Source organism: Enoplosus armatus, chromosome 9 (genome assembly GCF_043641665.1).
Source record: "Enoplosus armatus isolate fEnoArm2 chromosome 9, fEnoArm2.hap1, whole genome shotgun sequence".
NCBI classification, from domain to species: Eukaryota; Metazoa; Chordata; class Actinopteri; order Centrarchiformes; family Enoplosidae; genus Enoplosus; species Enoplosus armatus.
Genome location: NC_092188.1, coordinates 7,389,100 through 7,459,469, shown reverse-complemented (window position 1 = coordinate 7,459,469; position 70,370 = coordinate 7,389,100). Strand labels below are relative to the sequence as shown.

The 70,370-nt window shown below is 40.5% G+C and overlaps 3 protein-coding genes across 6 annotated transcripts; 1 reads left to right on the top strand and 2 right to left on the bottom strand.

Annotated features, from left to right (window-relative positions):
- Positions 1 to 24,216: 24,216 nt before the first annotated feature.
- eva1ba (eva-1 homolog Ba (C. elegans)) lies at positions 24,217 to 38,413 on the top strand. Of its 2 annotated transcripts, XM_070912039.1 has the most exons (5): positions 24,217 to 24,409; positions 30,950 to 31,350; positions 35,421 to 35,562; positions 37,086 to 37,180; positions 37,289 to 38,413. In XM_070912039.1, exons 4-5 carry the CDS (start codon positions 37,114 to 37,116, stop codon positions 37,711 to 37,713), a joined length of 492 nt encoding a protein of 163 aa, XP_070768140.1. In that variant the 5' UTR covers positions 24,217 to 24,409; positions 30,950 to 31,350; positions 35,421 to 35,562; positions 37,086 to 37,113; the 3' UTR covers positions 37,714 to 38,413. The 2 variants fall into 2 exon arrangements, with proteins under 2 accessions (XP_070768140.1, XP_070768141.1); XM_070912040.1 differs by lacking the exon at positions 30,950 to 31,350.
- A 3,525-nt stretch (positions 38,414 to 41,938) lies between these two features.
- Positions 41,939 to 54,107, bottom strand: sh3d21 (SH3 domain containing 21). 3 transcript variants are annotated; one of them, XM_070912070.1, is made up of 17 exons: positions 53,936 to 54,107; positions 53,322 to 53,479; positions 53,159 to 53,216; positions 52,048 to 52,157; positions 51,572 to 51,662; positions 51,395 to 51,456; positions 51,272 to 51,311; positions 50,710 to 50,804; positions 50,206 to 50,307; positions 49,784 to 49,826; positions 47,422 to 47,472; positions 47,201 to 47,318; positions 46,222 to 46,390; positions 45,278 to 45,343; positions 44,881 to 45,074; positions 43,332 to 43,395; positions 41,939 to 43,196 (listed from the first exon to the last, which is right to left on the bottom strand). In XM_070912070.1, the coding sequence occupies exons 1-17, from the start codon at positions 53,937 to 53,939 to the stop codon at positions 43,164 to 43,166; spliced, it is 1,458 nt and encodes a 485-aa protein (XP_070768171.1). In that variant the 5' UTR covers positions 53,940 to 54,107; the 3' UTR covers positions 41,939 to 43,163. The 3 variants fall into 3 exon arrangements, with proteins under 3 accessions (XP_070768171.1, XP_070768172.1, XP_070768173.1); XM_070912071.1 differs by having other exon boundaries at positions 46,222 to 46,387; XM_070912072.1 differs by lacking the exon at positions 45,278 to 45,343.
- Positions 54,108 to 57,319: 3,212 nt separating this feature from the next.
- thrap3a (thyroid hormone receptor associated protein 3a) lies at positions 57,320 to 66,354 on the bottom strand. Its single transcript, XM_070912323.1, has 10 exons — positions 66,233 to 66,354; positions 62,361 to 63,260; positions 61,196 to 61,873; positions 60,868 to 61,040; positions 60,393 to 60,504; positions 60,004 to 60,088; positions 58,369 to 58,550; positions 58,057 to 58,237; positions 57,760 to 57,906; positions 57,320 to 57,643 (listed from the first exon to the last, which is right to left on the bottom strand). Exons 1-10 carry the CDS (start codon positions 66,352 to 66,354, stop codon positions 57,404 to 57,406), a joined length of 2,820 nt encoding a protein of 939 aa, XP_070768424.1. The 3' UTR covers positions 57,320 to 57,403.
- Positions 66,355 to 70,370: the final 4,016 nt, after the last annotated feature.

Below are 70,370 nucleotides of genomic sequence, written 5' to 3'. Positions count from 1 at the left end.
TGTAGTCATTACTTGTGTTTATGTCTGTCAGAGCGTGTGAATGTCTGTCCAGCTGTGTCCAGCATGCTGAGGCTTTATGGTCTCTCCTGACAAGATACACACGACACGCAAAACCAAATCTATGCTGTATTTGAGCACAAAGCAAGGCATGTGACTATTTATGACACTGGGAAACAGATATAATGTTTTCAGGGTTGCCTAAGAAGAGGTCACATGAAATCAGATGATCTAAGGGTTAACCATCAGATTTCATGCAGATGAGTGGTTTGTGGCTGGTGGAAATTCAACCTCTGATCATACAGTGTTTAGCCTTGTCCAATCTCTACTGTGTATACTCTACTAAATTAATCAAGAAAACAAGCAAAGGCAAGAGGAATGCCTATTCTCAAGGGGGAAAAAAAGACAAATTTGTAAAGGCACTTAGGGATTGGAATAAACATTAAAGATTATTTATTTATTTTTAAAGCCATACCAAAAGTGCAGTTAATATTTCATTAAGGTTTCGTGGTCACCAAAAACTTTAGGATTTATCCCGTGGGGACAATGAGATGGTGGTTGGTCAGTGGTTGTCAAGATATTCTGCCCGGACAGTTGGGCAGATTGATCAAACAACAACCCGATAATTATCCTTCGCTCCCGATACTACTGGGACAAAAACTTAAATTTGTAAAACTAATATACAGTATACTACATCCAAATTGAAGAGGCAGAGCACTGAACAAGCGTTTAAATTTGTTTCCAGTTGATACCTTTTACGACTTATAAAGGAGAAGAGAAAATGAGATTAACAGCATTATGATTTGTACTTACAGACAGAAGTTCATTTTTGTTGGCAAGCTGTCATGGCCACAAAACAGGCCTCAAAATGTGCATACGGTCCCCATATGAGCACCAAGGAGGGAAAACAGCTGCTAAAGGTCTTTCTTTACTTATTTTAAGTTACTTTGTCTTTAGTCATGCTCCTCATGTTTGAGTGTTGTTAAAACAGATGATAAAACAGAAGATCTTAAAATGACAAACAGAATTACAGTGTTATCAGCAACACAGTGAACATTTAGTGTGGCCACAAAAACATATGAATCGTCTGAAGTGTCCATATATCCTTGTTTTATCGTTTTCATTTACTTTCCAGTTCAGTTGATTACAGTCACATGCTGCCATGTTCTCTTAAACTAATACTGAGTGACTTTGAAATCAGTGCTCATGTTCCACTATACCAGTGACGTTCTCTTTACATGATACCTTCAGTTTAGACAATAAAACAAACGAGGTAACAAAACCACTAGTCCTCATATTTTCCCCACATTAAAGAATACAGTAACAGACAGTGACTTTACATGTGGTTGTAAAACTGGTACCAGCAGAAGCGAAGACTTTGTTGTGGCACTATACACATGGTCTGCCCTACAGCAATGATCAGACAACTGCATAGCACACTGACCAAATCTAATACAGATAATAACTGTTTTCCTGTGGAGAACTGGCTATTTCCCTCAGCTCTTAGCTCTATAAATATAAAAAAAACAACACCAGTATATGAAGCATGTATCAAATGTTTGAGTGAATACCATTTCATAGAACTCAAAAATAAATAAAATAAAGTCTGACTTAATCAGATGACTTAATTAGTTCAACATTTTGGGAAATATGGTAGATGAGAAGATCGAAAGGCTACTTTTGTTATGTCTGGGTGTTAAGTGCAGAGCTGGAACCAAGAGGCAATAAGTCTAAATTAGCTACTTTGCTTTTCAAGCAGTTCTGTTAACAATGAAACTCGATACAAATAAGTAGTGTATAGCTGACATTTTGGAAAATACACCTATTCGCTTGCTGAGCACATTAACATCACTCCCATGTTTGTATGGCAAATATGCAGCTCCCGCCAGCAGCTGGGGGTGCTGGTAGGAATCACCTTAGGACAGAGCCAGGCTAGCTGTTTCTCCCTGTTTTGAGTCTTGAGCCTTTGGATTAGCAGAACTGATTGCTTTTTGTCATCAACAGTCTGATATATAATGTGGGTATGAATCTTACAGAGAGTATCATTACTAAAGCTTCATGCTGACCCAGGGCATAACCCCTCTTACTCATAATCATCTGAAACCCATCAGTGTTGTAGCAGAAGATTGTTTGCAGCTGCTCTGCGTCTCCTTGTGACCTTGTCCTGTTTCTGTGAGAGAATGAAACACCTCTGTTTCTTGTCTCTTTTAGGATGACATCTTAGGACATTCATACATTGAGCAATCTGTCTTCAGTGTGTTTGCATTTAATGTGATGCATGGTCTGTCCAGTCCTTGCATATTTTGCCTACACATGGCTTTATTTTGTGTTGAGAAATAGCATGTTCTTGCGTAAATCTCAAGAGGAAGACGCTGAGAAGATCCAGGCCAGCTGATGGTGGAGAATAAGGGAGTAAGAAGTTAAGTTTGAGCCTATGTTTTTTGTTTTTTTTTCTGAACTATTGCCTTCTTCCACAACATATTGAGCGAACTGACTGAATTCCCTCCTCTCCTTCTACTGTGCCTTTCTTCCCCTCCTTAACTCCTCCGTCAGTAGCTAAGTGGGAAATCCAAAATGGCGCAAGAATGAGTGTGTCATTTTCAAACTGCCCGCTAACTCTGAACATCTGCTCCTACAGGGAGGAGGGCGACCCTGTCAATGGGAGCCCTTGTCTCCCCTGTCAACACCATGAGAACAGCCCGCCACAAGGTGAACAAGGAGGCATGTGTGTGTGAGTTTTAAATGCATCTGTTTGGACCAACACTGTTCATACTGGAATGATGTTTAATAGGCATCGTTGAGACTTTGTTGAAGGAGCTACTGTAATTTGAATGGATATTTTTTTCAATCTGCCCTCAAAATAAGCAGCTAAATTTGTGAATCATAAGTTTTCTTTTAGACAATATCCACCTTATATAGAAAACCTTCAGTTTATCGCTTGGATTACTTTCATGAGAATATACATGAAAATAAATGCCCTCATACCTAATGAGTAATGCAGAGGTGCTAGGACTTTAAAACAGACAGAATAAAATTATTGAGTGTACACTGATGTCTCAGGCCAGGCCCTTCTTCAGCATGTTGACTGTCAGACCACACACAGCAATAAAAAGGCATTGAATTCTTTCATACATGTTGTGCAGACCTTATGGCTACACTGTTATGCTTTGGATACTGACAGTCCCAAATGGTTGTCAAAAGTTAGTTTGAATTCTTCATCACCCCAAATCATGTGCAGAGTGATTAAAAGATAAACTGTGCGTCACACCTCTATTTTTGTCTTCTTTGTGGCTGTTAGACGTGGAGGTTGTAAAGAAAATATTTTCTTAAGCAGGCCGCTGCTGTTATAATGGTTTAAAATCTTAGATACGTCACTCCCCTTTGCTGCAAGATTTCCTGCTAGAGAGTAAAATGTGATTATGTGATTAGTAAAACTTTAGGTCATCATTATGTTACGTAGGGACACTCCCTCTCTGATCTAGGCTGATGAGATAATGTATTACTTTACATTATAAAAACAAGACTTAATCAAGTGAGAATAATAGATCCAGTCTTACATGGAGATACATTACTGAATGAAGAAGAAGCTTGGAATACCAAATTCCAAGTATTGAAATATAACAGAATCAGGTCCTCTCTCTGGGACCTTTTTGCTGAGGAACATTTTATTCTGCCATACAGTCTGACATCTTAGTTCGCTTTACTGTACCTGCCTTAAAAATGAAACAGAAACGGAAACAGAAACGTCAATCCCAAGCTTGGGAAATGATTTGCTTGTCCATTGGTGGTGATTACGACTCTCGCAGCTGTCCCCACTCAGCGCAGTCAGCAGAGAGAGAACTGCAGGAGCGCTGCTAATGTATGCTGTGGACGTACTCAGGAAAACTCAGCTGTCTGTCTGCACCTCTCTATGTCTAATGATGTTTGGGCTCACACCACATTCTCTCTCAGACACAGAGACATAAACAGTTGAGGCACATTATTAAATCAGATACTGTACTTTCCTGATGGCAGTGTCGAGAAGTTCGAGAGTGATGTTTCTATTTGGTTTGGATGGACATGAACACTATATTGGGAAAATAAAGATTCCATTTGACTGGAATAATCTACAGTTACACATGAAATGCTTCTAATGTTAATTTTCCAGCATGGCTCTAGCAATGGCAGTCTGTCAGTCGGTTGGTCCCCCACATTAGACCAGACTGAAATATCTTAACAACTATTGGATGGATTGCCATGAAATTTGGTATTTACATTCATATTTTTCTCGGGATGATCGTAATAACTTTGATGATCCTTTCGATTTTTTTCATCTAGCGCCATCATCAGGTCTAGATTTAGATTTGTACAAAAGGCTATTTGGGTTTATGACAAAATACCTGCAAAATTAATGACATTCCCATCAGCCTCAGCTGTACTGTATTTAGTGCTAATTTTCAAATGTATGCTAACGCTTTAAACTAAAATGGTAAACATGGTAAACATTACACCTGGTAAATATCAACATGTTAGCATTGACATCATGAGCATGTTAGCATTTAGCTTAAGGCACTAAGTACAGCCTCACAGCCGCTATCATGGGTGTAAACTCTTCGTCTTGGTATATCTATGATTTAGTGCCCTAACAATTTTGTTATAATAATATATATATATATATATATATATATATATATATATATATATATTTATTTTTTAGCAAAAACTACTCCTAATATTTTTGTTCATGCACCATCTGCATTGTAGAATAAATTGTGAAATGTAAAGTCATGTCAGGACCTTCTTGAAAAGACCTCTCTAGGGGCCTTTCCTGTAGATAATAGAATTTGTCCAACTGCATTTTTATTAACATTTGTGGCGGATATAGACACAGACAGCTGTGGACCAGAACACAGAGGAGCTTTCATTCTTAAAAAGAAGTAGGTCTGCTTTTGCCTTTGGGTTTGTAGTTGGACTTTTATCCATGGCTTTCATCACCTTTTAAAAAAGTGTAGAACAACTTTTTTCACTTCGACATCTCAACATTTAGTCAGCTGAACATATTCAGGAGTTTTGGCAGCAGTCGTGTGGGCGTTCAGCAGCTGAATCATTTACAGAAATGAAGTGATTTTACTTGACATATGAGAATGTGGAGGAAAATAAAGCCCACCAGCACAGTGCTAAGAAACCACAAGGCTATTTGCTCATCATTATGCCAGTAAAGAAGCCAGATTTACCAAAACGCTGAACAAACTCTGACTCTCACATCCTCCTCCTCTTCTTCTCGGGTGCCTTCCTCTCCTTCATCCTGTATCTGTTGGTGGCAAACAGCCCTTGGATTTCCTCTTGCTTGCCCCTTCAAAAGCGAGCTTTGGCGTGGGTGGTTGAGACACATCTCTTTCTCTTTGTGTGTGTTGTAAATATTTTCTTCAATCAAAGAGTCGAACTTCAGAGCTCTGTGTAATCTCTAAGACACACATCAAAGCACAGGATGAAGCAGATGGGTTAAGTGAGAAAGAGAGTGAGTGCACGTCTCTTCCACTTAGAGCAGTGTTTGTAGTAAGAAGGACTTTATGATTGGATTTCTGTAATTCACAGATAAACAAATATGGATTACACCATATTGCATTACATTTCTCTACATTTACACAAGGCCTTAAAGCGAGACTGGGACTTCTGAAAGATGAAATAACAGCTTGTTGCTCGTACAAGTGAAGAGCTAAATTCATAAGAAATAAAACACACTTTTCCCTACATTTGATACACTTTTGGTTTTACCACACGCTTACTTTTGGCAGGTTACAACCACAACCTTAGAAAATGAAGGGAAATACAATGTGCCATTGTCCTGTAATTACCACTTTGGACCACAGTTGTCTCTGTTTAGCAAATGTTAACAGGTCCTAGAGGTTATTTTCATGTTTTAGTCCGATTACCTCAAACTACATACATGTACAGGATAGACTGTAATCAAAATCTTTGTATGTGTCAACACACTCGGCCAATAAAGTTGATTCTGAATCTGATCATGTTGCTGTATTTCAGATTTTTAAAAGACGTAGTTTATTTTGAGTCAATCCAACATACACCATCCTGGCGTTGTAAATACTCATTGGTGCACCACATGTGTGTTAATTCATACCTTAAAGTTGTTCCTAACAAATACACTGTTTACTCACGTCTTTCTACAAAAATACAGTGCCCAGTTTTAGGAAATTACTTAGACTTTTTAAATGAAACTATATATTTGCAACCTGTTAAGATTTTCATATTCAGTAGGAATTAAAGGGCTTGTGGCTGAGTGCCACAGACATGGTAGCAAAAGACCAACTAATATGTTGTTTTTATGTCTAATGGTAGCCTTATTTTTTTTTATCTTCCCGATGTTCTAGGCAGCTGAGACATCAGTCTGCACTTAAAACTACATTACCACTCAATAACAAAATATTGTTGACAAAAATATATGCACTCTTGAATTCATTACCAGCCAGTTTTAAGAGTTTTTCTGATTGATGATCATACATAAAAAGTGGATACGAAAGAATAAATTTAAAAAATCTAAAGTATACATGAATTGTTGGTAAGAAGATAAAACTTGGTATAGTCCTTCAATTCAAGCCCAAGTGTGCCACTTTGATTTAGGTCATTATTTTATCACTTGTTTGCTTTGGTACTTTTATTTTCAGCTGTTGGATTGCAAAGTGCATTCTGACCATGTGCACTGACAACCGCACCACACATTCTTTGACTTTGTTGCATGTGGGAAAAAAAAGAAGTGAAATTCAAGAACAGAAAACAAAAACCCACCTACAACAGTCATGAAGATCTTTTTTTCTTTTTACCTACCGTTTCTGTTTCTCTCTGAGCCATCACTCTTCCCACAGAAAGCCAAATAGAGCCGGAGGTAGTCATTACAGGCTTCCCAGGGTAATGCTTGACTGACGCCTCAAGTCTATTCTCGCTCAGTAAGGGTGAAGTGGGTGCACAGTGGTTCTTATAGTAGACACTGGGTGACAAATATTCTTATAGGGTGTAATTCTTGTGGTTGTGTCTTCAACCCCAATGAGGCATGGGTGGAGTGCCACTTACTAAAACCAAACTAGGATTTCCCAAGTGGTGCCAGGCACCCATGGAGAAGAAACAAGTCTGGACCAAACTCTGGCTACATGCTGGCCCAGATGTGAATTCCCCAGGGGGTTTGGTTTGGGATCTGTCCCATCCCGGCTGTTGGCTTGCGTTGCACGTCTATATTTTTTTCTTGAACAGTGGTAGGATGCAGGAAACAAGACTGAAGTCACCAGAGGCCTCTCATCAGCATAAATTATGTCCGTGTTTAAAGGTGTGCTGTGTCCGCTACCTGGTTGTTCTTACTTAGCAGACTGTTTGTGTTTTTGGTCATGCAGTATTATACATGTAGTATCAAGTATTCAGATCCTTAACTTCAGTAAAAGTACAACTACAACAATGTACTTAAAGTACTCCATTACTCCAAATACTCCATTACAATAAAGTCCTTAATGTAAAATCTTTCTTAAGTAAAAGTAACATTAGAAAAATGTACTTAAAGTATCAAAAGTAAAATTTCTCTTTCTGCAGAAAAATTGCCCTTGACTGGCATATTACTATATATCACATTATAGAATAATACAGATTCAGCAGTGTATAAGCAGCTATTTACCGCTGTAGCTGGTTTGAACTTTTTTATACCGTGTCAGGTAGTAAAGTCCAGTGGTTCCCAATCTTGGAGTCAGGCCTCCTCTGATGGGTCACAATATAAATCTGAGGGGTCCTGAGATGATTAACAGGGTAGGAAAGAAAAAAAAACACATTATTTTATTTCATTATTTTAATATTTATATCTGTCTGAGCCTCTAACAGTGATTTAAATGAAATCATCTGAGAAGTTTAGAGGGGAAATTTCTGTTTGGTAGGACTGCTAACAACTTATAGACATCTGAAATATGACAAGGGGCCCCAACCACACTTGTAAGAGATGTCATGGCAATTTTGTAATCCCACTCTGACAACAAGCAAAGAGACAAAAATCCAGTATTGTCACATTCTAATACTCAGAGTATGGTGCCCAAGGCAAAGGTTAGTTTGTAATATGCACACAGATGGGAAGCTGCTCTCTCTCTTGTTAGTTTGGCTCGGTCCTCCCCCTCTGGTTGAGGTTGCTTCTTTCAGTTAGCATCTTGCATGCCTTTGTTCTCAAGGCAAAAGGCTCATAAGCCAAAGGTTAGGATCTTCTGACGACATCCAGGTGGGCAACAATGCCTCAGTTTAGACAATCAGGCCAAGGTTAATTCATTCAGAGGTTACAATGGTACAGGATTCAGCATGATCATACATAAAGGAAGTTAACATGATTACATGTACATGTTTAAATGTAGTTTCCCTTACAGCAATCACTTGCCCAAAAGGTTGAAAACCACTGATTTAAGCATATTATATGTGTTTTATGTAAAATATGGATCTGAAAAGTAACTATAGCTGTCAAATAAATGAAGTGGAATAAATGTACAATATTTCCTTCTGAATTGTACTGGAGCAGAAGTCTAAAGTAGCAGGAAATGGAAATACTCAAGTAAAGTACAAGTGTCTCAAAAAAGTACCATACTTGAGTAAATGTACTTACTTTCCACCACTGGTTTTCATGTTCTGTTTGTGTTCTGCACCTGCTTTATCTGAATATGTATTAAAATATAATGTTTCCTGTCAAACTTATGTTATGTTAACACTTCCTTTACATGCATCAAGCTGTGTTACATGTATTATTCATAAGAAGCCCACGCTGTCTCTGATGTTTGAAAATCATTTAACATTTTGACAGAAACAGATTACTGCATTTTACAGCAATTACAGCACACGCAGGGTGTGTGTACTTTGGCTCTGTTTAGATTTAGAAAATTAAGACCTGCTCTTTTCATGCCTTTTTAAAAATGGGTTCTGCCCTTTACACATGCACACTCTGTTTAAAGGCAGCAGTGGCTGAAATTCCTGACAGGCTGTCATTTCCCCTGAGAAAATGAACGTATTTGAAAAATGTGGCAGCAAAGATATATAATTGTATTTTTTCTGGAAGTGACGCACAGTGTTTTGTGTGAAGTACACTGAAATAACAAGGATAAAGGAACAGTTTCAGAAGCCTGAATATTACACAGATAACATCTCTTCCTGTGTTAATTGAATTCAGATACCAAAAGAGGCGTTTCAACTCTGGCAACACTTAAAACTCTGTAGTGCCCTTTCTTTGTGTATTTGATTTGGACGCAAACACTTGGATGTTGTAATTATTCATTTGATATCACCAAGTGACTGTAGTCTCATGCAATTACTGAGTCAGTTCATTGAGCAAATCAGTGATTGGATGCCCAGTTAGATTAAGGTATGGTGTGGAGCCCAAGAAGAAGAACGAATAAAAGTCAGAGCTCCTCTTCACTTTGCTTCCAAGCCAAAAATCTCATGTCAGACCTAAACCTCTAACATTAAAACAATTACAAGATTGGCCTACTATCATCTTAAGAAAATATAGATCATTTTAGGACATATGTCTCAGCAGTAGGCTTCAAGACCTCAGGCCTCTCTGAAAGACTGATCAGACAGCTGCTGCTAGAATCCTCACTATGTACAAGAAAGTGGATCACGTCTGTCCAGTTGTCAGATTTTTACACTGGCTTCCTGTGTGTCAAATAATTGCTTTTAAGATACAGCTGTTGTTTCATAAAGTACTGAATAGTTTAGGGCCAAAATACATTACTGGTCTGCTCCTACATGCTCACAAGTGGTCTGGGCCCAGTCTGCTTACTGTCCCCACAGTCAAAATTGAGTGCAGGGAAGTATTCAGTTTCTATGCACCACAGATCTGGCACAAGTGTTCCTCAACTCTCAGTTCTTTTAAATCAAGGCTTCTTTTCTGTTTGCATTGTGATTTTTCCAAATCAAAAATGTTATATTCAATTTATATGAGTCTTTTTAAATTGCCATGTGTTCCTTTTATATCTTTACTGAATGCCTTTTTATGCCTCATGAAAAGCAAATAAACTTGTCTTTCCTTGCCTTGATTGGTAAAGAACTGGAAGGCAGCAATGAAACAGAAACTGAAATGTCTGAAGTCTCCACACAGTCATGATGAAACCTGGACCCCCATTTTGACCACAACTATAACTTCTCTTCCATCTGTGGAAATGCTTTGCACCAAAGCCCAGATTACATTTTTGTTGCAGTGTTGTAAATGATCCCCTGTACTGTAAAATAGGCTGTCAGAGGGCCTGACTATTATTTATAAGGCCCCCACCAATCCCACTCCTCCATCGTCTACACACTCGCCACCTCAGCAGCAGGTTAAGAGGCTTTTATTCCAAACACCTGGACCCTCAGGAGGAGCAGCAGGGATTCAGGCAGCAGACGGGACCAGGAGAGATTAATGTCCAGGGAGAGTGGTGAAGGTTCAGTTGCAGAGAGACGAGAAAAGGAACAACTCAAAAGGCAAGTGTGAACCAGCAACATCTCAAACCTCTTGCTGAAGATCAGATGAATAGTTTTTGTAGTGGTGTACAATATGTAACATCATATTTTATATGCTTAACTGGTGCCTCTCTCAATCAGCATGTTTATATTCACAGAGCCAATGGTGTGTTGGCAAATTAGTAGATTTTTTCTTCAACTTTGACAAGGTGTCAGCTGTGTTTATGCTCCAATATGTATTAAAACTGGCATAACAGCCTGTGGTTTGGAGTTCAAGGCTTCAAGCTGTGTTTATTGTTCCCTCTACACACTTGCATGCATCATCTCTCTCTCTCTCTCTGTCTCTCTCTCTCTCTCTCTCACACACACACACACAAACTGCCCCATTTCTTCCAGTGAATACTTTGTGAGCCTGTAATAGTTTATTTTCTCCACTCATATGTCCTGGGGTGAACTTGCACGTCTGGCCTTGCTGAACCTCCAGGCTAAACATTACCCCCCATACTGTACTGTCCAACCAAACAGGGTCATTGATTCTATTTCTGGAGGCTGAAAATGACACGACGATGAGTCAACCCGAGTTAAGAATGCTGAAAATACACATCAGTGTTGACCAAGAACACTGCTTCGATTTTAAGTTTGTGTAAGAAATGAGCCCATATGGAGAACATAAGGAAGCTGAAAAGGCAACTGGAATTTTAAAAAACACATTCTGTATTAAATTAAAGTTGTTGTTTTTTTTATCAATGCAGAAACCTAATCAGAGGGAGCTGTTTGCTTTGGAGTCCATATAGAGGAATGTTCATGGTACAGTCATTATTCTTGGACACTGAAGGCACATTTCACTCCATCCATTTAATTTCCCGTTAATACACTGGCTTCATCCTCATGTTACAGCTAATGCTGCAGCCTCCTCAGATTGGGATCCATGAGAAGTCTGGTCTGAAAGCATGTGGAGTAGACTACGTGCTGTGAGAGAGGTGAACCATGTGGGGGGGGGGGGGGGGGGTCTAGGCAGTATTGTCCTGCTTGCTTTGTAGTCAGACGCCACAGCTGCAGCGCTGGAATTTCATTCTCTCAAAGAAGTTGTTTATTACGTTTCAACCAATGACGCAAAAAACGAGATATTCTTGGATTGAGTTTGGACGTTAAACACTATACATACTAACAAATAGATTGCCCTCTTATTTCTATCTATATCTGAAAGACACAACAGCGCTTAAAAGAACCAATAGATTGAGCAGCTTTTGCATGTAGGCAAAGAATTCTGCCTGTTTCATAGATTGCATGTCACTCATTTCATTATCATTGATAAGCATCGCACGACACCGTGGCTGCATAAACTCTGTGGGCTTGAACAGGAAACTGATTTATGAAGTCTTGCCCGTTTGTTTTCCTCCAAGCATGCAGCCTCAATGTAAACACCCTGACACTGCACAAGCTGATTGCAGGCGAGGCAGATGGTTTCCACTCCGAGGGAGTCATGTTTTTGCATTCCCCTGTCACAGGAGAGCTGAAAAATGCAATGTAGCACACACACATGCACACGCAGTGCATTCATGAGTATGTAAGCACATATATTGTCGCACACACATCTCTCACTCACACACACACACAAACACTCACACAGTCATACAGCGTTCACCTACTACACTCCCTGAACTCTCAGGTGTTGATATATTCAGTGGGCTTGAGGGGAGCCTTATCACAAAATAATGGCTGTGAACAGCATTCAGTAGAGCTTGTCAGGGTGGATTTTTTGACTGTTGGTGCAGTGCTGCGTCTGCAGAGACTTGAATGTCCAGAGCTTTACCCTGAAGAAATAGTAGATTTCATAAATGACTGAGGTTCAAACTTGAGCCTCTATATTGGATATCCCCATAGATATATCATTGTACTCTGACCTTTCTACGCTACAGACATGTTATCATGGTAAGAACTCAGTAGCTCTACATTTTGAATGACAGTAATATATTCTCGGCTGCGCCTGAAAGAAGCGATAGCTTACAGTAAGAGGGTGCTTTGGTCTGGGTTGACTGCGCACAAAAAGATTTGTCCTGTACATGCAAACACTTGCTCCAGCTCCTCATAGGGAGGAGTAAATCATTAAGTACTAGCTGCCAACTAGAAAGGTGTGAATGCATGCACTGAAGATCAAGACTAGATGCTGACAGATGAACATTTTTGAGAGCTCCTTCACTCTGACATGCAGCCAATGGCTTGCAACCAAACAAATTTCCTGCTGTTCTTTTCTATCAGTTTGAAGAAAGGAAGGTTACAATTATCTGCAGGCTAAAGAAGGATTCTGAGAACAGCACATGGAAGGACATCTGCTTCCCAAAGCCCTCTGGTCTTGAAAACAGAACTTGTGACAAACTTGTTCTGGCACAATTACAAGCTGCTCATTCACTTTTTGACACAATTTTGCTCCACCAACTGTGCAATGGTGTCAAAGTGCTTGTTTTCCAATGAAAAGCAGCTCAGCTTGTTATCACAAGTGTCAGCGTGTGTTGACTATAACTGCAGGGGTTTGTTCCGGTTAAGAGGTAAATGACCAGCAGGCCACAGCGGTGACCACGGTCCAGATGGATGCCTCTTACCCGAAACTGTTGATTTAGTAAGCCATGAGTCAACAGTTCCCCACAGAGGGGGACGGCAGGATGGAAGGACAGAGGAAAGGAAGTGCAATGGTGTTGAGCGATTACATGGAGCTTAAGCTTCTGGGGGGGCAAACAGGAAGCGGATGCCCGAGTGATTCAGAGGCCAGAAAGTGAGCAGTGTACCAACTGATGTGGGTGTGGACTGCTGTAATTACTATGTTGTCGGTGGGGTTCTGTGAGCGTCTGCGATAGTGATGTTGGTGTGCACGTTCCTTCCTAAAAGGAATACTCTACTGAAAATCTCAAAATTATGAGTATCAAATACGCAGCATGTAGGCTTGAAAGGTGGCTCTAAATTTGACAGCAGCTGTCACTGTAAAATTTCATATTAAACTTACTCAGTATACTTAGATAGGTTTGTCAGGCCATATCAACATAAATTGTCAAGTTATCACATTCAGAACTTATAATGATGAGTTCAAGTCTTGTCAGTTAAAATTCAAATTAACTCAAATTAAATTAAGTTGAAACATTGGTAGCTGTTTACTCTCCAGCATGCTTTGTATTTGGGTTCAAATTCTCTTGAACCTGGCTGCAAGGAGCACAGCAAAAGGTCTAATGATTAAACAGCGTGGGATCAGACTTGAACCTGGTTTACAAGTGAAAAAAATCAAGCCTAACTAGCAGCTCTTATGAATATAATTAAAGTGTTTTTTTTTTGGCTCAATTCAATGACATTTCTCACAGTATAATCATCTCCATTACAAACGTACTCCTGTAGCAAGATCCACTTCACCGCTGTTGACCAAAATGTTCAGTATGTTCCAAATAAGACAAATTGAGCTTTGGAGCTATGACGAGGTGATAGCATGACACAGAAGTAGTGTATTTTGTTATGTTGTGCAGAAACAATGTTGCTGTGTTTAGAGCATGTTGAAGATTTGGATGAATGGCAGAGATTATGCTGCAGGAATGGTTTGAGAAGTTTCAATGGATGCTTTAACATGTGCTTGTGCTGTGACTCTTGGCTCACTATCCGGATTCATTGTAACTGTTGTGAATCCAAGCCGACCACAGCTGACGCCCTCAGTGAAGGAGAAAGCTACAAACTTGTGAGAACCAACTTAGAGCCTACAGGCTGTGAGCATTTTGTGGAGTATTTCTTTATACATGCACAAAAATTGATGTTTGCAGAGGCACCAATTCATCCAACTTTCACATCTGCTGTCTCTCTGTCTCTCCTGTCTCCCGGCCTGTTGGGTCCTGTCCTCAGAATGTGCTGTCAAGTAAACCTGCACTCTGACTTTCAGCAGTGTTGACTTCCAACCTGGCTCTTCTGTGCAGTCCCCATCAGCAGCTGTGTCTGCAAGCGTATTATTATCTCGATTACACTCCTCCAGCACACTCCTCCAGGCTCCACCTTAATGAGAGGGAGAAAAAAAAAGACAGCATCTAATGGCTTTGGCCTGCATCATTGGACACACATACTGTACATAGACACATTTAAGCACATACAAATATATAGATATATATGTAAATGGTATATACATAAACTTGTATATAACCACAGCTAGCATTTTTTCTCCCCATCTTCATTTTGCAAAGCATTTGTGCACCGTACAGCCCGCTGCGTGTGGTATCCTCATATTCATAGCAGCCCAGTCTGTGTTAGACCCTTCACTGTGGGAAAAGCATGAATGGAAACAGATTGTTTGTTGACATATTATTAACGCCAGTTTCTATGCCGTTATCTGCAGGCTTTTGATAGTGCTGTGCTCCCGAGGCTGTACAATTGCTCGTGGTTTACAGCAAAAAAAAGCCCGCCTACCCCACATTTCTGCTGGATGCTTCACTTCAACTTGTTCTCAGCAGTCATAAATACCGGTGAGGGCTTGTATTTTTAGTTCATGTCTGTGGGATAGTTCAAGCTCAATTCTAAAAAGTCTATCTATCGCTGTGTGAGTGTGTATACAGTGCATACAAGGATAGGAGTGGCTGTTTTTATAAAGGGGATGACTGTGAGGCTGGGCATCCTTTGGGAAACTTGTGGTTCAAGGATGTATATTATAGAGACTCAGGCTCAAAGGGGAAGGGGCTGTGTGGATTTATTTGGCAACTGATTAGCAGGTTGAGTCCCAGGAGGGTGACTATTGGCCAGAGGGAGAGACTGGCAGGGTGAATGAGGGTGGAAATATTGTCTGTTTTCATAGTCAGAAATCTCACAGCCATCGTTTTTCCATAGGTTGCTTCAAAATGTACTGATTGACCTCTTTGTGCATATATGCAAAAAATAAATTTGTCATCATCGTCATTAGGAATCTGTTTGTGCCATTAGCTCTGCACCATCATGAGACCTTCACAGCTAAAAAGACTTGCCAGAATGAATCGATAACACGCTTACAAGATTTTAGGGTGGGTCATTGCACTTAAACAACTGACTCTTTAATTGTGAAGCCAAAAATGTTTTTTTTTTCTTTTTCAGAGAACTTGCTAACTGGGAGCAACTGATGATAATGTTAGATAAAGTTCCCTGGTTGCAGTGGGAAATTCACAGCACAAGATCTGACGTGCTCAAACCAATGCTCAAACATCACACAGCAGACAATGTAAGTAATGTGTTTTGGTACTCGCAAATATACCTTTCTATACATGAATCCTATTCTGTCTGTGGTGAATAGAAATAGGATGATTGGTTCATGTTTACTAACCATCCTACAGTCCTTTGACCTAAGACCATCCTTTAAAATCAGTGAAAGTAGCCTAAATGAAAAGCTACAGAAGCTTTATATTGTATTATATTATATTATATTGTTATGGGACAATATAATACTGTAGTGTAGCACTAACTGGCTTCATGTTGCAGATATTTACGAATTTGGTTGGGTCTAATTAATGGGAATTGAACAGGAAGTTTTGTTTTATCTACTTAATACTGTCAGAGAAGTACTGATCTATGAAGCATTCTGTTACTGTGAGTAATACTAAAACGACTAAAAAGATGATGCTGTCACTGCATTTGAATTTAAGATGTTTATAGTATGTACAATATGGGCTTATTTAGTGATCCACTAAAAAAGATCATAAAGACAAAAATTGTAAATAAGAAAACCCTCTTATTGGCGCAACATGCTGTTGTAACATTTGGATTAGCTGCTTTATTGGTACAAATGTTTAGCAGATGTGTAACAAATGTGTTAACACCTCATTTATAATAAATTGGTGAAACATGTGTAGGGCGGTCCAATGCAATAGTGACATTCATAAATGATTTTTGAAGCATTTAAGTATTTTTGCTAACATCAACAAATAATTTCCATATTCATAGAGACACAAGAGACTTCTGTTCTGACTCATTTTTTTCTTCTTTTTCAAAAGTGTTGCTGTTGTGGACCAGAAACAGTTAAGTATTCGCAACAGGCTGCAATTGCAGCTTGTAAATTGACCCTTATTGTTTATGTGTAAAGCAAATTGGTACCTCTGAAAAGCCCTGCAGCACCTACACTGCAGGTTGGAGATTCCATCTGCAACATGTGTGGTATTCAGCAGTGTTGTGGTGCCTGGACATCAGCGGGAACAGGAGGGTGAGGGTCAAGTCAATTTTATTTATATAGCCCAAATATCACAAATCACAAACTTTCCTCAAGGGGCTTCACAATCTATACAGCATACAACACCCTCTGTCCTCGATTCGGATGAGGATTAACTAGCCACAGCATTCTGAACCATTTGACAGCAGTGCTGAAATCGAGCGGCTTGTAGAAAGTGAAGATGCCATGTTTTGTGTAAAGCTGTATCTAAAATCTACAATAGATTCTAATGTCTCAGATGCCTTGATTTTCCATGTGGGAGAGTTGGGGTCATTTTCACCTCCTGACCTGAGAATTCAGTCAACATTGTCAACATATTGTTGATGTTATACCTAGAAGAAGAATTTGCATGTGTGTCAGGCTAATGATCAACTCCCTGTGTGATCTGATGTTACATGAAGTCATTTAACTTAAGACAGAAGATGTCGAAGGCCAGCAGAGAAATCTGAGCTCTTGTCCATTTTTCTTTTTGTCCCTGTTTTTCTTACACTGTTAGATTTGTCATTGGGTTTCACTTTTTCTAAAGAATCCATCTGTCAAAGTATGCAGGACTGGAGGCCAGGTCAAGGGTGGTGGTAGGGTTACGAATGGCAGGCTATGGCCAAAGAAGCAGAATATTCTGAATGTGGGGCCAAACAATGACGCTGTCATTTTGACAGTCAACAGCTGCTCTCTCTTTTCCTCTGTAGTGTTGTGTCTCTATCTGTCGCTGTATGTGTGTGCGCATGTTTGTGCATGAGAGACAAGCAAACTGGCTCCAGCTTGCTCTGGGACTGATGCCTTTATCAAACCATAATCACTACTCTTGCTGTTTTTAGTGTCAGCCTCAAATTTGATACTGTGTAAGTGTTAGCGGCCGTGGTTATGCCCCATAATATTCTCTGCTGTTCAGTAAAAACAGCTGTAATCTTCGAAAACATGCTGGCTGCAATTTTCCTGCCTTGGCAGCTCAACTTTTCATTTCAGTGATGTCTGATAGAGCCATAAGTTAGAAAAGTATTTTATAACATTCCCTCTAGTAATTTTCTAAGCCTTTATAAGGAGGGCATACGTCAGCCTGGATGACCACCAGACACACACACACAACTCTCTTTTTGATATAATGGTTCGTTATAATGTGTATACAGTGTATTATATTTGTGCTGGTTTTTATATATGACTGATAAAGTGTAACTAATGGAATTTGAACAACTCCAGTGTTTTTGCTCTCCATCTGAAAATGGAAACTAGTGTTTCAGTGACCGAGCGTCACCAATCGAGTTTCAGAAATTTCACGAAGGAAACCATAAACACAGTGCAACATTGTTCATGCTTATTTTGGGGTATACACTTAGCATCTTCTACAGTTCCCTGTAAAAGAAAGCCCATCATTATGCCTCATGTGTAAACAGAAGGGGATTTTTTGGTGTTGCTAGGAGTGGTGCTGCTGGCAGAAGTGGCCAGAGGTGGAAATATTTATTCATTATCTCGGGCTGCAGCTGACTGTTTTTCCCTCTGCTGGATGTGACTCTCTGTGCTCTAGGCAGACTGACAGTGAATTAATGTGACTGGCTGTTAATAAACCTGTTGTTTGGGACCTAATCCGAGCTTTTAGAGGAATCTACTGCAGGGCTTTACCATTATATCCTCTATATCCAACACTTCAAGGCTGTCAGGGGAAGTTGGGCAGTCACATAGTTTCCACGTACGTACTTGCATGCACACAAAGAGCTATTCTTAAATATGCAAAGGACGATTGATTGGGTTTGTAAAAGAGCCGTTTCAGTTGTGGCCTCCTGCACAGTCTTTGTAATGTTGTTCAGATGTGCACAGCTTCAGCAATAGAAACATTGTTCAAGTGGAACGCCAGTCCTCTTTTGAATCAACATATGCACTTATGTAAGTTGCATTTATGCTTCACTACATTAAACAAGGCAAAACTGGGCCTGAGACAATGAAACATGATACAGGAGTCCAGTTTGAGTAACAGATTCATGCGTTTAAAGGCTCATCAGTTGCCAAAACACTGCACAATTGTTTTTAATAGTCACAGACAGGATTGTACAACTCTGGAAAGTTATCACGGCGGCAACTATTTTCTCTTTTGTCATGACGATTGCGAGGTAAGCTGTACAAATATAGCATTCTGTTACAAAGTAATCTGCCAGGAATGTGCGCTGGCATGTATGCGATTGACCAAAGCACCTTGCTGGATGATGGGGCGTTGTGTTACAGGAAAAGTTATACCTGGTTCATCTTTTTTGCCGGACAACCCTGCGTTGTTTTGCTGGAGCCCCCTGCGTTGGCACCACTTTTAATTATTTTTTCTCGAAATACAATCCTTGATATTAAAAGTGAATCCTTATGTACTCCCAGTTATCATGTGGGGAAATAATAGTGTTTTTTATTGTTTATGTATTGTTTAACCTCATTATTATACATAATTACAGTCTTTCATTTTAGCTTGTTAGCATTTTAACATTAGCGCTGGATGAAAAGTTAGGGATCACCAAAGTTAACAAAGATCATGAATGTCTTCACCAAATAATAATGTAAACCATCTCACAGCTACTGAGACATTTACCACAAATATTTTAACATGCTGGTGGTGCTAGAGGAAAAGTCATGGAATCGTCAAAGTCAGTAGGAGTCATCCTCTGGAGACCATGCATGTCTGTACAACATTTCATGACAATCCACCCAATACTTGTTAAATTATTTCAATCTGGACCAAAGTGGTGGCTCAACAAAATGTCCAACCAACATTGCTATCCCTAGAGTCAGACAGCTGGCATGGCTGCTCCTTTTCAGAAAGGGTTCATCTTGCTGCAACTGACTCTCATGACAATAAAAGCCTAACACTGTCACCTATTTTGCAAGGAATGCTCAGCATTTTAAATAGATGAAACCTCACTCTTTTGATTGAATTTAATAGCACCAGGATCATCATCATGATAAACTGAGCAGGAGGAATGTGAGCAGTTCAGCTAAAGTGCTTGGATCCTCATGGTTTTTGGCAACTCACTGTCATGAACTGAGGTGAAAAAGTAGAGGAGTTGAAGAGGAGGAAGGGAGGAGGGGAAACTGTATAACTGAGGAGGCACGACGAGTTGCCATGGTGTTGAGATGTTTATGTAATCTCACCCCTTAACTTCTCCTCAACTTTTGCAATCCCTCCGTTCCTCCTCCAATCCTTTAATCTCTGTCAACCCGTCTGTGTGGAGTGACAGAGAGTAGGGTGGGGGTAAGGGTGAACACTAGGGCCTTATTCATGCCCCCATGGTGGTCGGACCGCTGCCTGCTCCTCTGTCATTTCCTGTCCCAGGCTTCCTGCCTAATACCAAACAGACTTCTCCCTCAATCTCCACTCTATTAAGCACGCTGCATAGGTTTGCCGGAAGTGAGGTATTAAACCCTTTTTCTTGACATGTTTCCAAAAGCTTAGATATAGGACATTATAATATATATATATGACACACTGCTAGTGTATAATATTTGAAAAAGTCAACAGTAAATAAAGTAAATCTAGTCGACCCGCGTGTGTTCCATGTGTTTGACCAATAGCAAGTTTTGACACCGTACAAAATGAAAGAAGCCATTGTAGGTTATTAGCTGTGATGCACCATCCACCTTTATTTAACCCCATCTATGGGATTTTTAAAGTGCTCCACATTTGCATTTTCCTGTTGGCAACCAAACTAATGAATTTAAGCAGTTAGCAAGCTTTTTAGCTTGGGAAACTCTTTATTCAATTTTCAATTTTCAACCCCAAGAACAAAATGTCAGGGGGAGTAAATGACACAGTTTAGAAAAATAGAAAGAAGCTCAGGGAGATATTGTGACTGACTAGCGCCAGCATGTTCCAGCTCCCTAGAATTTTAGCAGTTAGCTCGCCCACAGTAGTTCACCAACTAGCCCTATGAGTGGTCCCTATGACACCAAGCTTCAACTATGAATTTCGCTGTGCTATTCCTGGTGTGACTGGGTCTGCATGGCCACTGGAGGTAAGTAAGTAAGTAAATGCGTCATTTGCGTGAACTGACCCTATAAGCTTATTAAGGAGGATGGAGATGTATTGAACACTACATCAGTCAGTACGTTCAGTATGTTCTTGTACGTCTCTATACATGTGTGCTAGTGTGTTTCTATGTGCCTACATATGTGCATGTGATTTATTATTTATGCATGCAGAGGGAGTGGAAAATCACAGCAGGAAGGAGATCAAACTTATGATCACAAAACAAGCCCTGGCACAGGAGCTCCCTGCTCTGGGATCCCATCTGTCCCATAAAGAAGCTACTGCTGGCAGATGCCTCCAGTGCGCTTTTTTTATGGGGGGCACCAGGGGGCCGAAGACAGAGACATGTGTTTTCATGCTCTGGAAAGAGGGTGTGGAGAGTACCTGAAGGTAAAGACCTAGACAACATCCATCTACAGGTTTGCAGAGGAGGTTTTAATGAGGAGTTTGTGAATGCCAAAATGTTTCTACCTTGACAAGCTTGATGATAACCTACATTAAAAAATGACAAGGAAAATGTTTCCCCTCCTCTCTCATTTGTCTTCACTCATTCTGTTTATTTTTCTATGTTATTTCTTCACCAACGTTGTCACTTGACGTAAGTTCTTAGCAACATGTGTTTGCAATTTGAGATCTCAGAGTGTCTTTGATTTAAGAAAGAACAATGCTAATTCTTTCAGGGCGCCCTCCTAGGATTTCAGTGTCTCAGTGTACAGATGAGTCATCTATGGGTGGCGTTATTTTTTCTTCTCTGAGGTTATACAAGGAGCTTTAATTATTCTTCTTCTATGTCAATTATCAGATCTTTGGCTTCGTGAGTAAAAAAAAATCTCTGCTTTCCTCTAAGTGGATGGTGTTGTTTGCACTTTGAGAATGTTGTCTAAAGCGCAAACAACATTAAGTGTTTCTTTTCTTGATTTTCTTTGCTTTGTGATCTGCCCAGCCAAACCCAGCCTTACATTAGAGGTTTCCATTCACACAGCCTCCCTACAGTGCAGATCACCAACAAAGGCTCTGTGTGGCAACCTTTGGAAAATGAGTGGGTGAGGCGACTCTCTCATGAAATACAAATATTAATCTAAGTTAAAGACGCAAGTTAGCTTTTGTTCATATGAAACCTGTTTGGAGCCTATCGCCTCGCTTCACCCCGGCACCGAGCTTTGTGAACGAGTGCTATCTTGTTTAAATTTCCCCACCAACCCCCCCCCCCCCCCCCCCCCCGTCTCCATGCACACACACACACACACCTTCACTGCTTGTTTCATCCTCTCCCACCTGCAGACAGACCCTCCCCGGTCATCAGCCACATGTCCCTCCCTGTTTCCGCCTCTGCAACAGCTTATCATAATACTGTGTATTTACATTGAACACCAGCATGCTTAGGTTTGTCTGACAAGATCCAGAAAAAGTCTGCCTCGAAAGCCATAGGTGCCCTGTAATTAGACCGCTCTCATTTCTCTTTAAGCCTCATTTTCACCTCCTCCTCTCATATTTTCTTTCCTCTTCTTCTTTTCTTCCTTCCTCTGTCTCTCTCCATTGCCCTACCCCTAACTTATCCACCCGCCTCAGACTAACCCAGTGCTGGAGTATAAATCAGCCCCAGGGACAGGTGGACATCTGCCAGCCATGAGGAGATCCAGGCAGGAATGTGATCACTGATGCAGCTCAGAGAAACATTTAAATCTTGGTACTAAAGGGACTCAGCTTTTCCCGAAACCCCTGCTCCAGCCCCTACACCTCCTCTTCATTGATTGAGTTGACAGGGAGGGATATTGGAGAGATGCCTTCTGCCTTCCTTTTTGTTTTGTTTTCATCCAGGATATTCTTTTTATGGGGGGATAGGAAAAAAGCAGACATTTGAGAAAGAGGCTGTGGGAGGATGTTTGATTCGGAGTGATGAGCCTGAAAGCCCAATGGGCGCAATAAGCAATACCATTTCAACTGAAGTGAGTCTATCACAAGATTCTGTTGCCGCTTGTATGCAGGCTGCTCAGGTTAGCGAGCAGGTTAATGAGTGAAATATGTGGGCTAGAGACCAAGATGTTCTTTCAAGCCCCAGCAGGGTGTAGCACAATAACAGCTCTGCTCTAACATTGACCCTTTGGAAGAATAAAATGAACTCTTGATTTCACTGCTCTCAGCTTTTCTTCCCTTTTTTTCCCATGAAGAATACGAGTAACGCTAATGAAAAATGTCACTATGCCCTTCCGAGCGGATGGCTTTAATAAAATTTGGTCTAGACGGAGCTTGATGGCCACGAATATTTGCAGTTGAGCCCACTGAGATGGTGTACGTCTCTTACAGTTGAGGAAATGTTGGTAGTAAAACTGGTTGAAAAATATGACAAGCACGAGTTCAGAGTTTGTGCTGTGAACTCAGATGTATGTGACATATATTATGTTATTGTCAGTGTTGCCTCAGTTGTGTGGTCAATCATTGAAGCAATCTACCAGAGGAGCTTTTTTTCATGTAGCTCGCAGCTGTTAGCAATTAGTATGTCAACTCCTTCAGCGTGGGAGTTGACATATTATTGTGATTACATGTTTACTATGTTTTGTGTGAGGCTGCTTTCACCAAAACCATATAGCCCTCTCTTTATAGCTGCACACTGCAGTTCTGGGAGCAATGTGACTCCAGTAATAAATTGCAAATGCTCATAACATTTCTGAATTGGCATTCAAATTTGTAAGCATCATGGCAGCATAAGACAGTACATTTATGACTTCACAGTTTCTGGGGAAGCTCTTATGACACTTTCTGTCAGCACATTGTGGTTTTTATGTTGCATGAACACACATAGAGACTTGATGTTGAGTGTGTAGTCTCATGAATAATATCACCAGGAGGGTTAAGTATGTTTCCTTACTTTAAAGGACTATGATTGTATTTTTCATCCACAGCTGACAGAATCAGACTTAATGTACTTTAATTTATGCACAATAAAATGTCAATTTTAAAGAAATACTTTCGCATTTTGGGAAATATGTGTATTAGTTTTCTTGCCAAGAGTTATATGAGAAGATCAATACCACTCTCACATCTGTCCAGTAAATCTAGGGCTGCAGCCAGCAGCCTCTTTATGCTAAACGAAGCTAACTGGAGCTAGGTTCATATTTAGCAAACTGACGTGAGAGTGGTATCGATGTTCTCATCTAACTCTCTGCAAGAAAGCCAATAAGTATAAAAATGACGAACTATTCCTTTAAGACTTACAAAGCAACTTGTGTGATGTAAGAACATAGACAGCGCAATACATACACAATATTGTTTCTTTGTTATTGTTGTTTTCCTGTCACACTGGAGTGTGCATGGAAAATCTTGAGCTAATTTTCCTGGAGTTGCTTTCTCCCTGTTTCCTTAACAACAGAGGGCAACCCCCCCCTCCACACACACGCACACACACACACACACACAAAACCACTGCTTTCCTCCCTCCCCTCTTCCCCGCGCTTGCCCTTTTTAGGCTGTTCCTCTTTTTTTCCCATCTGAAAAGGGGGATAGTATGACAGCTTTTCCTGCTTCTAGTCAATTGGAGCCGGGAGAGAGAAAACTCTGTTACTCACTCTGTCTCCAACTTTGAGAGGAAGTTACCACCTCTTCCCTAGACTCTGCACACACACGCTCAGGCAGACACACACACTCTTCAGGACTTGACCACAGCAGCAACAGGGAATCAACTGAAATTCAATTTTTGGAGGGAAAGAAGGCAGAAATTTGCAGTTTGCCTCAAGCTTTCTGTGTGGACTGAAACGTTTCAGAGGGACATTTCTTGTCATCACACACCGGTAAGTTTGACAGTTTATTTCTGTGGATGTGCAGCACCATAGAAACCCCAGTGAACCACAGCTTTTCTGTCGCTGTAATTTTGACAATGGGTGAACCTTATCTGTAGTTGAGTGTCTACAATTTTACTGCTCTGCATCTCATGCAAACTAAACTAGTTTGGCTGGCTTGTGTGTTTGGGAAAACTTCCATGTGCTATGAAGTTTGATATCTGGTTTCCATCACAGCAGCTCTAGTATGTTTTTACTTCACATGAAATATAGTTCCTTGTGTGATTGTTTATATTGTTGTAAGCTGTAAGCTAAATAGGACAGAGAAGCGAATGGGTTTTGGTAACAACAGAGTAAAAACCTTGATAAAGCACTTCTATGCATGATTTTGACTTATCTTTACAGTAATAGTAACTTATTACAGTATACCACCATGTTTTTGTTATTATCAGTCCTGGACTAAGCTAAATATCCACGTCCATCCAAGCAGTGTCAGTGCATCAAAGTGTAGTCCTACTAAATGTGCGTGTTTTCAGCATGTATTCAATGAAAGAGCTGATGCAGCGCTTATAGTTGAGACAGGACAGGAGAGCTTTCCTGTGCAGCTGCACATTATTGGTTAACCTTGTGGTGATTAATTAGTTGTCACCTTGCTACAATCAAAGCAAACATCCTGTTGCTTTTTGTATTTTCTGTGAGGCCAGATAGAGCAGACACCATACAACTGAGGTGAGAGATGTCACATGTTCTCAAAATGAGACTTGAAAAGTGCACACATGGCTCTCTTTCTTTTCAGCTGTTCCCCCTTTTTTTTACATGAGCTCATAGAAACATTCATGCAGAACAGCAGTTAACCATATGCTTCAGCTGCCATAGCTCTGTCTCTCCACTGGACGTTTGTGGTCAGCACCTCTTATCAGGGAGAAAGCGAGGTGAGGGAGGAGGGAGGTGATGGGTGGAGGCTGGATAGGGCTGGGCCGCTCTCAGGGGTCTCCTTTAATTTACACTATCTGAGTGGGCTGGCAGCACTTTAGCTGTGCCTCCTCCGGACAATCAGATAACCTTCCACAGGAGTGTGAATGCTTAGTTAAGTAACCCCTTCAAGGCTGGCTGGGAAGAGTTGACTTCTGTATGACCTCTCTAAGATATTCATTCCAGCAGATCTTCCTTTTTCCAAAACTCCACAGACTCACTTATCAGTCGGCCTGTCTTATCTGTCCTGAGGATGGTTGTTAACTTACTCTATTTACCCAAAGGTCAGAGGTCAGACTCTGGTTTGAGCTGCTTGTCTAAGCTCCCAGGGTACCAATCTGTTTGCAGGGGAGATACAGAAAGCTACAGCCCACACAAAGCTGAGATAAGTCAAGAGAAAAGAAGCTCACGTAGACAGCTTTACACAGTGACAAGAAATAAACACAACCCCTTCCAAGAAAAAGGGTAAAATGTGCTGATATTCATGATTGTTGTTTTTAATGTTTATCACAACAATGACGAAAAAAATACCTCCTTGAAGCCAGGGATGATGCCATATTGAAGAAAGCCTGGAGCAACTCCATAGACAGTGAATTTGGCTTATTTAGCAGTCTTACAAATGGACTTTATTCTATAGCAGTGTTGTCTTTTCTAGCAAAAAAAATGTATAGAGCAGCTCCTTTAATTTTCAGTTTCTCATTTCATGTATGGCTTGAGGAGAGCATGACTATATTAAAATTTAGAAGTAATAACAACAAGGTAATTTGCAGTTAAAGTCTCAGTTCAGCGATATAGGTCATAATGTATATACATACAGTATAAAGTGTCTCTTGTGTCCCAGCAGTACTTGGACATGCAGAAAAGTCTGCATCAAGAGTTCACTGTTGTTTGGTTGTTCAGGTTCTGTATTGTAGCTGTTGTGCAGAAAGCTAGTGCAACAGAGTAAATGGAAAAGCTTCAACACACATGAATTAAAATGAGTTATGATTTCATGATGCAGCTCTGCTATCATGTTTACTCCTTTTGCCCAAATTCTTCAAGGCTAGCTGAACATGGTATTACTTACAGCTTAGCTCAACCATTTGCAAAACTGTAGCCCACCAGTGGCTCACTTACACAGCTATCTGTGCTTTGGCAGACAAGAATAGTCCCATTTTTACCTAAATCACACTGACCTTAACCAACCTATGATTTTTTTGATATGCTGGTGACCAGGGACGGTCATATCATCACAATAGAGGTGAGTAAGCAAACTAAAAGAAAGAACAAATATCCATCACAAACACATTGTGAGGAAATACTGTATGAAAAGTTGAAATATTGAGATAATAGATTTCATGTTGCAGATTCAGACAAAGGCATGGAGCCATTAGTGTCACCCAGATCAGCTGATCAGCAGCTGATCTCTTTGAAGCATAACAGAGTGGTCCATTCAAACACTTCGCTCTTTACGTCTTTAATTGTTACTGCTGCCGGTTTGCTATTGCTGCTTTCAATTTTTTGGTTTCAAAGTGATTGCTTAACTATTAGTTCAACATTACAGCAATTTCTATAATGCTCTAGGCATGAACATTATAGCAAAAAGCAGAATGTTTCTGAAAAACTTTCTCATCTTGTTTTTGCTTTTGAAGTGTCTAAGGTCATTGCTCATTGCACCATCTTCCATCATGCAGTAGTTGGGTTTGATTAATGCCTTTTCCAAACCCTCATAAATATACAGTAATATGGTCCTTGCATGGGAGAGTTTATGTGTAGCTCATGGTTTAGGTGAACTTTAACAATGGTTCTCTTTGATGATGTGGTCCTGTTCATAAACTCACTGTTCAAGTATGAACCGCGACATTGTGAATAGATCAACATGAAGATATAAATGACAAGAACGTATGTCCTGCCTATTGTAACTCTAATCTCACTAACATCAAGTAACCAAGAGGATATTTTAGAGTAATGGAGAAAAGGGAGTTTGATGAATGATGTGTCTCAGAAACTGTGTTTAGCAAAGCTCCCATCAACCACTGGTGTCTTACAGGGCTCAGGGCTTGTTGCTTTCTAGTAGGAGCTTCACTGGTCCAGACTCTCCCCTGTTTAGGCTTGGGCAGATGTTTGACATGCTAAGTCCAGGGGGTTTGCCTAAACTTACTCTCCTATCTCAGACACACACACACGCACACACACATATGAAGAGGGGCACATAGAATTTGAAACTCACAAAAATGCACATGAACTTGCACAGAAGTGGTGGCCTTTTATTTTGTTTAAACTATATGTGAATATTTGGTCAAACAGGATGCAACAGACTACAAGCCCAATGTATTTGGTACATTTGTTGTTTACAGCAATATTACCAAAAGAGAGTTTAGAGTTTTGATTAGTTAGTCACAGTCTGGAGACAGTATTAAATAGACAACCAGGAAACACATTTATAGGGTGATTTAAGGTCCTATAGGATCAGAACCAATGACAAAACAGCACAGATCTTTTTTTCCAGATTGTGCTCTTGTTTTGGAACAAAATGTCTCCTTTCCCCAGTCCCACAAGCTAACAACCGTCACATGACATTTCAATCCTTAATCCCAAGCATTCATTTTATCTCTACTAGGTTTGTGCCGATTGGCTATCGGATATCGATGATTGTTTTTTCTTATGTCGGCATTAAGGCGATTTTAACTAACCTACTATCAGAAATAAGGTGTTATATGAATAATGGATATGATTTGGATTGTGATATTAAAGATGACATAATAAACAGAACATGATGCTGTGATAGTGTCGCACCAAGCAAAGACACATAGAATTTTAAAAGGGAGCCATTGTTTGAATAGAGGAGGCACTGCTCATATCTTCACATAGCTTGCAGATAGGCTGTGTAATATCCTTAGGCTCACCTTTGGCATCTGGGTAAAACCAATGATATCCCCAAATACAAGCTGTTACATTTTTCTTTGACACTAAGGCTAAGTTGTCCATGCTGGCATTTCACTAGCATGGTGTGATGTAACTACCCCCACCCCCTCGTACTCCTGCTGCCCCCCTGGCGACCGGATTGCCTATCAGCGATATCGAGGAACCACGATTGGACAACATGAAAATAAACGATTCCCAAACCCTAATCTCTACATCATCTTCCTATGTGATAAGGAACTTTTCAGTTGACATTTCTATTTGATCTGCTCTGTGGGGGGTATTTACTCATCTTTATAGTAAAACTATGATGCTACTGTAATTCAAGCGGCACCATGACAGATGACAATTCTGTTGATGTTTTTGTATTTGCTACTGGTTGATAATAGAGTTCAGCAGAAGTCAAAGGCCCTTTTAATATCTGAAAACAGGCACCAGACTTCACTTTCTCTACACAAACAAAGTTCCTGTCACAACAACATTTCTGAACCTCCTAAATCTCATGCAGCCGCACCAAGCTCATGAGCAGTATAGAGTAAATGCTGCGGACCCAATCATATTAAGGGCAAACACATGTTTTGCGTCACAGAGTAATCCGTAGGGCCCATGTAATTGATACAGTATGTGGAGTTGGCGTGCTGCTGGATGGTGGCCCAGATCGATGAAAAGGGTGAGATCATGGCTCTATTTTTGGAGCTCTGAGTTTAGGATGATCTAAAGCCCAGTGCGCTTTATAGCATCATAGAGGAATGTTAATATGAATCAATCTCAACATACAGGAACATACACAGACAACCAGTTACTGTCAACACACAGACACATTCTCAACACACAAATAAGCCTTGTCAGCAAACACACACACAGCTGTGGTTCCAATGTGGCTTCCTACTGCCATGAGCACTACTTGATTTGCCTGATTGGTACCATGATAACGTTAGTATGAAGATGGTACATGGGATATCTTCTCTTGATTTACATAGTAAAGCATTCTGACTCTGCCTCACATCAATAACACATCTGGGTGATATTAACCACTTGCCCTAACCCCCAGCTCAGTTCCATATCTCCATTACCCTCCCATTACCTGCCATAAAAATATGCTCTTCACAGGACAAGCAGTGCACTGTGGTTCACTCTTTCTGACATGGGGATACACAGGGATTAATTGGGGCAAGGGTTGCAGTTACTCTGAGCCAAGCTGGCGTCACGTTGGCATACTGAGTCATGTTGAATTTATAACACTGCCCTTGTTGAAAAGTGCAGTGTCTAAAGTCCAATAATAACTATCCGACAATGCCTGACTGGTTTCATTCTGTGTTTACTCCTGGAAAAGTTTTTTGTCCTTGCAAGCAAAGCTGTTGCTCATTGAGTCTATGTCAAATAAAGTACATGCCCAAAGCCAAATACATCAATTCATGAAAAAACAAAGCTTTCGTTCAGCTCTATATCAAACATCAAACCATATTCAAGAAGTTTGGATGAGATTGAATTGTCTAATGGAACAAAAATGTCAAGATTTGAATGCTGCACAAACAACACAGTTTAGATCTAAATTCATTTCCAGTTAACACCCACTCAAGAAGAAACTTAATAAAAGTTGGGCAAGTGCTAACTTCACTAGAGCTGTTTGTCTCTGCAGCTGGCAGCACATTGTAGTTCAGACTAGGGTCAGATATGAATATGATTTAAAATGTGTTGCTTGCTTTTACCTACAGAGAATTTTAGATGGGCAGGTTTTTCACATCAGAATAATTTAGTTTCCTAAACTAAAGGCCAATATATGCTGTCTCCGAAGTGCATTTTGGGCAATCTGAAAGTGATAAAAAGCTTATTTCGGGTGTTAACTAAACAATCTTCTTAAGGTCCAGTCACTCAAGTGTTCTGGAGCTTTCAACCATATCACACAGTCTTCATCAGCAGATGTAGTTTTCTGAGTTCTCATGAAACTGTAGATGATCAGACTTTTCATGATTCTGAGCATCTCTAGGACTTTGTGTCCTTGTTATGCATAACAGTAGAGTGTGAAAGTTCATTATTGACCTTGGAAACAGCAGTTTTTGAAACAATCTGCACTCAAGGACCTCTAGCTTGCTTGTTCTATGCCTGTCTTCATTAGCATAAGTCCCAGTTCCATGACCAAGTTCCAAGTGAGCAAACTCTGAAGAAGACAGTGTGATATGGTCAAAAGCCCCATAACAAGCAAGTGAGTAGACCTTGTTTTTTTTCCAACTGCTGTTTCCAAGGTCAAGAATGAACTGTCCTCAACTTCTTCAGGCATTTTAACAGGCAGGAACTGCATCACCCGAAGTTTGTAACCTTTAGCTGAATAGAGGGAAGAAGTGCAACCAAAATCGGGCATCACAGTTTTCCAGACACACCAGGAAAAGTGCTACCTGTTTGCTAATTGTGGGTGCAATATTTCATTTTCTGTGGTCTGTTTAACTCTCCAGGTACTTTACAGTCTCCCTCTAGCTTATAGATGTTTAGCTTCTAATCCCACCTTTGAGTGTAGTCACTCTAACTTGGCTCTTTTCACATGTTGTCCAAAACCCAGACCCATATGTGGTTGTTTCAAAATGTTTTAGTTCATATTCTCTGTGACATACTGTATATCATTGATCCAGCACTAAACGAAATAAAACAAACCATAAAAGTATTTGCAAATACTCTCTGACCCAGGTCTGTTCGAGGTCGACCTTACCTGGCGCTCCACGTCTCTGTCCTGATGGCAACCACATGCCTGTCCTGTTTCCAAAAGCAACAGTTTTCTCCTCAGTCAGAAAGTCTGGCAGGCCTTGACAAGGGGAAAGCAGCACTAACAGTTCGCACAGCATGAAACCCAAGATCTTCATGTCAAGAGGAACTGGGAAGAAATGCACTCCACTACTTTCTCCAGAAATGTCCTTTGCAACCGTCTTGGATATGGAGGAAGCTCGCTGCGGCTTCCACAAGAAATTACCTTCATCCTGTGGACCTTCATGAATGATTTTACAGACACTGTGAACAGAGATCTTGGTTTGGACATCTTGGTTTCTGTTTACTGGGTGGAAAGTAATCGCCTGCACCTCTGCTGTTTTGGGGTGAGCTTGAAGTTCCATTATGTTTTAGTGCTTGGAGACCGTTTTCTGGCTTGATTACAGGTGTGTGATAAATGGCTTGTAGAGACATCCAGCAGATATTTCTGTGATACAGTTTCATATTCTTTGGCAGTTGGAAGGTTATACTTTCATCAGCTACTGAAAGAATTTCTTCATGAGTGAGAGAATAACTGAGCCAAGACCAAGCTTTGATTCAGTATATTTATTTAAGGGGAACACGCAGAGTTTCAGAATGTGCTCCGCAAGCTGAAAATAGTGAATAAATTACCCAGATTGGTTTGTTTGATGCTGTGCATCATTTAGTCCAGACTGGGTTTTTTTTTTCAGTAGCAACCGCAGAATCAAAGCAGGAACATTTTAATGAACATAATCAAGAGCAAAGACACTATGTAAGATGCTATAAATTCTAATGGCAGCTTCTGTGATCTCACTCACTGGAGAGAGCCTGTGTGTGGACTCAAGTTTAAAAACAATCAATTGTAATTAAATTAAAATCTGGCAATTTTTATTCTGTGAAGCTTCGTCCCAGGCGAAACCACAGAAAGACCAGTGGGCCAGGAATTGTTGCGGCTGCACAGAAATCTGAGGTATTAAAAATATTTATTTCTCTCTGCAGTTCGGCGTGTGTCATTACAATGAGGAAACACCGACTCACTCCCTTGTGTAATCTGACCTTTTCATCTTCTGTGGATAAATCAAATGTGGCTTGACTCCCTGCATAAATTCCACTGAAGGGTTATGACTTTGATTTCTTCATTGTGGAAGAGGAGTGTTGTGGCTGGATGGTTTATGTAACAACTATTACTGGTAAAGTATCTAGGGAAAAGTGCGTCTATTCTGTGACAAACTGTTAGGAGGCAGCTGATAAATCATCCAGTTGACATCTGCCTACAGTAGACAGCGCAGTCATTCTGTCTTAACATACTTATCTTAGACAATGGCAATGATGCTGAAGGAAGGCTTTAACCTGGATGTTGTCCCTGCGGAAAGGGACAAACCTTGTGGGAAGGAAGAGCCATTGTGGTTATCTCCAAGTGGATGACAACAAAAATATCTCACTACATGATAGTTTGGAGTTTTTCTTCCACTCAGCTCCTCCATCCAAACCAAAGCAAACAATGCTCAGACAGAAATAGTTTCTGACCTCTTCTCAGGACACAACGCCACACCATACTGTGTTTATGCTGGCTTTAGTCTGAGGACATTTTCTGCTGTGACCTTACATAAATAACTCATTGCTGACTGACAGAATTTGGGAAGAATTAGCTGATCTAGTTGCAGCATTTATCATTTGTTATTGGGATTATATTTTGCTTTTATTTAATATGAGATAAAGATATGTACACGTCTTTCCCACACAGTTAAAGCCATATCAGGATGGGTTAAGTGATTATTTAATAATCAGCTGCGTACAAAGGACTCAGGAAGGGGATGCCTGAGTGTTTGACCTCAGGATGTAATGCCAGGAAAGAGCAAATGATAAGCTAGCAGGGACAAAAAATAGGACTAAACATACTAAACATTAACGTCACAGGATCTGAAAAGACACATGCTGCCACAGGTTTGGCCAAATCATTGGAAAGTTACAATTTAACTAACAATAACACCATATGGTGTCCTGATCCTTGAGATATTTTCACTTCTATGGCAGAGCAGTTGGTGTGAACACCAGTCAGCACTCTCCAAAAAAATTTCAGTTTAGAGTGTGAGAAGTGCGAAGCTTTGTTTGTTTGTTTATTTGATTTTTGCCAAAGTGCATGGCTATTCTGGTCCGAGCCAATCATTTGGAGTTTGGTTTGTTCTGTTATAACTGCTTTTTTGAATTAAGCTGTCATGGTTAGTGTCAGTATTTGATTACGTCTGGAGCCATAATTTGAGGACTGTTGTTTTCATTCATAATATTTACCAGGCATAATGCAACTTGAGTTTGAGTAATATATGATGAGACAAAATGATACATCAAATCACAAATGCATGACTCTCAAGGCTGTAGGGTAGGGTAACATCTGCAATAGAAAAGCAAATTGGATCACTTGGAGAAAATGACTGAAAGTTGAGTCATGGGATAGTACATAGCTGGGGAGGAGAAGGTCTGTTAATAATTTCCCTCTTGGGTTAAAACAAAAACACAACAAAACAACAGGGCAGGATAATTAGTGTTTAGATAGGCTTTAAACAGGTCTCCAGTTGTCATTAACCACCAGTAAAAGATGCCTGAGTCCTGATGAAGCTCAGGTTTGCTGCATTCCAGTGTGAGAAGAGGCCAGTTACTGTACTGTAGGTGTCCAATCATTAGCTTTGACCTTGGCTTGAAGAACGGCTGTGGTCATTCGAGCCGTTCGCTTTATTACCCTTGAGACAAAAACAAAATATCTCATTGAAAGCCCATGTTCTTCAGCTCTGCTTGGATAATGATGAATAGATTCCATTAGTAGGGAGGGATTAGGCTCTGCAGGAGGGAGGAGATGAACTTGTTCATAATTGAAAAGAAAGGAAGGAAGCTCGACAGGAAGACAGCGCGTAGGTCTATCCCTACGGTGCACTGCAGAAACAAAAGGCCCATCGTCTCGCTCCCGTGGGGACCAAGGGGGTGGCCTGGAAAGCAAGTTGCCATAGTGACCGCTCTGTCACTTAGCCCCCGAGCACTGTCTCAGTCAGGCGCTCTGCAGTGTACATAGGATCTGCCAAGAGTCAGCAAGATCAAAATCTGCCCTGGAAAGCTCAGAGGCTCTGCTAAACCAACTATAGCTGGCAGAGGAGCTTTTTCCTCAACAGGGCTACAAGTTAGAAAACTTCACAGCGCAGCATTTTTCTCAGCCCTCGATCCCCCACCTGGCATGTAAAGCACTAACCCCTAGAGTTAGTGCAAAGTTTTAGGGCTTTTATTAGGTAAAGGAAAGTGATTCTGGGACTCTTGTTGTAGGATTTTAGAAAGATTGTTGTGGTTTGACTCGCTCAAGACATGAAGGGACTTTGGTGTTGCTGGAAAACTTCATATTTTGTCACATTAATTGTGTGTTTGAATGTTTTCTTCCACTTACTCTGCATTCCTCCTGAAAAGGTTGTCTTGTTTTACAGTCAAAGTGAAATTTTAATTCTCCTCACGTTTTGTGTGAGGGAATATAAACTGTAATGATACGTGCAGCTACTTTTTTGTGCATATCTTTCCATTTTTCAAAATAGAATAAGCCAGCTTTGTGAGGATATACTGTATAGTCAAAAAGCTCACATAGATTTGGCTATATCTATGTGTCTATGTCTGCTCCATTACAACATTCAACATTTTGGTGGACCCATCGTGCTGTTAAGTTTGTATTCCACTTGGAAAGTGGAAGCTTGTACGCTAGGCTAACTAGCTTCCACTCAAAAAGTGACAGACTTTTATTCATTTGATTTCAACACATGCTGAGTCATTGGCAGCTCCTGCACACTTCCTCCACAGTGCTGTGTTTGTTATACATTATATGAAAGAGAGGAGTCGAGCTAGCGTTAACCGTCTCTCTGTTATGGGTCCAGACGGGCAAAACTCACTGCAATGGGGAGTCATGTAACCTCAGCACTCCGTACACTACTCTTTGATTTGAATCGCGACACAGAGTAACTAACGTGCAAAGTCAGAGAGCTCAAATCACAGACAGCAGAGACATCGTCAGTCAAAACAAAAAATTAGCAACCCCTGGAGAATAAACCCTGGAGCAATAAAGTTTTTACCAAGTCTAAAACAAACACCAAAGGTATATGTCTTCTAGTTACTTCAACTTTAACTTTAAGATATTATTTCCTTTTTCATTCTGCAATACATAGCCTGGACATTCCTGTGTTTTTGCAGTCTGTGCATTTTACCCTGTGTGGGCACAAGACAGCACAGTTGAACCACTGACAACTGAAAGGCCTGCCTCTAGTCTCTTGTTGGACCATGTATCCTGCAATAGGCTTGTCGTTGTTTGCATTGCAGACGCCTCAGTGAGTCTGTATCTAATGTAGCTTGACGTCTGTGTGTCTGTGTGTGTGTGTGTGTGTGTCTGTGTGTGTGTTTGCTCTTGTCTGTTTAGCCTGAGGACCAAAGATCACAGGCCCTGATCCAACAGCAAGGCAGAGAAAGAGAGAGAAGAGTGATCATTTTGCATCCATTCTCCAACTTCTCATTACACTATGAGCAGGGATTGAGGACGTGCTCCAAAGTTTCAGTTTGTGGTAAGTGTTATATTTTATCCGCACTCCACTCTCTGTTTACTCCTGCTTTTACAGGAGAATGTTTGCTGTGTTTTAAAGTCTATTAGTGGGCCACATTACATATGGTTTACACGTGTGGTTTTATGCTTGAATTTTACTGAAAGCTGCAACAACAAATAAGCACAAATGCTGCATCAATCAATGAGGTACTCACATCATGATACAAATCAGGCACTGGGGTTATCAGTGGGTGCAATTTAGAGGTAAATGCAAACACAAACATGTGGTTTGTGCAATTTGAGGACATCCATATGATCCACGTGTAGGCTCTGTGACATGTGGTTCGACTTAGAGAGCAGTGCACACAGGTTAGAGTGGGGCGGCTGCAGAGTTCGTCATCATTTCACATGAACAGAATGTTTTTTCCACAGCCAGCCACAACACAAAGCACATGTTAAGGGGGAATGGTGCTAACATTAGTTGGAAAGAGTAAAGGCTCCTCCTTTTATTTTGAACTGATCTCTCCTCTGTTGCCATCAACACTCTTATGTGTCAACACCATGATGTCATCAAGCTGGGAAGGTGGAAATTGTTCACAAAGTGGAGGAGAAAAGCCAGAGTCAGCAGGAAAGGGCACCAGGGTGGAGGAGGAGGAGGAGGGGAGCTGCTATGGTTAACAGAGGAAATGCAGAAAGACCCGGCAGCACAGCATGACCCTGGTTTGGTGTTCCATGCAGACAAATCCAATACATTTTTTTTTCAGATGAGACACAGGCTTGTTTTTCCTGAAGACAAAAGCTACTGAGTGAGGAGGTAGCATGAAGGTAACACAGAGGACATAGAGGATAGATAATTGCCTGAAAACAAAAACCAGACTGCAAAGGAGAATGAACATGAACTGTTCTTGTATATCATCTGGTGCAAGGCTCCACAGGTTTCACTTTAAGAAAGACTTCCTTGGAAGTGTTAGGAGTCATGACCGCAGACAGGAATGGTTAAAAACACAACTACAGCTCCTCAGACTGACGGGACGCCAGGAGGACAGACAGATTAAATGTCAGGGACACAATGTCCAAACAATACAAATAAGTAAACGACACACTGTTCTGTTCCTCTGTTCCTCTTCACAAATAGATCTGGGTGTCCCATCAGGCAAGGAGTCCTTTGTGGCTACTTGGAAAATTGACTCTTGACCTCTTTTATAGAGGGCTGTCATGGTTCAGAGAGAATGGCAGAGGCAGAGAGTCATGTGCCAAATGCATTATGATGATCCCAGAAGAAGCCAGTACTTTAGGAGGACACAGAGGACCTTTTGTTTGACACTTGGAGAGGCCTCATCCCACCCACCCGAAGGCATATGAAGAAGTACCGTGCTCAATGGGTTTGACATCCAGGCGCTGCACAGAATGTGACACAGAAGGAAGGGTGCTTTGGAAATATCTCAAAGACTTTTGGCACCTGGAAGAGCATTGATATTGTGTCTAAGTGCATTATACACCAGAGTCAGATTTAATATTTTGCGTCATATGTTTGTTGTTTTTCAGGTGTACAGAAAGCAAAGTCAAGATCACCATGGATGCGAAGAAAAAAGAAATGGACCTCCTGAGCAACAGCATAGCTGCATATGCACACATCAAAGGTAAGTCACACCACAGCCCCGCACAATACCCACATCCACCTGTGTTCAAGTAATCAAGCGACAACATTTTACTCAATTTGATGTTGTTCATTTTTGTCCTTTCCTCAGCAAACCCAGAGAGCTTCGGCCTTTACTTTGTGCTTGGAGTGTGTTTCGGCCTGGTGCTGACGCTCTGCCTCCTGGTCATCCGCATCTCCTGCAAGACGCGGACCAACATCGTCCCCTCCACGCCTGAGAAAAAACACTTAAAGGACATCAGTGAGGAGGATGAGGAGAGCGAGGATGACGAAGATGAAGATGGGGATGATGTAGAGGCACCTGCCCCTTTGCCCTGCACAGAAATCCCTGTTGGTAATCATACCAGCCAATCAGATGGGACACTGAGCGTGAACGTGTTTACTTCCGCTGAGGAGCTGGAACGGGCACAGCGACTGGAGGAGAGGGAGCGTATCATACGTGAAATCTGGAGGAACGGCCAGCCTGACATCCTGGGGTCGGGGACAGGGACTATTGGAAGAGTGCATTACTACTAAGACACATGAGGCTTCAAGGGAAACACTGTTAGCTCTGTGAAGGACTGACATAGACCTTTGGGTGGGTCTGCTGTCCCTGAAGCCTGTGAGACTTGAGAGCCTGTGTCAGATACAATGCAACATCACGGAAACAGTGATGCGGCACGTTGATATGCCAAAACTTGGTTCTGACGGAGCTGAACTATGTGATGTTGCACTTCCTATGTAGCAATGAAATGAAATGAAACCAAGAGGTGTTTTAAAGACCAATTAATCCGTGTGGAAAAGATGCAGAATGAATGTGGGAGCTGATGGACACTTGAAGTAATTGGTCTATTAAAATGTATGGCGCTTAATGACAAAAAATGCACACAACAACTAGGTTTATGTATGTAATAAGTGAGAAATGAAAGTATATGTAAGGACAATGTATGTACTGTATGTTGCAATGAAGATTATTTGTTTGCAGAGGGGACAATTCTCCTCTAGACTGGTGAACTTGTGGGGAAAACTCAAAACAAACACTCATAAAAACTGTTAAAGGAAATGACATTGTTTGAACAAGCACATATCAATCAATTTGGGGGGTCAAATTACACATATAGTATAATACAAAAAAATTGGAATCTTTAATTTAAGAGTACATTAAATATGTGTCTGTGTTTTCAGGGATAATTCCACCAAAGGAAAATGACAGAATTAAAGTATCAAGCTGGAATCATTTACTCTTGTTTTTCTTCATAATGCTCAGATGTCAGACAAATATACAACCGAGCTAATTGTCCATGGGCCATGGATTTATAAACAAGATGAAGAGAGAGAGAGAGAGAGCCTAAATTTGCTAATAAGATTAAGTGGAAAGGTCATTCTTTGTCATTCGTTATTTCTGCACAATGTCTCCCATATGTGCCTTAAAAGGTTAGAAATACAGTTTTTATTAATAACATTCCTGGGAAGTCCAAAAAGTCGCCTTTGACAATAACAAAGAAATGAAATTAATTTCCTTTTCCTCTATAAAGGGGGAAAAAAACCTTGAAAATTGAGGAAAGTCTGAAAGCTAGTTCAGGTAGACAACTCGGTACAAGCTGTGACGTATATCAAGCGCACCCTTGGTCCATTTAACCTGTCAACACCTGCTCACCCGTTTACTGCGTCTGACGCTGCTCCTGTAGTATTTCCCAGACACATTCGCTAAAAGTCCAACCACGTTACTTAAGGACGGTTTCATGGATTAAAAGGACGTATTTGCGTCGCTCGTGTCCTCCGCTGGTCATATCAGACGTCCACACACACACACACACACACACACACACACACACTTTGAAGCCTGAAGCCTGAGTTTTCCTTCACCTGCTGTTGACCGCCCCCCGCTCACCAAGCTAAGTACTATCTGCTAATTCAACAGGTGTGCTGTGAAGGATGCCTCTGTTAAGTTGCTCTTTATGTGCTTGGCAATGTTTTTAGCCACGCTAGCAGAGAGGCCCGAGAGAGCTGCTTAGTCCACCACTTTGATCCAGACTGACAAAACTCAGCTGCTGTTTGATGGATTACTGTGACTGCCCCCCTGACTTTTTCCTCCTGCGCCACCATGAAGTTGACATGTTTACTTTTGAGTGAAATATCTTGACATCCCATGGGTTGCCATGAAATTCGGTTCCCAGAGAATATATTTGAATGACTTCATTGACTCCCTGACTTTTCATCTGACGTCAGAGCCACCAGCAGATCAAATTCAAACATCTCAACATCTTCTAGATGGATGGGCATAGACATGTCTTGGAGTGTGTTGGATGCTCACTTCTGCTGTCATGTTGTTGATATTTGTCTGCTGGCTGAATTTGCTCTTATGCTGTTAATACTGTACACGGTGGCTGCTAATTTCTTCTCTTACGCTGCTAAAATGTGTTGGTTTTTAATTTCTGCTCTTATGCTTTTTGATATATACTGGCTGCCATTTTTGCTCTTATGTTGTTGATAACTATGTGCAGTATTTACTATTGTGGCTGAGCTCATTTTTCTTGATTGGCATGTGCATTAAGATGCTTTTGCTGGGGCTTAATTGGTTTCGTGGCATATTTCCTTCTATGTTGTTGATTGTTTTGTGGTTGGGCTTCCGGCGTGTAAACATGACTGTTGACCTGCCCACTGCCTATTTACGTAATTATTTCTCTGCATTATTGTAATATTGGCTTCATGAGAAACTCAAGACAGATTTCACACTTCAAACTTGGCTTAGAGAAATGTTTCAACTGGGTTCTGTACTGCTGCTGCTGCTTCTACAGTTACGTTGTTGCTACACTCAGCTGCCTTCATTGTACTGACGCTAATCTGCTGCTTGTCACTGCTACAAAGCATTTCATCTCAGTTTGCTAGATTGTATAGTCCTTGATTGGAGGTGTTTTGTTCAGAAATGGCAACACAGGAACCAGTCCCGGCCCACACAAAGACGGTGCTCACTAGATGGTATATTCCCATCGTTGTCTTTGGTGCCTTGCAGGGGAATGACCCAGACATGGTAGATTCCACATAATAGCTGGTGTCACTATCTAATGTGGTTTTGGGGAGGGAGTGTATTATCGTCACTCCCAAAACTCTTCTGTTCTGACTTTGGTGCATGCTCGCAGGGAGTGACAAGGTCAGAGCTTAGATGGCCAAAATCAGCTCTGTATTCACATAATAAATGTGGTCCACGTGAGTTGGCTGACTGAAATATTGTTTGGCTGCCAATAAAGACTTACAGGACATTGATGAATTGCCCACACTGGGTGAATGTTTGTACTGGACATTATTACAAGTCAATCTTTAGTGGTTTGGTGATTTACAGGTTATGAAAGTATGAATTCTTGGCATGTCAATAAAGCCATACAAAAGGCTAAATATACTAAATACTCATCTGTTCATGGTATGTGTCCACAGTCTTTCTGTTGGCCAACCTGAAGCTTTAGTCTTAACGTCACTGTGCTTTGAGGCTGGTGTAGCGTTGCTGGGAGAAAGGTCTTGGTTGGTGGTGGAGGCCGGCCAAGAACTTCCGCTAGAGTCGACCTCAAAGCACACACTGTGCTGGAGGAGCAGACAGGCTTCAGGTTTGCCTTGGGGCCCGCTCTGTTTTCAGATGGAGCCCACACTGAAATCTTCTCTGTTGAGGTCTTGGAAAAGCCTCTGATGTGGTCACAGGCTTTCAGAAATCAGTGGCGTTGATGGTGCGGACTCTTTGAAGTAGCTGTGTAATTATATTTGTGTAAACCTCTTGTGAATGTCGTCTACCTCCAGGTTTCGGACCCAAAATATGTTTTACTAGACCCACGATTCAATATTTTGAGTAGTGTGTTTTTCATTCTACAGGATGTAATCCACATGTAATTAGAAGCAACATATTTTAGCCTTGTGGTAATTATGCAGTTATGAAACGATACATCAATAAAGGATAATGAACATCAACATGAGGGAAATCCAGTTAAGGGAAAGCGATGAATCTGAACCACAACATAGTGTGGGAAAGATCTCTACAAAGACGAACATAGCACGGATTGTCTTTTGTGGTTGTTTGGCTGATTCCAGAAACAGCCTTTACAGATAATAACATGTGCAGCTACATTCATGCTATTTATCCACTGCTTTAAGAAGTCAGATTCATGACATTTTATTAGAACGGCACAAACAATATAGTTCTAAACTTATATAATATATATCCTGCACTTTGGGACTGCATTATGACTCCCCTCAGTAAAAGGCTCCATATTAAAATAGCATTTTTAATATGTGAGAGATTTATTGCCATTTCCCATGAGGTCATGCATATGATTTGTTTCTGCATCAGTCCAGCTCCTTTCTTTGACTGAGGCGAACTGTTCTTTGTCAGTTCAGCTCCTCTTTCTCTATTTCTAATTTTAACTCAGAGGGTTTTTTTTGTATTTGACCTCTGAGCTCCAAAATGTTTCAGTTTTCAACAGTCGGTTTTCAGTACTCCCAACAGTTCCCTCTTACTTGTCTTAAATTCCTCCTATAAGAATGTGCTCTCTGCTCTGTTGTTGCTGCCTGAGACCTGCAGCACTATATCTCTTCCTAGTGAGTGAAATATATTAAATATATTCGCACAAGAGTAAGCAGCACCCGTCATCACTGACATTATTCAATATTTGAGAGGTCCCTCAGTGAAAAAAGTAAAATCTTCACTTGTGTTTGCAGGGCTTTACAGAAACAGCGTTCATTTTTCATGTCTTTCAAAAATTCACAAATGTCTGCAATATCAACTGACCCTTTGTTGTTTATTTAGTTTAATTTATTTCCCCCGTCGTCTAAGAGGGAATGTGCCCTTAATGACCATTATTCAACACAGTTTTTAAAAATAGTATGTTCCCATGGCAGTTTCAGAAGCACCCGATCCCTGATGAGCTCCAGATGTTGTCCAGATGTGCTCTACAGTGGGCAACACTAGTACGCTTAGACAGGAGCACACCACCACGACCACCACCGTCGCCACCATTTGGAGCCAAAACCGAATCTATACGCCTTACAGTGAAGATGCTGTGGTGCAAATATAGTCAAGTTAAATAGCTCTCCCTATGGTGGGTGTAAAGAATCTCTCATTAATTCTCTTCCCACGTTCTCTACATCCATCGCGATGAGTCACAATGTTCAGAGTTTTCAGAGTGAGTCAGTTTTTCTCTGAGTGACTTGGTATGCCTTTTCCACTTAGCTGCAAAGAAAATGCAGTGGACTGCAAGCTCCATCAACATCAGCCGTTTGCTTAAATCTTAACACATATACTCCTCTGAATGAAATATGTTTTTGTTTTCTAATGTAAGGTCAATAGTGCCGGGTCACTTCCACCAATCCAGCATTCACTATAAGGTTTGGCACTTCTCATTGTGTAGAATAGACATACAGTGCCCTCCAGTGGATTAACAAAGCATTACATTCTGGTGTAAAAAAATCACCTGCATATCAAGCCTTGTTTTTGACAGTAGTATTTCAGGTATTAACATTCAGGTAACAGTGCCCCTCTGGATGACTTAAAATTATATTTTGGGTCTTTGCAAAAGACATTACAATATTTCCTCCTATGTACAGCTGCATATATTTCATATTACTGCTGAGGCAGTAATTAAGTAAATGTTCATTATTGTAAATGTACAGTACAACCTATGATAAAAGTCATAAAGTTGACCGAAGAAAACAGAACAATGTAAAACATTAATTTGCAACCAAACGTAACCCACTTATACCAATATTTGTGATTTCCAGCATTCAAATATGTAAAAATTTAAACAGTTCATCATTTAAAAGTCTTTTGAAGGCTCAAGTTTCTCCGGTCCAGTGCAGGATTAGCTTGGTTCTAGATCCAACTATACTTTCTAATTTAGCTCGCTTGTCTTCTCCATTCCATGTCAGAAAAATGTTCATCTTGTTTAAATTTTCAGTACGAGGGCCTGCATGGCACAGTGACAGTCCCGCCACACTCTGCGTTCGGATTAATGCTTCAGCCTCAAGCTTTGTACTTCCTCCTGTATGGGAAAGACATTTTTTAACAATTAATTATACCACAGTCAGGATCTTGGGAACTACAACTTCTGTATTCTTTCTTGTAGCAATATGCAGCAGTCAGTACAAATGCATGCAAAACTCAAGTCGTGCCTGACCTGCAGTGCCAGTCGTTTGTTTCTCTCCTCCCTCAGTTCGTCTTTCACTTCCTGCATGTCTCGCCTGATCAAAAGAGACAGAAACAAAAAGAGGAGTTTGCAGACACGGGTATGTCTAAATAGGTCAAGACGTACACTACAAGTCAAATGAATAAATGAAGGTCTATGAATGTAGAATCTTACTTTTGTAGTGGGGATGAATTAGATTGAAACAGAAATGGCCTTGATCTTGATCACTCTAGGTAAGCACCAGTAGTGAAAGATCCATTAGGATTGGAGGGTTTGTCTTTAAAGTAGCTATGATGTCTCAATTGACAATGTGACAATGTGAAGGGCTTGTTGCTTGTAGTGATGAACCTACAGAGAATCATCACCTGAATCTGCAGCTCCCCTTGGCTTTACAGAGCTTTATAGCCAGTTTCATCTCATTGTTTAGCAGCAGGCAGCTGTTTTCAGTGAAAAAGCTCACTGTACACTACTCAGCGCCAACCAGCATACAGACACAGTTAGAGACTAGCTTGTAAACATGTTGGAGCATTTAAGAGCCAGATATTTTCCTCAGGAGTTGGTAGACACCAAAACTAGAGTGAAACGAGTGTTAATACTGCACTTGTAACTGCAGGATGTATAAATAAACAACTGTTTCCTATATCAACTTAAAATGTGATGATATGTCAATGTTGTGTTTACAACTTGTTTCTGCTGCCACCAAGTGGCCAAATAAAAACAATTATTTCAGGTTTCAAAAATGTAAGTCTTGGGTGGCACAGTGTAAGACTCTTTATGGCAGTAGTGGAAGAAGTATTCAGATCCTCCACTCAAGTAAAAGTAGCAATACCACTACTCACAAGTAAAAGCCTTGCATTCAAAACCTTATGCAGAAAAATGATCCCTCTGTGTTTCACTATTAAGTATTATGTTTTTGGATTAATATTACTGGTACATTAGTGTATACGTTGCGTTTTACTGCTCTGTTTAGATTTGAGCTCATTTGAGCTACTTTATATACTGTAGGGTAGTTTAATCTACAGCAATGCATCATGTCAAGATCATTCCATGTTTGTAGCGTCACTGTCCTGTGAGAAGAACCATGTATCTCAAAATAGTCAACTTTTCATGAGCTCAGAAAAACAGCCCTGTTTTCAGCTTGATGACGATGCATTGACAGCGAATTTTGTCAACCCATAAAGGAACACTTAATGTCACTAACTTTGGAGATACATGGTTTTCACTGTACAGGAATATGAAAAAATAACTAGAAACTATAGCTGTCAGATAAATGTAGAGGAGTAAAAAGTACAATATTTGCCTCTGAGATGTGCTACAGTACTTGAGTAAATGCACTTTGCTACATTCCACCACTGTTTACAGTAATCATGGGAGCAAATGTCAGCTCACAACAAGTAAAATGCATGCTGGTATTACTGAGGAATGGTTATCTTACAGAACTTGACAAAAACATACAAAGCATTTTAAACACTGTGGCTGACCCTTTTTAGATTGCCCAGGTTTTAAACGCACACGCACATTACAAATGAGCAGCACTCACTCATGTCGTGTCTGTTGCAGCTCCACAGCCATCCTCAGCTCTTTGATCTCAGCCTGCAGGCTTTCCAAAGTTGGTTCTTCTTTAGGGGTCACAGTTCTGCCATCCACAACTACTTTCGGTGGTGATGGTCGAACTGAAGGCGGCGTCTTGGGTCGATGAGGCTTTGCAGGTGATGGCAGGAGATTTTCTGAACCCTGCAATGAATTAGGTGGCTTTTCATGACATTGCACAGACCACTGAACCACATTGGCTTTATGCTAAAATATTTACTCATCAAATGTGAAATACACAGAGCACAACATGTTTATATGTAAATTTTTTACTGAAGTAGAGCTAAACTCAGGCATAAATAATGCATGTGCTGTATTGTATCTAGAAAGCAGCCAATGTCACGGACCTTTTGCAAGCCAGGTAACTTTTTTGGCGATAATTCTGGTTCTGTCCGGTCAATAGCATTCTTGTCCTGCAAAGGAGCAGAAGCCACTCCTTTATGGCAATTATGGCTAATAATCATTCCTCACAACCTGCTCCTTCTCCAACTATGCTAACAGTAACACCTAAGTCTGTCTTTTGGACAGCCAAGTAGAAACCATAAAAGGATACTTTAGGGAATTAATTCCTTCATTTCCCAGAATTACTTTTGATAACCTCTAGACATCAGGCCCAAACGTGTTGCTGTCAGTGTAAAGTGGGCATGTGGGCACGCGTCTATTACTGGGACCTTTTCTCCTGCTCAAACACATTTTGTAGCTGCATCACATTCTGATCTATTTAGAGTGCAAGTGCAGGAATGATTTCTTCCTCTCTTGCAATGTTTTCTCTTCCATGACTGCTGAACCTTAGTGCAAAATGGGCGAGTCTAGGAAATTAATAGAGCCTAGAAAAGCCCTTTCTCTAACAAATACCATTCATGGCATAGATTGAAAAACATTTTCTGTTATTGAAGTTGTACTCGAAATAACTTGGAAATATGTCCCTACATGTGGACTGCATAAAAACATACCACAAAAGAACAAAATGGACCAAGAAATGCAAAGTACCACTAAATGTGTTCAGTTCCATTTAAAGAAAGTCTGTCTTGCTCCACTGTATGACAAAAACGTAAGTACCTTTACCTGGCAAGTATGCACAAGATAAAGTAGGGAGTTGCCTCACTGTTGCAGATAATCTCAAGTTGCAAAGGTCATCTACAGAAATGGTTGTTAGTCCTACTTATGTGGTTTAGCAGGTTGTCAGCCTCAGTTAAGTGTCCATAATGTAACTCTTCACATCTATATTGTTCACACTTTCAGCAAAAGTTGTCATAAAAAAGTGATAAATCAATATGTGTCTGTCACTAACGTGGACTGCTGCGACCAGGCCTGATGGGGGTCTCCTCTGAGGGGGTTTGGCTCTGTTTGCTGTAGGATGGCTCAGCTTTTCGGTCTGCAAATCCACTCCATCAAACTGGTCGGTCTCTTTCTCCTCCGCTTGTTTTGGTGTAACAGGAGCCACATCACCATTGGTTCTACTGAAAAAAAATAGTAGAATTTTTTAAAGATTTTTCAAGATTTTTCTCACAAATCACACAACACTTTGAATGTGGTTTACACTTTCCTAAGCTCTGATGGGTGCAGAGCATGGCAGCTGCAGTCTTTAGGACTCTCTGTATGTCTTATTTTGGCCTGGCATATGTGTCACCTGTATAGCTCATATGCAATGATGGCAAATCTCCAAAATCACAGCTTTAATAACCTTATGCTGTTAGATCTGATATGAGGTTTATAAATAATCAGCCTTGAGGTAAAGGCCTGGAAGATTGAGGTTATTGAAAAATCAAGAAGGATTCCTAGGAAAGCTGGAAAGGTGTCCTTTCCAAACACATTGGAAACAATTTTCAGAAACAGCTTGTTCTCTATTAGCAGCCCCCTCAAGACAGGGACGTTTTTGTTTTCTCAGTTGTGTGTGTGTGTGCCTGTTTGTGTGCATTTTGCTCAGGAAACAGGAAATGGGCTGCTCTCGTCTGTTTAGGCCTGATCTGACTCATCCCAGAGTTTCCACTGAGCCACCAAAGGTCGGGCATCCTGGCATTCTTCTTAAAGGACACCATGGCAACCGGTGGCAGCAACTAAAACCTTTTAACATCTAAAGGCTCCGCTACCGGTGCCAGACCAAAGAGGAGAAAGTGTTCCTGACATTTCCTAAAGGCCTTTTGCTTTAGAAAGGTTGCAAATGAATCACTATTGTGAGTTGGAAGACATATTATCTAGTAAGTCGTAAGTGTTTTTACATGGAGATTAGTTGGGAGACACAACATCAGAGATGCTTTGGCATCACTCACTTGGGTAAAACCTTGTTGGGTTTGTCTTTGACTGGAGGCGGGGTGGGCTTGTTGATGGATGGCAGCTTGACTTTGGTCGGAGGATTGCTTCTCAGATCCTTAGCCTCTGGTTTATCATCTGTAAAGAAAATTCATCAAATTACTCCACAACATTATTTGTCTTCGAAAGGAATGTGTCACAATAACATTACAATTATAATAAAAGCCACCACCATTTATACCTTTTGTCTTTGCTGAACCGCCTCTCTCCATCGCTGAGGCGTCTGTCTTCACTGAGACAGTAAAAGAGAGTGAGCCATTACCACAAAGTTGCATTTTAGATTAAATAAATAAATAAATATTTTATCTGGTAATCGTAAAATTATAGAATTGGCTGCATACAATGAAGCAGTTACATCTTCCATTGGGATTTCATCAGACAAATATTGTCACTTTGAGTCCATTGGCCAGTTTAAAAATGCTTCCTTAAGCAACTACTTTGAAGGTGCTCTCAATCTCAATCTGCAGGGCATTCCCAGGTGTCATTGTGTGTAACAATATGAATATAGAGCAGGTTGTTGCTAAAAAGGAGCATGCACGCTCAGCAAATCTGACTCTGCTAAATAACAGTTAGCTTTCACACCTCATGCAGGTGTGGCTTCTCCTGTAATAAATCAAAGTACTTTACAAAGTAAATACATATTATCTATTCTACTTATGTTGACATCACCACTCGTGTTATTGTATTATTGTTTTCATCAACACTGCCAATAAAAAGCTGCAGACTTATTTTATTAGTCAAAGAGAAGAATTTGCTTTTGTTTGCCCCAGAAAGCATTATGGTTTGATGTGGTGGAGAAAAAAATGCAACTGGTCTTTTTAATTAAACTGTAATCTAGTTTATGGGTAGTTGCATGGGAAGGCAAAGATGTGCACATCACTGGAGCAGCCCAGGTTACAGCTGTATCCAATAGCACTGCAGTAACAGTTCCCAACGGTCTCAACAAGTTCATCAGGGACAGTCACTCATAGAAAAAATGCAGCCCATGAGGGGACTTTGCCTTGGAGACTGAGAGAATAGATGCTTCAATTAGGAAGGCTCAGCGAACTGAAGGTAATGAGAGAGATTCGTGTTTGCCATGCAAGTCAAGTGCTTCTTTCAAGTGGTTGAGGAAACTGGTTACAGCTTTGCAAAATAAATATAAGCACAAATCTAAGAAGAAAAACTGCTCTTATGCATAGCCCTGGAAAAAAAAAAAAAAAGCACAACGTTAAGACTTAGAGATGCATAACAGACCGAATGAGAACACAGGAAGCCTACCTTGAGTGTTCAAAGCATTGTGCAACATTCCCTCTCAAGCAAACCATCCACACAGCAGTAGTAGCTCAAGTGCTGCTTCTTGTGCTGGTTGTGAAAATCTCTGTGACAGAGCTCTCCTACATCCCCCCCACCCCCTCGTTTCCTCCAAGACTCCTGAACTGCGTCACATGACCAGTGTAACCATCCCCCATCACACCATAGTCTGAGACTTCCTGTGAAATTCTTGTGAGTGATAGTGTGTTGAAGAAATGCTGTAATGAGTGCAAATTATAAGACCTGTGCTGATGTTCAGTTAGTTCTGGTGACCTCGAACACTTTGTATGGAACTGTTTCACCTGCCTGTTTAACCACACATGTTTTGATGAGTATGCATTTTGAATTTTCAGCCAGGGGAAGTGTTGGAAGTGTAATGTTGACATTTTCGTTTATTTGTTGCTAAATTTGCAACTTGCACCACAGACGGCAGTCCTCAGCTAAAACTTACAAGAAGCCACATCCTGCTCTGTGTCTTCTTGTTTCAGAGGTTTCAAATGTTCATCAGCCCTTTTGTAATCAAGTGTGTGTGCGCACACAATCTCAAATAGTTTGTTTTCCTTGTAGAAGATATGATATCACACTGTATGACAAGATGTGTGTTTTTGTTTTTGTAGGTCATTTCCCCATTCATGCACTACTGTATGATAAGGACTGTATGACAAACATTTGGATCCAGTTAAAAAACAGTTTGCCTGCCTAACGCCCTGTGTCCCTGTCCCCTCGCTGTCTTAATCTGCTCTGAATCTGCAAAGTAACTAGTGACTCAAGCTGTCAGATAAATGTTGTGGAAGTATAATATTTGCCTCTTAACTGTAGTTGAGTCGAAGTATAAAGTAGCATCAAAAGGAAATACTCAAGTGAATTACAACGACATCAAAATTGTACTTAAGTTTGGTACTTGAGTAAATGTACTTAGTTACTTTCCACCACTGAGTAGATGAGCATATATGAATATAGAAATGGAAGAAACAGTGTGATTAACCAACATAGTGAATTAATATGTACAAGGGCTTCAAGTTGCTTCAGCAGCACATTGAAATAATGACATTGACCAGGGGACCATTTTGGCTGCTTTTATACCACATGCTGAAAAAACACCCTACCAATGCTACTGCCAATTTCTCCATGTAGCAAAACAACAATCTGTGACAGTGCAGTGTACTGTCAGCACACTGCCAGGCTAAACACCACTCTCTCTCTCGTGTGAAACAGCGTTGATCAAAGCAACATACATGTTGTTCTCTTACCTGAGAGTTTCTTGCGTGCAGGCGGTTTGCTTGTGATCCCAGACTAGATGAGGAGAAACAGGAAAACTCAACAGGTTGGCAAGTAAGTCCCCTTGTGAATTAAGGACATCTCTATTTTACAAGCTGTTTCCATTAAGGGAATTTTCAGTGAGTAATTCCAAAACAGAGGATGTTAAAGACAACCCTGACTCACTGCATACTGGCTGCAGACTTGCTAAAGTAAGACAAATACCAGCCAGCTGCAAAGTAAACCGGCATTATGTACTTTGCATTTTGAGCCATTTCAAAAAATATAGCGGATATGAATTACTAAAAAGCACGTCCATGGATTCATGGTAGCACAATGCAATTGTCAAATCTTGAATATGGGGATGGTCCAGTCTAACAAGGATATTTTTGAGATCGTGTTTTAGTCTACTCACTTTCAGACTGTCCATTGGTGGTATCACCATGACATAGTTATCCGGAAAGAAGCCACAGCGCCCGTTTAGCTCTCCCTCCCACCAGCCTTCATCTTCTGTTTCCTTCAGATGGAGATTAAAGAGTCACATTAGAAGCTCAAACACGGCCGTGTCCTTTGGGACGTGAAATTGCTGCACAAGAGGTTATCAAGCGGTCAAGCTACACACGGCTACCTTATTATCAATTTATCAAAGAAGGTATCTCAGAAATCTTTTTCTATGGACCTATATGATTCGCACAACTGCCCCATTTGTGTCCTTAAAAAATGTGCGTCACGTTATGCACTGTGGCACATATGTTAAAGGTGACACAACTGGTTTGGCTGGTTGAACAATATGATTCACCTGCAACTACTTTGTAAGAAAAGAAATTTCACCTGCAGGAGTTAATGAGTCTGTTTAAAAGGATGACATCATGGGAAGACATGTTAGAGACAATGCCAGGGAATAACAATGTGCTCAAACCTTTCTCAGTATCACTACAACATCTCCCTTTTTCATTTCCAACTCATCCTCCGCTTTAGCGTTGTGGTCAAACATGACTTGGCAACACTCCACCACTGAGGAGACATAGTATGAGAGATAACATGGTTACTAATTTTAGAGAATCTGAGCATTAAAGTACATTGTGTAACACAAAAAAAGAGGTTTCAACAAATATGACTAATCTTGTCATCTTTGTATATAACCTTTTATACACGTCACTAACTCACAGAATAACCAGAGAGGGGTTGTGACAAACTGGAGATAAAAGTTGTAAACCTGGATCCCAAAAGGATGTTCTGCTTTGACCCCACACGTAAACCATTCAGGTAAAAGTACAGGAATTACCACTTGTCAGCAGTTGACAGTGTGCCTGGGTATGATTAGATCTGTCCAGTTGCTTTTGAAATGCTAAAGATAGAAACAGTGTCTAAATTGACGGTATCCCCGGAGCCATTAGTCCACAATTGTGCAAACAGTTGAAGAACTCGCAAATGCTTTACTGCAGCTAATGATATGACCTTTAAAAAACATGTGAACTTACCATTTCTTGCTTTGTTCCTCACAGTTGCCCTTTGAGATATCTTTATGTGAAGAAAAACAAAGCACATTACGTCAAAGGTAAACAATTCATATGTTTCAGAAAGGTTATTTCTGCATTACGTACCTCCTTATTGAACACCGCATCAGTGAGCTTGGGTCTTGCCTTGCCCTCACTGTGCTTGCCCTCTGTAAAAAGAGTATCACCAACAATGAGTTCTGCTGTTTTTTTTAAGGGTTAGTTAGTTTAGATGTACGGCAAAAGTAACAAAAAAAACTCAACAGAAGTTATGGCTTTACCAACCTTTAGGGGAAACAAAAATTTCTTTGACGAAATTTGATGGAAATGCCCCCACCTTGCCATTTTTCACCCCCATCCACCATCCATCTTCAATCTGTAAATGATGTTAAGGAGAGACTATATCATCCAGTATACATTCCAGAGATTACGATCAGTCTGTTTAACGTCAGTTCACATGCATTTCTGTAAAGCTGTAATTTGTCCGGGAAACATGCTTTGTTAACCTGGCGGCTAAATATGAATCAATGAATACCTTTTGAACAATGTTCTTTATTTACCCCGGGAAGATTGGCCGAGCAAACACTTCACCAACGCCCTGATTTACATACAATGCTATGGGTTTGGCTACTGAGCAGCTGCAGCAAGCAGGAGGTAAATGCCCAACTTAACAGTCGGCTCGTTTGCATAGCATCACTGTTTGGTTATTTCACACGTAGATCAAACATGAGTATTTGAGCAGCGATAAGAAGGGACTCTACCTCTCTGATGATCTCTACAGTCTCCCCAACCACCAGGTCCAGCTCATCTTCATTCATGGGGCTGTAAGCAAACGCTACCTCGCATTTCCTCGTCTGTTTCATCTTCTTCGCTGGAAAGACAAAGAATCAGCAGCCACATCAACGGATCGATGTAAAGTTTATAATCTACTGGTGATGCTGATGGAGAAAGAAGAGCTCAATAACAGCGCGTTTAGTTTGATTGGAGGGAGGCAGAGTAGTCAATTCTCAACAGGATAGCAGTAAGACTGCAAAGCACATGGCACTCATTCACGTTTCGAACATGTCTAATCCCTCAGAGGTAATGCTTGTTTTTATCTGCTCCATTTTCATACATTAAAATTAGGATTTGTGTGGCGAGGATGTGGTCAACATTACAGTCAGCTTGCTTGCTTCACTGTCTTGCTGAGTGCATGCACCACACTAACCACAAGTTTAAACAGTTTTTAGACTATAAAAGTTACAACAGAAAAACCAACCTGTTTAGAATAGCATTGTCAAATGTTTTCATGGTTTATTTTGAGTCGAATCACGTGCAAGCTGAGATAAGTGTTCGACTTTTAAACAGGATAATTACTTCTAAATGTAATAAAATGATCTCTATTTGACTGACAATGATATGATGTGCCTGGCGCTGCAATGCCAAAAGACAATAAACTCTGGATCTTGCACACATATACGTTTCAACAGATTGAATTATTTGCAAATGAATTTGTTACAAATGGAGATATGGACCATATTGAAGTAACTGATACCATCTCCCAATGAAATTATATAAAAATCCACTCCCTTGTGGGTAAATATTAGAGCAGGTTTTTTTCTTACTAAACAGTTATGTTTTTTTTAAGATAAGTATTTGCCTGACAGTGGTATTGGGTCCAAAATGTCACAATGTTTGCAGGAGTCTGATCACATAAAATATTGCTCAATGAAACTTAGCAAGCAAAATGACTGCAGAATGAATATGTAGCCTTTTAAAATGAAAACCCTTCACATGCTTTTTTGACAAAGTGTAAATATCTACTTTCTGCTTTCTAAGCTGATAACAGAGAGGAAAATAAAGAGTTCTGAGAATTTAGACTTAGCATTGTACTTTTTCTAAGGCTTCGTGGTTCCCTCGTGCTGTCACCTATCAAATAGACTGGCACCTCCTGTAATGAAAAACCAAAACGGGGCATATTTTAACACACGTGGATAAACATGAATACACAGTACAGTAACAGTACAATGCTGTGGGCTGCATAGCCTTAACAGACCTTGACAAAGGTGGCAGGGAAGATGCCTCTCTTTCCTCTCAGCTCCCCCTCCAGCCATCCCTCCTCGCTGGCCTTGGTGACGTTTTTGACCACATCCCCCATCCTCACTGTGATCTCGTCTCCCATGGTGCCCTCGAAGTCGATCAGCACCAGCACCTCTACAGTGGAGCCGTAAATGGGGCAGAAAATTTATTTTATTCTTTGCACAAAGGCTGGTATGCTTGCTTCACAAGTGATGTGGCCTGACATTTCAAAACCAAGACAAACCTCTAAACTGTGGAGGCTAACCAAGGATATGGGCTTTGAGGGAATGTAGATTATTACGGATAAACCAAACAGTTTTCTTCTGTCACTAATCACTCCTTACAAGTAGAAAAGCATTTTTCTTTATTTGGATTCCAAATTAAAACACTGTAACAGCAATAATCAATAATAATCATAGATATAGATAATAATCAACAGCATTTTGTGAAGACAAAACTTTTTCATTTCTTTGCACTTACTCTTTGTGTTCTGCCATCAAATCTTCAGAATCCAAGCAAACAGACAGCTAACAGGATTAAAACATCAAGAAATTCCAGCAGTACATAAAAAAAGTGATAATGCTGACTCACCCATGGTGTCTTTCTGCCTTTCTCCTTCGGATTTGAATATGTAATTCCTTCACAAAGCAAGCCAACAAACTCTTGAGAGGAAGGAGAACTGAAAAAGTGCAGTTGTGTTGTCTAAGACTGAGAGATATGGCAGCCAAGGCCCTTCTTCCTACTTGTCAAACATTAACATTGAGCAACCTTTCCTGAGGCTAGTCATGACAAATCAACAGCAAGGAGTAGGATGGGTCATACAGTGCAGAGAGAGAGAGAGAGAGAGGGAAAGAGAGAGAGAAGGAGGAGAGAGGGAGGAAATGGGGGAGAAGAACAGGTAAGACAGGTTTATAGTGAAAGAACAAAGCTCATAATAAGTGAGGCTTAAAATGGAGCATGACAACATAGTTCATCTGGAGAAACTAAAATATAAGAAGACAAAAGTCAGCATTCACAAGCAGCACAATTACACTTGAATCCAGGTCTGTTGTGCTCAGTCATATATATCCATACTGTATGATGTCGAACAGGTACAGATTTGAAAGAAATTCGAACTCAGTACCTTATTTGTGCTTCTTGGGAGGAGTTTGTTTGAGTGCGTGCATCTCTGTAATGTTGTTGTTTTTGTATGCACCTTGAGGCAAAGTGGCTGGCCATTTATAGAAAGCAGAACCAGGCTACGCAAAACTGAATTTCACTCCTCCAAAATAACACAGCAGAGAAGAGTAAGCAAATACATTTTATGGGAAGATAAAAATAAATGTACTTTAAATGTACCATATAGGCTGTAACTTGAGCAAAGGAAAGGTAGAGAGCCTAAGTCATCAGATATGGTACTTCCTCATCTTCCTCGTTGAATGGTAGTAAATGAGTCCTCTCAGTCTAATCTTTAGCATTGTTTAGGATAAAATATTGACTTTTTGTCCTGTAAAAGTTTTCTCCTGGACAACACTGAATGACGAATGTTAAACAGTACAAATAAAGTGTGTGAAATGAGTACAAACTGCCCCATTTTCAAATACACAAGAATTACGTCAAAATATACTCAAACAATAAAACTGTACAATAAAAATGCCCTTACAGAATTAGACACTGTCTACTAGAGACTCGGTGGACAAAGTAAGAAAGTGTTTTAAACCACTTAAGTTTAACCCAGACATGTCAGGCATGCACAGGCTCTGACATGATCCTGTCTGACGATTGTTTAATCAAAGACTACCTGGAGACTCCAAAGACTTTCATGGCTCTGAGTGAAGTAGGTGATCTTGGCCTTCTTCTGTAACAGAGAGGTAATCAAATCAGGATGAGACGTCACGCCCCAAGATGTTCTGAACTACAGCATGATAAAAGAGGAGCTGCACATTGTGTTGACGCAGGCTCTACACAGACATTTACCACTCCTTATTATTGTCATATGCACAGGTATGTACATGAAGCAACCTAAGTTGTAGTGTGTTTAATATAGCTATGGTGAGTGGTTCTGCAGGGTTGACGAAATACTGATAAGGCCCAACAAAAGTGTGGTTGCATATGCTAATGTCTGAATTATTTGTCCTGAAACACAAGGTGGCAGTGTCATCAGAAGACTTAACCATGCAGTTGTTTGCTGTGCAGCTGGTGCATTCATTTATGTAAGTGAAATATTCGGGGGTCTCTGTGTTTATGGTCATGGTGTTCAGACAGGGTACTGTTCATTGTGACGTGAGTACAGTTGGTTGGAAATTAGCTGTACCTCTTATTGATGAATGGGTTTACTTGAATTTGCTGTGTTTCTGGGAGAAAACAAGGCTGTTAACTTGAATATACAACCAGCAGCTAGACACAGACCTTTGGTTCTCAAGATGATTATTCACTTGATCAACTGTTGATTGCCACTGTGCAAACTGATGGGAGTCTAGCTGTGGACATGCATCAAGCTACAGCTTGCTTCCCAGGAAAAAATGCAATAATTGCCATGAGTTGCTTTTAAATAATAAACCCGAATTGCTCTTATACCTGAGAGGAATAACAATAAAAGACAAATCAAGGCGAACATTAAAGTAATCAGTGTCTCTTTAATTTACAGTCTCTAAGAAACAAACAGTAACAACACCTATTTAAAAAAAAAAAAAAAAAAGCAATATTCCCAAAGCAGGTAACCTTTTAAACAGTTAAATGTGAATCTTAATCTGGTGGCCTGTATTGTACAAATAAGACCAGAGCACCTACAGAAAGGCACAAAAATTGTGTAATTCCATTGTATGGGCAGTTCGGCAAATAGACATGAGCCTAATCCTAGACTTGAGGGGGAAAAAAAGATATATATGCAAACATTCTTATTCTAGGAATAGACATACTGTAGTCCTTGTCTTACAAACTACCCTGTATTTCTGTTTCTTACAAACTTCAGACTAAACAAATGCAAATTTTGGGCCTCTTCTATCACAATGATGACACAGTTGCACACAATCTACATACTTGATTAAATAATCATAGGTTGGAGAAAAGTTTGCAAACAACAAATGAAAAACACATCAAAATCTATGGCAATAAGAACAAATTCTCCTTTTACAGACAAAGTCAAAATCCTGCCTAGCCAGGTACAAAAACTACAAGTGTCTTTGGAGGAAAACATATAATCACTATCAATATTATACATTGAAGTGGTATCCAAGATCAACCAAAGAGCTACTGTATAGAAATCTTTGACAGCAAAAGGTTTAATGAACAACATATTAAATGCACAGGTAGTTATCCTTCATATCTATAACAGTCTCCTATGCTGCCAGCTAGTATTGTTATTGCTGAATGATGTATAATGAAAGACTGTAGAGCATAACCTTTGACCCCATACAGTTTGGTCCCATTGTCAGATCACGGTCATTTGTAGGGCGCTGAATTGGCTAGACAGTGATGTTTTTACATCAACATGAACTACATTATACTTAATGCTGTCATTTTAACGCAGACAAGACACAGCTCAAAACAAAAAGCCTGCTTTTTTCAAAAACTCATAGTTGGGGAGTTGGGAGTAGATTTGAATGCATTTACCAGTACAACTATTTATCTTGTGGCCCGCTCACAAAACATTTCTCAGTATAAGGCACAAGCCGATTTGATCTACAATGTGATTTTCTCTTGCTATTTTAAAATTACAAATGTCATTAAAAGGAGTAATTTTTTAATCATTCCTCTGAGAAAAGTATAAATATTAGAAAATGCTGCACTTAAAGTTTGACTTTACCATATAAAGCTTAAAAACATATAACATAAATCCAAATTCTTATGAGAAACAGCAATTCACCCTTAAACAGTGCTTCTACTAGTTATGAGTTGCATCCTGATAAAATCAGAGTGAGTAGCCTACGCTGACATTAAAGCATAAAAGGTTTCCTAGCGATAGCTGAGTCTTAAACATTTTAATCTGCATTTATGAATCCATTGTGGTGGATAAATTCAGAGTCAGATCCCAAAACAACACAGAAGAAAATTAAGAGTTTCAGCACATTGCTTTACTGCTCAAGTATTCTTTCCATCGATTTCTCTTTCTTTATGGTCCTGTTCTGTCTCCTCTTCCTGCGCGCCACCTTGCTCCCCATTGACCTTGAACTTGTCATGGGCCCATTTGGGGCCATTGGTGTTGGGGCCCCCAGTGGCTTTGCGGATGATGAATCGTGCCCTTCCACGTGAGAAGCTTCCCCGTCCTCGCCCTCGGTTGTCCACCCACTTGCACTCTGTCTCCCTGTCTCTGTCATCGTGCTGAGAGTAAGACGGAAAAAGGATGGAGGTGTGTCAAGACAACAAGTGCAAAAGTGCAAAGATTAGACAATTTAAACAGGGGTGGGAGGCATGAATGGGAAAGAGATCAACCATACCAAGTAGTATTTCCTGCTCTTGGGCGTGTACTCTGGGTCCCAGTCTTCATTTTTTGGGTGTACTGCCATGTTTGCCATGTTGTTACTATGTGAACAGTTTCCCTGATAATTGCCTCTGTTCCAGCCCCTTCCACGAATTCGGACTTGCTGTAATTACAGAAAAATACAAGGAGTTGAAAAGCAGCAAAATCAGTGATGCACAGTAAACTGTAAAAGTCAAATGTAGAGTGTAACTTGACACAGCCATTGCTCCAAACTATGCTCCACCACCAACTCAACATAAGTCAGCAAACTTACAAATCCTCCACGTGTCCTTTCTCTTTCAACTGATTCTGGTGACTCCCTTTGATCCAGTCGAGCCCTGTTAAAGCCTTTATCTTTGGGATCAGACTTGCCATGGGACAAATCATCTTTTTGGGACTTGGAGGACGAGGAAGATGAGGACGAACTCGAGCGAGAGCGCTTCTTCTTACTTTTCCTAAAAGGAGAAATGGGACATGCAAAATCCTTCATGCCCAACTGTTCATCGTGCAGGGTAGATTAACAACAGTATTCAATGTATTTGTAGATAGTTTGAAACAATACAAAGTACAGGGCAGTTGCACATACTTTGATTTCTCGTGGCATTTGGAGAACTTTTCCACAGATCTCTCTCTACTAGAATCTGGGGAATCTCCCATATCTCTTCCCCGATCCTGATTATAATCTCTGTCATGGGTGGAATATTTTTTACGGCGCTCAATATCCAAACGAAGGTCCATTGGGTCACCCTTCATTTTTTCCCCGCCATCCTGAGCAAATCAAAACAGAACACAACGTCGTGGACAGACTTTGCATTAGCACTGTGGATTAGCACATAGGCGCTATCAGTCTGCTCTCAGCCAAGCTGGTTTGAAAACTAAATAGTGAGGTCCATGGGTAAAGGGGGGGGGGGGAAACCCGGGTTAACAGCCAGCTGCCATGAATAAAACCAAGTGAATTTTCCAGTGCGCTTAAAGAGCCAAACCAGTAGTTTTGCATGTTTTAGGATTACCAAAAAATCTGAACCATTCTCCAAAGCATATGTTATAAAATGGATTATCCGGCCTTCAAGACAGCTATTTAAATATGGTAAGAAAATCAACTTGAAAAAACTTTGCTTCAGATAGGCAATCCATCACAGTCAACATTTACTTAGCTTTATTTTGTGTCAAAGTGAAGTTATTGCAAGGTCAGCCGTCAGAAGGGTGTGTTTTGAAAACCTCCTCACTGGTGCATTCAAATGCATGTGGGAAAGTTCAGCATCCAAGGCTTCAAGAATCTACTGCACAACAGCACCAGCATATTTCACGTCATACTTGCTTGTTTGTCTTCCATGTGTAACATGAATTCCAGGAGCCAATTCCCACATTTTGAACATCCGAGCCTCAGCGACAAGGTGCTTTCAGGTATTCGTGACCCGTGTTGTGTAAAAACAATCCCTGAATGTGCTCAGTGATGTATTTCCTATGTCAAGCACGTTTCAAGTCACTGTAAGTTGATTATAATACTGTACTGACATGAACTGAAACCAATAGCTGCCTGGAAGGTGGGGAATCAATCTAAAAAACTTTGAGGTATGCTTTGGGAAATAGTTGCTGGTACCTGCTATGAAGTATACACACTTCATAGTCGTTGAGATACTGTATGACTGGCAAAACCACTAGTATGGTGCTTTAGGAATGGTAGAGAAAAAAAGAAGATAGGACTGTTCATGCTAATTGAAGTTTATACAGTTTAATGTATTTTAGTAGTATTTGCACCTCATGTTTACAAATGCTTGGCCATATGTGTCCATGCATATTAATAAGGAAAGTGTGAGGTTTTACTCAGAAAGTTAAGCATGTAAAAGCACAGGTGCATAAAGGGCTTGCTGTTGGTTATTTCCGTTCCTTATTTTTTAAAGAATACTTACGAAGACAATTGCTTAGAGTCCTCTGAACAGCTTTGGCACAGTGGCTTCCATTTCTCAACTTATATGATTCATTAGCCTTGGTCAGGCTAGTGCCCACAGTCTAACCAATTCACCATGTGTGAAGGCGATATATAACAAACAACAAAGTCAAAGTGCCTTATTTTGCATTTGCATTTCTTAGACTTTGTGCATCTCCCTTCAAGGAAAGCCACAGGCTTTAAGAGAGTGCAGTCTAAAGGCATCTGGCTTGCTCACTCGTTTGCTGTTGTTTGTTTTTCCAACATACTTCATACTGCAAAATGTTCAGTCACCTTGTAAGTGCCATCCTCTGAGCTTTTCATCGCCTCAAAAAGTTGAGAGTGTTTCTTAAAAGCTCTTGGTGAAACATCAATTCTCCTGTGAGAAAGAAACACAGTTAAGACAAGATAATTAAATGCACATACTACAGGAACCACTGCACAGGAGCCAAAACCATAAACTGCAGGGCTACATTGAACTGCAAAGACAACATAAAACAGAAAAAAAAGACAAAATGGTGGGAAAATAAAACTGACCTCCACCGAGCATGAGAACAAATAAGCCAAGATAGTCTGTTGATTTTCAGGTAGGAAAGGTGAGAGAAATACCTGAAAGCTGTTAAAAGAGGAGGTGAAGCCACAGCACACTGAAGGTGAGAGGGTCACTCAATAGGCGACTCTACCTGTGTATCTCTGGGCTTTTTCTTGGCTTCATCATTTCCTTCTCTGCAGCTCGTCTTTGGTACATGGTGAATCGCTCGTTTAGAGTCATTCCAGAAGATGGAAAGTGCTGAGCTGTAAAGGGAGACGGTAAAAACAGCTGTTAAAGCCATTAGTGCTTCTAGTGTCTGTCACTTTTCCATCCAACTGTGATGCATGCTTTATATAGGAAGCTTGAAGGCTTTATTTTATAGTCGCCTCAAAAACATAATGCTTCTTTTGTATGTAGTGTATGATGAAGTAGTTTTTTGTTACATGGTGATGTGTTGAGTTACTTTATGGCCAAACGCTTATTAAACATGTAGTGCAATTTAAAGAAAAAAAAAATTAAAAAAAAAAAAAAAAGTGTCCATTCCTAAAAAAAGAGAACTTGTTTGATTACTCCACTCTTTTCTGTTAATAATAAATGTGAGGACAGCAATAGAAGTGAGGACTCACCTTTAATGTGGTGAACAATCGTGACAATGTGTTGAGCAAACAGCTCAGAGGGACTCCTCTGTAGCTGAGCGTTCTGAACATGTTGAAAGATGGAGCGGAACTCCTGGTCCTTTTTCGAGGACTGCACAAGATCCTGAGACAACTGTCGCTCCTCAGCTAAAATATCAGAAGAGCTGAAAATGACCAAAAAAAAACACATTCTTTAGTCTTTTGATCTTGTTTATAGAAAATAGATTAAAACAGAAAGTAAGCTGAATGTACAGATATGACTTCTGTCTCACTGAGGGAAGACCCAGTGTGGGACCAGAAACCATTTTATGGTGCTCACCTTATCAGGCTATCTCCAAGGAAATCCATTCTGACATTTAATTTTGCTTCCTGTTTTCTTGAGGACATGAAAGGCGAGTCCTCTGCCCTGATCATAAACATCTCTCTGTCAGAGTTCCTCCTCGGCAGTGGTGAAGGAGATGGGATGGAGGGAGATTTTGCCATCTTCCTGGCTTTACCACCCATGTCTGGGGACAGTTCCTCAAATTTTCCTGCTAACTCCCTCTTGGCGAGGGCCGCGGCAATGGCCGCTGCTTTATCCTGCTTTCGATTGAGATATATGTCCTCTGCCATGGCATCAAGGTCACTGTTGGCCACATTCTGCCATTTGCCAAAGCATTCTTCAAACAGTTCCCGGGCTGAGTGAGTGACCTTGCTCTTTGGCTTAGAGGACTCGTCCCCATTGTGCCAGTCTTTGTGAAGTGCCTTTGAATGAGGCTTGATTATCATCTCCTCCTCCTCCTCCTCCCCATCAGCAGACAGAAAAGGAGAAGCTTTCAAAAAGCTGTTCAGAGACACTTCACCATCAATGTCTTCTTTGTATTTTCTTGACACAGAGTCAGAGAGAATCACGGCTGCTTTGCCATTTACTTTCCCTTGTTCCATATCCACATCATTTGCTTCTGGGTTCTTGCCATTTTCCCGAGCTTTAGCTTTTTTATTTTGCTCCTCCAAAAACCTAAACAACGACAAAGAGATAAAGAGCTGCATCTAACTCGGCATGCAACTTGAGAGACAACTGCAAAAATTGAACTTACAGAAAACCAATTTATTATCTGATGTCATATTAGAGCCTTTACAAATAAGAATTTCTAAAACAACAGAGAAAGATTTGTGTCAGATATTTGATCTATGAAAATAAACACATAAAAGCACAATACATTTCAATGAAAAACAATGCTGTTTGACAAGGCAAATATGTGGAATCCCCCTGAATACCTCAACTTTATTAGTCTGTTATAACAACCACAGTTGACTACACAAAGCTTGCAAAGCCCAGGAAATGCCAGGATAAAGTGACTGTGTGGTCTGTAAAGCAATTAAGCCAAAAATATTTTATCTGTATATTTATAAAGTTTACATAGTTTGCTAAAACAATGTCAAAATTATTATTATTATTGTTGAATTTATTGATTTATATTTGAGGAAAAGAAAGTAAATCTTACTTTCCGAAGGCAATGGAGATTGCTGTTTTATCTCCATCCAGGTATTCCTCGTTGGAGAAGAAGTCAAAGCTGGAAAGCATTGGATTTAGACCTTCATGCGAGGTTTTTTTTGTTGAGGTTGCACTACCCACCATCTGCCAGGAGGGGGCGCCATTGCTGGTGTCATTTGTGATTTTAGGGGAGGGACTAGACTGGTTCGTAGTTTGGCTGTTCTGACCAACAATTACAGCAGAACTTGCCAGAGGACTCTTTCTCTTTGGACTGCTGCTGCAGTCAGTCAGGCCTTGCCAGTTCCCCTCAGTCTTCCCACTGCCTGCGCCTTCTTTGGCATCTCCTGCCAACACCCCAACAAGCTCCACTGGCTCCCCATCTCCCCCTCCTCCCTTTTGGACCTCCTTGGAGGCCAAGAGCTCCTCTTTCACATCTTTGGAGTCTTGGTTAGTCAGCAACAGGGCTGGCCTGCATTTGGGAGATGAGGAGTGTGAGGAAGAGGAAGAATGCTGCGAGTGTCTGGATAATGGCGAGGAGGATCGGTCAGAGTGGTGAGCGTGACCTTGAGGGGGGCTTCCTGAGTGTTTCTGGAGGTTGTGAGATCGTCCTCGTGAATGGTTTTGCTGCTGCTGTTGCTGTTGTTGCTGTTGCTGCTGTTTTTGTGGGTACTGTTTGTAATTCTTCCAGTTGGGGCGGAAGTTGTTGTTATAGTTATAACCACCACCCCCACCGCCACGCTGGTAGCGCCCACGTGGGAAGAAGCCCCGCCCTCGGCCCCTGAAGTTGTATGGCCTCCGGAAGCCGCGGTGGTAGCCCCGGAACTCACGATTGTTCTGGTTTCCCCTCTGATATTTCTTCTCCCGGTTATGAGATGGAGAATGAGATCTTGACCATGACCGAGACCTAGAGCTGTGAACAAGAGCAATCAATCACTCAATCAATCAATCAATCAATCAAGTTCATTTGTCACATGTAATCATATAAGGTACAATCACAGTGAAATGTAATCCCGCCAGTTCCTTCAATTTGTGCATTAAAAAGAGTTTTAGAAGACTATATAATAATATAGTAATAAATATAAGTGTATGATTACTTAATTTAAAATGAATTTCCAAAGATTAATATACATTCAAAAAAAAATTTGGGTTAGGGTTTATGACCCAAAATGTAAAAACTCCTGAGGAATGTAATGCAATCTAATACAGTACTACCTGAAACTCTAAATCACAGCATCTAAACTTAACACAGAGATAACATCTCTCTGACACAGTCTCAAGAAAATGTAACATTTTCTGCATGCATGCATACACACCTGCTGTATGTGTGCTCATAAAGCCCTTTGACATAAATTGACATTTGACACAAATGTGGTCAGTAAAAGCGTTGATGTTGACTATTGAATAAATGGAAAAAGAACACTCTCGTGCACCAAATGCCACAATGGGTAAATAGACAGTGATAATACCAGTACCACAGGAACACAGACTGTTTCACTGATAAATGATTGAGATTTCCACTTAAACCAGTCTGTTCAATTTTCAAACAGACTCCAAACATAGTAACCAAGTTAGGCTAACCATTGACATAACATATGGAAAAGACATGTGCAGTTGCATCCAATGTGCAGTTGCATCCAACATCCATATGTAATTTGCAATTGGCAAAACATATGCTAGTATATATAGGAGCCCACCCAGGAGCACCGCATGGAGAAAAGCAGAGATTTCAGTGTGGTGCTGAGCCAAGGCTGCAGGGTCAGACTAGTCCACATGGTGGCTCTGCTGCACTTCTGATAGAACGCCTTGTGTTGTTCTCTAGCCTGAACCTCAAACACCGTTTTACGATTATAACCACGGCACAGTACATTCTCTTCTTCAAATCAATGTTTTAATGAGTCCAAAATGCTCTTTTTAAGCCTAACCGCATGTCAACACAACATCCACAACTTTCCACTGACATCTTTGAGATTAAATCTAGTGTAAACATCAAACTAGTTCTCTAAGTGTTTCTTTTACAACTACATCTTCAGCAACTTTTCTACAACTGTCAATAAATAAAAAGTAACTGCTCAGCCCGTTTCCCTGTTAGAATATCAATAAAATATAAACCTGCTGAAGTATATTAAGAAGTTTAGAAATACATACAAAACCTACGATATATTGCAGAACGCTATTCTGAAGTGACCGAGCAAAGCAGCACCACGCTTCATGCAAACACATTCCAAAGCCATATAAAAAGGCTAAAAAAGCACAGGACTCACCTAGTGTGTTCTTTCATTGGAATACAGTGATAAAAAAAAGGCAGCGCACTGAGCAGCACTGCACACTCACAGTGCGAGCTACAGATACTACATCTCCTCTGGCCAGCTCTGGTGGAGCAGAGAGTCACATGGACCATATGAGGGGGAAAAAATTCTACTGGAATCCTTTGACGCTGTGCTTGGCAGATACATGGGCAGTTCTACCAGTTTATTGAGGTTTTATAAAAAAAGGCAATTACACACAATTTACTATGCTGACTGTTCCACCAAAATACTGCAGACATCTACATCTTAATGTCTCTCTTATTAAACATGTGATAAGTCACGGAGGAAGTACGTACTGAGGTGATCGTGTTAAAAGCAAGAGATGGTGACACTTGGAGGGAAGTCAAGAAAAAGCTCCAAAGTGGAACTCTTTTTTATCAGACTTGTCAACATGTTGGGGATGTTTTGCCCAGGAGATGTAGGCAAATGAAACATTTCTGTGTGTGGGTGTGTGCGTTGCTGTTCTGTATGTGACCCTGAATCCGTATACAACTTATGCAAATGTGTGCATTCAGGCATGTACAGTTCCAGTGCAACCACAAACCCATTTGCACACATGCAAGGTGTGTTCAGGAAGAGGAAGAGTAAACCATTAGATTCCTTCCATGTCTCTTCTTTATGCTAATTTTAATACGTGCTGCGACACTGCCAGGAAATGGGTCGCCCTGTCATTTTACTGCCATGCCACAGTCATCCTGCCAGAAACAGCAAAGGCATCAGACTGAAGCCTCGCTGTTTCATAGGCAGCAGATAACCCTACAACCAGGGCATTTTTATTTAAGCAAAGCAACCAACAAATGCTGCACTCTTGATCAAAGGTGTGATAAAATATTTTCATTTGCCACTGCAGCCGACTGATATGGAAATGCTTTCCTGTGCGATGCAAACTGCAATAATATTCACTTTAACTTAAGTAAGTTTTCTAACCCGCAGCTGACCTCTTTCTCAAACATCAATTTCCTTTGGACACAGAAGCCGACTCTAGAGTTTGGGTCAGAACCAAATCCATTAATACGCTAAACCAGCTTTTCATATGAGAACCAGGGTCATAAAGTCCAGGACAAGACAAGGTCTTGCAAATGGAAATCAACAGATATGTAGCTACTAGGAAACACTAATTATAACAGAACACAGAGCTGCTTGTTGACATTCCCACTGTCACAAACAAACTACCTGCATATACAATATATTTTTTACATGTCAAATCTAACCAGCACATTTTATGGTCAGTAGTTTAGGACAAGTTAAGATTTACTAGAATTTGAGTGGAAAAGGAGCTTAGCAGAAAACAGGATGATCAGTACTGATGCCTGCTGCGAGTTTCCTCTTTCTTCATGACAACCGACTTTGTTGGGTCACAGTCATTCATACTTTAGGCATTAGGTGGGTCAAGGCGTTCTTCATTCATTCACACTGTATAATACCTTTCAGTTATTAAAGAATTACTTATTAAACCTTGTTTTAATAGGTCAGGTCTGGCGACACAGGGGCGTCTTCAACTGTATTTTACTTGATTGTTCACCTTGACCACAAAAACACAATTCCGCCAACAGATTGTTCATAAAATGGACTCTACCTGTAGTGACGCTTCCTGGACCGGGATCTGGAGCGACTTCTGGAACGAGAAGTGGAGCGGGATCTTGACCGGGACCTTGAGCGGCTCCGAGACCTCGAGGCCGATTTTGTGGATCTGGACATCACTACAGCCAGCCAACACCTCGAACTGTCACACAAAAGGGTCGTACAGCCGAGTTAGGATTTTTGGAAAATGTAAGAAAGCAAACAATGCACACAATTGGTTATTATTATTATAATCACCTTTTCAAGGCATTGGCTGCATAGAATAGATATCAGTCATCTGAGTGAACAATTGAATGAACAATTATCACGGAAGAAAAATACATTTAAAGAAAGCCAAGAGTCAATTATCCATGAAATACAATATCCAACAGATGAGCCATCCGAGATGCCCTCAAAAGCAGTCTTAGCGCAAAAGCTGCGTGAAGAAACTGAACAGCTGTGAAAAAGGAAGAAGGCAATCTGTAGTAGTGTAGGGCATCCGAACAGAACCAGTTTTATTTAGTCTCTGATCATTTGCATAGAGGGCAGTCTTATGTCAGTCATCTGACTACTGAACTGTTGAGCCAACTATAAAATACTAATACAAAGACACAGTTATCAGTAAGATACACTATATCTTTTTTATTTCCTCCACTGCAGAAGATATACAGTAAATCAGCTAAAATAATAAAATAATAAAAACTGGTGACAGCAATGTTTCTTCTCTAGTCTTCACAAGAAAAGACAACACAGTTTCACATGAGGTGAAAAAAGGAAAACCAGCATGTTCAGTACTACTTTCAGTCTCTCGCTTCATTTCTTTGAATGATTAACCAATATGATGAGTCTCGCCAAGCCTCACCACTTATCCACACACTGAATATCTTAAATATGTAAACTATATTTTTCATTTAGCTAAAACCTGCGACCATTGAGAATGTGACAACAAATGAAAGTTGAAGATGTGAACAGATGTGGCTTAAAATATTTGGCCCAAATGACTGAGCTGATCATTTTGAGGAAGTACTGAAATATTACGCTTGTTGAATAGAACAGGCCAGTGCAATGAATGCAAAGCCGCTAAATGTATTTTCACACCACATTAAGCAAAAGTAGGCGTCTTTACAGAAAAATTTAAGACCGGTCTAATGGAGTCCTTGGTTGGTTGTTTTTATATGTCATTTGTGATTAACAGCACTGGTTACTGTTAAACTCACACCAAGTACAAACACTTCAGTCAACAGTCACCCCACTAGATTGATGGGAACTTCACCAAATCAGATTTGCTTGTGGTTAATGATCTGCTGGGAATCTGCCACCAGAGAGATGCTCACTTTGGACTGCATGCTCAGTGCAGTCAGACTTCAATATACTATTAACGTCAAAGGTGTTTTTTTTTTTTTTTTTGATCGACTTGTCAGGTGCTTCACTTGTATACTTCCAAAATTATTAATACAATTCTATAGTAGGAGCGTCTAGTTCTTTCCAAGGTCCACGAGGCATTATCTGTGACATATGATCCTCGGAGTACAGTAAATGCCAAGGATCAAATAATTGATCTTTCATTACGAGACTCATCTTCAGGGACTTTGGAAGGAGGAAATTGCCGACTGCACATGACAGGGATTTCAAAAGCTGCGCACGCTATGACATGGTGGTCCCAGTGTGTATCCTTCCCAACTATTTTGAAACGTATTGAAGTGTATCCGTATTCCCCCCACCTCCTCCTCGTGCTCTACGGACGTCCCAGTCTCCTCATTCCTGGCAGCTTGTTGTTTTTGGCTTTCAGAGAATAATTTCCTGAAGGTCCAGCCTCAACAGACCGTCAATTTAGCTTACTGTGCACATTTCGAGAATGGCATTCAGATGTGCCTCTTTCCAGCATGTGGCAGCTAAACAGTAAAATAAATGAATTGTAACAACCTTCTTAATCTTACGGAACAGTTTAATTCTCATAGATTATTCTCAGTTTCTTATAACAGCAGTAATAAAATGCTTAAAACCAGCACATCTGCGTTTAAGACACTTTCATGTGGCTGAAAATAGTTTCCTTGAAACTTTTGAATGGGTTTCAGCAGAAACTGTATACAAAGCAGTTATAGAGAGCTAAGGTTCTCCAGCCAAACCAACATTGTGACTACTTTATTAACACACAAGAACCGTATTTTAGCAGTGTGATTATATGTATGTATAGTATATATGCGTGTAAGAAAGCTGTCCTTGCCTCCTGTATTCAATATAAAAAATAGTTGGTAGAATTGAACGGTGTTATCTGTTTCGATAGCCTCACTCTGAACGCTCGGTTGGTAACCAGCTGCAGCTGTCGCTGCTCCACACTGTGTGGTCGGCAGCCTAATCACTGAGCCTTCAGCCTCTCAGAAAGGCTGTGGTAAGCCCAGTCTTTAATCACTAACTGCTAGATTTGCACACACAAATGCAGTTACTGACACACTCATGTGTCTTACTATTCTTGTGAGGACTTTTAAGTGATGACACCTTTCTAATGTCTGCATTCTCACTTTTACCACATATCAACACAAAGCACTAAATGCCAACCTCACCAGCCTCACCCATGTGCTGATCAACTGCTGAAATTACATTTCTATTAATACCATTACACTTGTCAACGCTGCACCAAATCTTAGATTTAATGATGCATTCACAAACGGCAGCACAGTGCCAAGAACATATTTCCTGGTTTAAAGTCTAACTTCAGCCTCAGAGCTTTATCTTCTGGATCTCCTTGTTATTGATTATCTAATGCTTGAATCATCAGGTGTAGGATTTTGGGATAGATAGCCATCATAAAATAGAGAGTGTTGGTAATCATAACGATAATCAACCAAAGATAAACTACTTCACAAAAATATAATCTTGAACTTGTTTGACTGGTATCTTAATGAACAACCTTGGTAACCTTATTTAAAAAAGACCAGGAACAACACAGTGTTAACAGAAACAACATGCAAAACTAGAAAAGCAGGTCTTCAACATTGTAGATGAGATAATTGCGGGAAAGGACCGAAATGAACCAAACCAGTATGGTTAATAGTTTTATATAGTAAAACAGAATTAAATTGATAATGCTTCTCACATGGATAGAAGTTCAAGACCACGCACACACAAACATGATTAAGAGTCCCCCTTGGAGTAGAGAGCAACAGCTGTATAATCCCCATCACCTGTTGATTTCATGTAACGGCAAAAGTAGCTCTGATCAACAATGGTCTGGCAACTCGATACACAGCTCAAAGCGTACGAAAAGAAACACTCCACTCAATCAACTGCCCTATCATTAAGACTGGGATGCCGCAGTGGCAGCTGGAATCACATTTGCTATCTATATGAGCCCCTGAGACACCCCGCTCGCTATTTCGGAAAAGCCACAGCAACTGTCATTGGCACAATCTTTGGTTATTGAAATGTGGCAGTCCCTCTTAGTATTCCCTCAAGACACTTCACATGCTGAGGCAGTTAATGGATAGCAGAGCCACTGGCAGTGCTGTTTAAGGCAAGATAAACCTCTCAGCTTCCTTCTTGGGTTATTAAATGGGGGAAAAAAGCAACTTGCCTGATTCATTCAGCCAGTCACGTCTGGATGAGTATTAGCTGACTTTTGTTTGTCTTTAGGGAGTTACTGTAACTGCTAGAAAGACAAACGGATGACCTCATGCAGAGGTTGCAACATTATCCTTTGCTAAACACCTACAATGACAGATGAGAACACCATTCGGCTTGGCATTGAACTCAAGTTTAATGAAAACATGATCTCAGTTGCAGCTAACTTTCTGCTAACTAGGGCAGTTCAATATCACTCTATTCTCAGAAGGTTTTTGGAAGGATGTGTGCTGCTTCTTGTCATTCAATTCTATCTGGAAAAAGTTTTTCCAACAATAATCAACTGTTTGTAAAAGTAGCATCTGTGCCACTGTACAGTTTCTACGATGTGTGTGAGGCCACTTTTGCCTGGAAAATGGCATACAGCAGAGTGTCACTGAGGCATCCTCGCACCGACATGCTTCTCAGCTGTCTGTCATCACCAGGTCAGTGGAACTCGGCTGCATCCAAGAGGGAACTCATCAGCTGAAGGTCCTCTCTATTTTGGTCAGATGGAAACAGCCTGGCAAATGATAAGTTATAGTTCTATATTTCAA

Coding starts and splice junctions, on each gene's coding strand:
- eva1ba (XM_070912040.1), top strand. CDS start 37,114: ATGGATGCGAAGAAAAAAGAAATGGACCTCCTGAGCAACAGCATAGCT. Junction 37,181..37,288: donor TGCATATGCACACATCAAAG/GTAAGTCACACC, acceptor TCCTTTCCTCAG/CAAACCCAGAGAGCTTCGGC.
- sh3d21 (XM_070912070.1), bottom strand. Junction 49,827..50,205: donor CACCAATGGACAGTCTGAAA/GTGAGTAGACTA, acceptor CTCCTCATCTAG/TCTGGGATCACAAGCAAACC. Junction 47,473..49,783: donor TGCACGCAAGAAACTCTCAG/GTAAGAGAACAA, acceptor TTACTGTCTCAG/TGAAGACAGACGCCTCAGCG.
- thrap3a (XM_070912323.1), bottom strand. CDS start 66,354: ATGTCCAGATCCACAAAATCGGCCTCGAGGTCTCGGAGCCGCTCAAGG. Junction 57,907..58,056: donor AAAGGACACGTGGAGGATTT/GTAAGTTTGCTG, acceptor CTGTAATTACAG/CAAGTCCGAATTCGTGGAAG. Junction 57,644..57,759: donor AGAGCAGGAAATACTACTTG/GTATGGTTGATC, acceptor TCTTACTCTCAG/CACGATGACAGAGACAGGGA.